This window comes from Tasmannia lanceolata, unplaced genomic scaffold (genome assembly GCF_043159265.1).
Source record: "Tasmannia lanceolata isolate RefF3 unplaced genomic scaffold, GAP_Taslan_0.1 ptg000001l, whole genome shotgun sequence".
Taxonomy (NCBI): Eukaryota; Viridiplantae; Streptophyta; class Magnoliopsida; order Canellales; family Winteraceae; genus Tasmannia; species Tasmannia lanceolata.
Window position 1 is genome coordinate 8,095,999 of NW_027518678.1, and position 72,089 is coordinate 8,168,087.

At 39.6% G+C, this 72,089-nt stretch overlaps 3 protein-coding genes across 6 annotated transcripts; 2 read left to right on the forward strand and 1 right to left on the reverse strand.

Moving 5' to 3' along the window:
- The first annotated feature begins 1,674 nt into the window (after window positions 1-1,674).
- Window positions 1,675-3,174, forward strand: LOC143869979 (protein FRIGIDA-like). The gene is made up of 2 exons (XM_077376527.1): window positions 1,675-1,977; window positions 2,086-3,174. The coding sequence occupies exons 1-2, from the start codon at window positions 1,816-1,818 to the stop codon at window positions 2,410-2,412; spliced, it is 489 nt and encodes a 162-aa protein (XP_077232642.1). The 5' UTR covers window positions 1,675-1,815; the 3' UTR covers window positions 2,413-3,174.
- A 991-nt stretch (window positions 3,175-4,165) lies between these two features.
- On the reverse strand, window positions 4,166-19,801 carry LOC143870052 (C-type lectin receptor-like tyrosine-protein kinase At1g52310). Its single transcript, XM_077376580.1, has 4 exons — window positions 19,435-19,801; window positions 18,126-18,551; window positions 17,392-17,984; window positions 4,166-4,862 (listed from the first exon to the last, which is right to left on the reverse strand). Exons 1-4 carry the CDS (start codon window positions 19,496-19,498, stop codon window positions 4,281-4,283), a joined length of 1,665 nt encoding a protein of 554 aa, XP_077232695.1. The 5' UTR covers window positions 19,499-19,801; the 3' UTR covers window positions 4,166-4,280.
- A 10,784-nt stretch (window positions 19,802-30,585) lies between these two features.
- LOC143870186 (uncharacterized) lies at window positions 30,586-55,429 on the forward strand. 4 transcript variants are annotated; one of them, XM_077376615.1, is made up of 7 exons: window positions 30,586-30,712; window positions 33,078-33,459; window positions 33,636-33,792; window positions 47,510-47,554; window positions 51,853-52,018; window positions 54,329-54,699; window positions 54,870-55,429. In XM_077376615.1, exons 2-7 carry the CDS (start codon window positions 33,168-33,170, stop codon window positions 55,186-55,188), a joined length of 1,350 nt encoding a protein of 449 aa, XP_077232730.1. In that variant the 5' UTR covers window positions 30,586-30,712; window positions 33,078-33,167; the 3' UTR covers window positions 55,189-55,429. The 4 variants fall into 4 exon arrangements, with proteins under 4 accessions (XP_077232730.1, XP_077232704.1, XP_077232712.1 ...); XM_077376589.1 differs by having other exon boundaries at window positions 30,587-30,734; XM_077376597.1 differs by having other exon boundaries at window positions 30,587-30,734; window positions 54,332-54,699.
- Window positions 55,430-72,089: the final 16,660 nt, after the last annotated feature.

Genomic DNA, 72,089 nt, shown 5'->3' on the forward strand with positions numbered 1-72,089 from the left:
TTGGAATGTATGGAATAGATGGAATTTTGAGCATAAAGAGAAGCCAGCCAATCGTGTATTTTTCAAAAAAAAAAAAAGAAAGGGAGAGAAGCCAATCGTACAGATCCTTGGCGCAAACAGAGGAGAAGAGGGTGAGGGTGAGCAGTGTAGGCCCTGTGTGAAGATCGGATGGATGCGGTGGTGCGGCGTCGTTGCCCTGATGTGCAAGACTAAGAGATGAAGATCAATGCTTTGAAAAGAAATGGAGTATGAATACTACTTTTGTGTTTGTGTAGACAAAAGTGTAGTAGAAATGTCTTGTAGAGTGAGTATATTGGATATAGAGCCTTTTTTCTTTTTCTTTTTTATTGGTAGAGCCTTTTTTCTTCTTGTAGAAGATGGGAGAAAAACAAAATGTTGTGAAAAGTGAGCTTTTTTCCCCCTTTTGGAAGATGATGTGAATGTCTTGAGAAAAAAGCATTTTGGTCTTTTTGTAGCGAGGGCAAGCAAGAGAGATGTTGGGGATGGTGCATTAATCAAGGGAAAAGATTCCCTTTGTTTTGATTTCTATAGATTTTTGGAGAGAGAGAGAGAGAGAGAGAGAGAGAGAGAGAGAGAGAGAGCAGATATTTTCTAAAATGAGAGAGAGAGAGAGGATTTACCATTCCAAAACAATAGAAGAAAGAAAGGATTTCTTTTGTTAAATATTTGGTAAATTTGAAATTAAATTATTTCTATATATGAGTATTTTTAAATTTACGTGTTAACGGAAAGATCTGGATGGTAATCTTATTATGGAAGGTTGACTCAGCTAACATCATTTCTTGGTCTAAGAAGTCCTCCCTGAGCTATTGAAGATTAGGGAGGCATCATTGATGAGTTATTTTCAGATATGTAATTTTAATTCCTTTCGTTCCTGTAACAGCGGACGATGGAGTCGGGAAGGAAAAAAAGAAAGCTGGTTAGACTTGGTCCCCTCCTCCTCCTAATACCCAATACCCAAGTTCAACTTCGACGAGGCTTTTATTGGCAACCCCGGTCCACTGAGGCGGGGCTTTTAGGAACCATTTGGTGGGACTATGCTCTCCTTTTCCATGCCAATTGAAAGGATTCCAACGAAGCTGAGGCGAAAGCACTCTTGACTCAGCTAACATCATTTCTTGGTCTAAGAAGTCCTCTCCGACCTATTGAAGATTACCCGGCATCATTGATGGGTGTTTTTTATAAATGGATCATTGATGAGTTATTTTCAGATATGTAATTTTAATTACTTTCGTTCCTTTCATGTTCTTCGTAGTACTAATGTAATACTGGACTTGGACTCTTTCACCCAGGGAGGAGTCGGAGGGCTTCGTTATATGTGGGGCAGTCTCTGCCCCGCCTTCTTTGTAACATTCACTTGGTTTTATGAAGTCGTATTTGCCGTCTAGAAAAAAATAAAGGAATTTTTTAATTTAACTAAATTTTGATACAAAATGTTAGGGTATGTTGGTTTGGTCGCATGTTGGAAAATTTTAAGCAATCATCAATTTTCTCATTATTCTCTAGAAACTTTCGAAACAGATTTGGTCTGTTCAGATCTTACAGTTCTATGATCAAATTCGAGTTTCAGAACATTGGCTTGAGCATCACATTCCAAACAATCATTCTCTTTCTTTAATTGCTTGAGCATCAATGGGGGACAGTGGTCTTTTATTGTTATTGAGCTTCGATAGTGTTCCTTCGTATGCGGTGTCCTCACTAAACGATTATTCTACATGTATATGATCACTGCATAAACATTACGTGAATGCCTATTTATGTTTTCAGGCTTATGTCACAGATATTATTCAGGGGATGGTGAATGATGGGATGCATGTTGCGGCTGTTAGTCTTTCCTGTGCTTTCGAGCTCAAGGCCAAATTCTCTCCTTTGTCTCAGCTGTCATCCTTTATAATAGAAACCAACAGAACTACGAAAAAAATGAGGAGAGAAGGACAGGGTTCGCGTGTGGTATTGGTATGCTCAAGGCCAAGTTCTCTCCTTTGTCTCTTCTGTCATCCAATTTTGTGTATCGGGCTTACCCTTTATTTATGTTGTTTGTTATAATGTGATGTTATGGCACAGAAAGAGTCAAAAGAAAAGCAGCTAGCTGCTTTAAAATCAGTTGTCAGATGCGCGGAGGACCACCAGCTTGATCGTGCAAAGCTGCTTTGTCGTGGACAGCTTTCCAGCTCGAGCTGGGGCTGGAATGTTGATGAGAAAATTGCCATTTTGAAGAAAGATCTTTCAGAGATTCAGAAGGCAGAACCAGCTTCAAAGAGAAAAGCTTCTGATGAAGAAGCTGTGTCATTGAAGAAACTGAAAAGTCTTAAAAAAAAGTCACCTCCGGCCTACCACTGCGACACAAAGGCACTCTCCAATATCTCTGGAAAAGAGCTTGCTGCTGCATGATGGGTTGTCGGATGGCGGCATTCTCAGTGGCATCTCATTGGCAGGAGGACCCATTGCTGAGCCTGAGAGGGGACCGCTGCCTGCTACTAATTTTCTTGGTGCGGCCAGAGCTGCTGGGCCAACATCAGCTGGAAGTGGTGTAGGGGTTGGAAATGGTGGTGTAGGAGGTTCATTTCCTGGAGTGGCCACCAGAGGAGATGGTGTACAAGTGGGGGAGCCATTAACAAACAACAAGGTGGTGGGATCATACAACAGTTGGCATGGGAATGACATCACGGGTGGTGGGCAAAGTTTCCCATCTTCTTCAGCAATGCAAGTAGGCTTCATGTTATCAGAAACACAAGGGGGCACAGGAGGATCCAACCTTTATCAGTTGGCTGACACTGTTGCTCAAAGTGAAGCCCATCATCGCCTACCTTACTAATGAACTATTATGGGTGCTTTAGCTATTTTGGGTGTTTGGTACAGGTAAACAAGTGTTTCTGGCTACCCATAGTGCAAAATATACATGGAATCATTAGCAAAATTATTTGGAACCCCAACGCCTTTCAAAAGGCAGCTGGACTCCAATGTTGGATTACAATCCCCTTCTACTACATGTAATTGGAAATCATGGTAGTCAGACTGTTGACGACTGTGCAGGTCTTTGAAATACTTTTGACAGAGAGATTATTTTACTCAGCCTTTTCTGTATGGGAGAAATGATATCTGCATCCCTTGCTTTTGGTATTGGCAGTGCATAATTAAACATCTGTTTGATTGCCTCCGTCTGCATTTTGAGATTGTAGATGGACATAAAGAATGTGCTTTTGTTGATATTTGAACTATTTAAAGACCTTCCGCTTACATCTATGAATGTTTTCGGTCTTTGTATTTGGCACTTTCGTTGTGATCTAAGCCGTTGAGATGTGGGCCACCCCTGGACTGGTCTAGCATTGCTAGAACCAAACTAATAGAAGATCCTAACCCACAATCCAAAACTGGTTCTTCTTAAGGTTTGATCCTAAACTCATGTCTAAGGCCCTGCTCGTTTTGGGTTTTGAGAATTGATGATTTTGAAGCCAGAACTAACTATTGTACTCAAAATTGTGTTTAATTTTGAGTACAATATTCAGTACTGGAAATTTTCAAAATCCAATATGTGGGCTTTCAAATGGACAGCTATAAAATTCGCCCAACTTGCAGGGCCTTAAAACCGGCGGTCATAAAATAAAAAACCCACTATCTATGTTCAGCAGGAAAACCTTCAGAAGGAAAACCTCCTCAAATTAGAGGCTTAGAACTGTCCGAAATCGTCCATTCATTTCAAGCCTAGCAGATAAAAGGCATGGGTCATCCAACATAGGCCAATTGCACCTCTTCTGCCCACTCGTGATTATCCTTGGACAAAGGAAAAAGATGTGCATTGCATCATATTAAAAACTCCTTGTAATCCAAGAATAAACCGAAAGATTCATTGGGTTGTAACACGATTGGATTTTGGTGCAATTTGTGAGTAAAACTTCAATCTTTCACAGAAATTGCACCAAAAGGCAAGTTAAGGACCAACATTGGAGGCAGAGATTGTCCAATACATCACCTGTTTGCTAGATAACAGTATCATTTACCTCATTGCCTTGATCAATCAAATCAATAATGCCTGCCAACTTCCGGGGAATGACCCAACCAACTCTTCTTGGAAGTCCATATATGTACTTAAATTTGAAGGGAATGCTCTCCAACGGGTAAGAAGAAGCAAGCAGATATGTAGTACTACTGAGTTCTATTTAAGAGCTTAATTAACAATACATAATACAACAATCTAATATATTTTTACCAGCTCTAAGTTGAAAAGGCCTACAATTGGTCATGAGCATTATAAAAAGTTGTTAGAGAATGGATTCTACCTCCAATGGCGACATTCGAGAGGCAGCAGTCGAGCTTGCCCCACTTGTCAGCTGCTGGGAGGCACTTCTCAATCCCAACTGTTGCAGCTGATGGACAACATGTGACATCCTTGGCCGCACGGAAGGAACATGCTGTGTGCAAGAATATACAAGGTCCACCACCTTCTGTATCACAGAATCCTCAGGGATATCAGAGATGATGAGTGGATCCAAAAGTTCAGGGTACCTGTGGGTCTGAACCAAGGGAGTCGCCCACTCAAATATGCTGTGCCAACCCACCGAATCAACTGCCCGTGCGGGCCTACGCCCACTAATAATTTCCAGTAGCAGAACCCCGAAACCGTAAACTTCACTCTTTGTGGTGAGCTCATTTCTATACACAAATTCTGGAGCCAGGTATCCATGATTGCCAGCCATCACCGTCCGTTCATGCATTACTTCCCAAGGAACAAACTTTGAGAGACCCACACCCATTAAGTGTGCTCCGAACTCTTTGTCAAGAAGGATGTTGTTGGCATGGATATTCCGGTGCACCACATGTGGATTCACCTTGTCATGCAGGAACTGATTTGGGAGATGAGGCAGAAATAATAAAACTATGAGATAAAAACGTACTGAGGGAACAAGTAACATACCCATACATTAGTAGACGACTGGGAAATCAGTCAAAGTTTGATTCAGACATTATCTTTATAAAATTGTAGTCTCAACTTGGTACTAGCCTGGCCACTGGCTTCGCTAGTTCCAAGTAGATCGATGAGTTTTTCTTGATGTAGAATTCTCCAGAGTGACCCATCACAAAAGATCAAAGCAGACATTAAAGAACATTTCATGTGATTTAAGATGTATGGAAAATCCAATCATTTTTGCCTCGTACCAGTCCACAATTAAATTGCATGTCAACGTAAGGAGAGGTTCATCAATCATTACCTACAACTTAATGCCAATACTTAACTGTATCAGCAAACAACTCACGTGGTTTAGCATTTTTTGTGTTGACAATGACTGAAAGTAGCTTAAGTAGACCCATCAAACAACAATATATGTATTGTCAGGGAATGATTGACACACTCAGCCTGTCAGCCATGATATATGTTCTTGTTGAAGTAAAATATATCAAACATTGCTTCGAGTTATATTTCATCAATTATAGAGGATGTGAGCAAGTCAGTGAAAGGAGGCATAAGGTCAGACGGGGGTAAGGGACTACTACAGTAAACGTCCGGTAAGTCCTCCGAACTACTACGGTAAACGTCCGGTAAGCCCTCCGGACATATTCTATTTGGGAAGGAATATAGCGAACGGAACTTGCACTTGTGGTTATAGAATAGAAAGTCTCAAAGGTCTATATCAAGACATATGGTGGCTGGCTATACGGTCTTTGAAGCGCTGCAGTGGCTGGAGATCGACAGAGATTGTTGTAGTGGCTGGAGATCGACAGAGATTGTTGTAGTGGCTGGAGATCGACAGAGATTGTTGTAGGAGAAACCTAATTCTCTCGGGCAATGGTCACGGGTCATCATCTCCCCGATCAATGCCGAAAAGCCTGAACATGACTCATTTTCAGGTAGTAGAGGCGAAAGGTCACCAGAACTCCTCCCGAATCGCAGAAGACAAGCAGAAAATAGGAATCCGAATCACTCAGCCAATTGGACTTGCGGATCCTGCGAATATTACAATTTTGGCACGCATAATAGATGCCGAAAGTGCTCAAAATACAGAGATCTCGAGGAGGAGAAGGAAGGAGATAAACCGAGACTGGATAAGAGAGTGTCCTCTGTTCTTTTTGACATGGGAACCCTGGGGAAATATCCAGAATTTGAAGTAGTAGGTAAAGAAGTGGAAGACCGCAAAAAGAAGCTTAAAAAAATGCTTGATTGGGCGTATGAAAACTGGTTCCTGGGACCTTAATGAGATATGGCAGTGGGCTATTAAAGAATGGCATCTTCCACTTCTACCAAAACCACTTGTCATTAATAACCAGGAGGTTCCATTCCGATTTGACTCGGAACAGCAGGCATTGCAGGCTCTACGTAAAGGGCGGGATGCCCTGAGTCTTAATATATCCTCCTTGCTCTCATGGAATCCAACGATACACTCTGGAGCCAACAGTTTGCTTAAGATTTTATGATATCCCTCTTCATGCATGGTCATTATCAACTGTTGAAGCTTTGGGAAAGCTAATTGGACATGTGATCCAAGTTCAACTATCAGGGAATCACAATTATTGTGTGGCTTTTCCCTCAGTGAAAGTATTAACAGAGCACTGAAAATCGATACTACCGTTTATTAAGTTAAAAGTGGATAACAATTTCTTAGTTCAAGTGAAGTGCATGCTAGAGGCAGAAAATGAGGAAGCTTCCTCTCAATCAACTAGCCAACTGGGAAATAATATCACCGGCCTTCTACCACCAGCACCGGAGGAAGGTGAAATTTGGAAGAAAGGAAAACCTGGCAGTTTGAGGCAAGATCCGGAGGGCCAAAAGGAACCGTTGAATTCAAAATTCAAATTTACACCTAATCACTCGGTAGTTGAGACCTCACTAGCTGGATCGCTTAGGCCAAGGGTAGGTTCTACAAAGAGGCAACATTAAATGCCCTATCTTTTGAAGAACCTGGTTAGGAGCACCCAAATCGTGGTGGCCTAAATCGGTGCATGGAAAATCGCCAGCCTTTTAAAAGTGCTGCCCTCAATCATAAGGGTAGTAAGGACCGCAGGCTAGGAATAGCCTCGAAAAATGTGAAGCTAGGGTTCCAAAAGTTCTATCGAAGTCGAGACCCCAGAACTTCTATGAAGAGCCACCTCAGATGGAAAGGTGAAAATGAACGGAAATTGCAAAGTTTCCGTGCAAATAAAGTCTTCCCTTTAAGCCGCCTTGATAAGACCAAAATCCCTTACCCTCAAGACGAAGGTAGGAAATGCATGTACACGTTTCCCAAGAAATGGTGGGAGAGAAGTATTTCAAATAGCAAAGTCCAAAAAAGGAAACATTTTGTTTCAAATATAATACAAATGCTAGACAACTATGAGAAATCAGGGGGCCCAAGACCCTCAGATGAGAAGGAAGAAAGAGGTACGTATAATAAAGGAAGGATGCATCGTATGAGAGGTCGGGGACAAAAACGAAGCTACTATGATGTGTCTCCATCAAAAAGCGAGATTGCAAAGGAGTTCAAGAAGCTCCAACTCTCAAAACTTTCGAAGGATGACGCGGTTTTACCCTTGGAACTGTTGCCTTCTGAAATTGAAGGCAGAACACCTATGCTTGATTAGCATATTTGTAAGGAAAAGAATCAGCAGAAAAGTAAGCAATGGCCGGAGGCTAATAGGACAGAAGAAAGGATAAAGAAGGAGATAACGCCCACAGATGAAGGCTCCAAAATGACAAGAGGCTCAATGGAAGTGGAACTCAGTGGTAAAATCAAAACTTGCATTGAGAGGGGAGAGCAGCTATTAGTAGGAAGGATGGAAACTTCTAATGAAGAAAGGGAGGCGTTGAACCCTGGCGTGGAGACCTCGGAAGAGGAAAGGGAAGCATCGTCAGATGCAGAGGAAAAGGTAACCTCTGAGGAATTTGAAAAGATGACAAAATTGGGAGATCACCTGGGAATAGGATACTGGGAGAATATTGGAGAAACAAAGAAAATGTTCATTGATATAGAAAATAGGGATTTCCGGAAAAAGGAAAACCCCCGGGAAGAGGTAGAAGGGAACTTGATGCTCTCAAAAGTTAGGTATCCTCTTTTCCCCTGGATCATAATTTCAGGTTTTTTAGATCGTCTTGAGCTGTTTTGTTAGGGGTTTGGGGACTCTAATGTTGGAAAATTAGTAAAAGAAATTGACCCTCCTACTCTTTGGCCTTTGGAAGCTTTTAGAAGAAGATAGCATATGCGGAAAGGAATCCCAAGACTACCCTTCAAGAGGGGCATAGCTTCCATGGGGTTTTTTTGGTGCTTGAAAAGTTTTGCTCAGAGTTTTTGGAAAATGTCAAGGAATATGTAAAAATTAGTGTAGCTTCAGAAGGAATGGCTTTTCTTTTGGGCCTAGGAGAATGCTCCTGGGCTTAGGGGAATTCTCCAGTGGGACTACTGGTCCCCATTGTATACTTTGCTGGAATGAATATATTTGTCATTTTTCAAAAAAAAAAAAAGATCAAATAACGCCTTCTCCAACAGCTTAAGCTTTTGAAGTAATTGACATGGTATCAGAGCAAAGGTCTTGAGTTCAAAACTACTTGATATTAAAAATCCACATCTAATGGCCAACCCAAAACAGAACCACATGTGCCACGTGTAGGCCAACCCTAAAAAGGAGGGATCACACGTGAGGGGGAGTGTTAAGAGTATAAAAGATTAAATAACACCTTCTCGAACAGCTTAAGCTTTTGGAGTAATTGGTTGTTTGACAGATCTATAGAACACCAGTTAAACAAAACAAGCTAAAAACCGAACCAAGTAACTTACTCAGTCCCTAGAGTGCAAAATGTTTGTGTTTTAACATAAAGGGGCTATATGTGATCTAAAGAACACCAGTAAAACAAAACAAGAACACAACCGAACTAAGTAGTAACTTTCTCAGTCCCTACTATACAACATGTTTATTTTTACAGAAAGGGGCTATGGCTATGCGAACATAATTTCAGAGTGTATTGATAGAGTGATCTTTGATGATAGGAATGTCCATAATCCATTTTTTTTCAAATTCAAAAAATTTTACCTATGTCTATAAGCCAAAGTTGATTTAAATTTTCAAGGACATAATAGTTAGTTCCTGTCTGGTATATCTGAACACTAGAATCAGCATATGACATGCGTGGTTTAACTTTTTTTGTGTTAACAATAAACCAGAAAGTAGCTCAACCAATGGAAAATATTGTTCCAAGCCTAATATAGAGAAAAGTGGTCCTATTCCTAGTTGTCTCTGAGACTTGACGACATAGCTCAACATCAAACTCAGTGAATAGGGAGGTAAAAAGTCAATAAAAAACTAGTCAAAAGGAGTGAAACAAATTGAGCAGAGGGAATAGAGTCATATAGCGTTTATTAAACAGAATTGGTAGTCACCAAAAACAGCGAAACCATCTTATCAGGAGGAAGTATATGGAAACCTTTCAGATCAAAAGCAGAACGGCAGAAAAAAACATCAATCTTCTTTCCCTTTAAGTATTAATATAGATGAATTTTTTATTAAGTATATATAATAAGCCCAATGTTTTCAGGGGCAGTAACATGAGGCAAGGTGTTCAACTCTCTTGTGCGGCAAGTGATAAGCCTCAATGTGAGGCAACTTTTTGAGTTTCTTACACAAAAATTTAAAGGGATGACTACCAATGGATGAGCATTCGGAAGCTAGCACTGCTAGCAACTCCCTGGGCTCTCTGGAAAGAAAGGAATGCCCGAACCTTCAACAATGTGGCTAAGAGTTCGTCATTTAACTACTAGAGGATGAGCTCCTTTATTATCTCTTGGGCTAGGATCCTTCCTGAATTTAGGTTATATTCAACCTTAGATATCAGACGACATTAAATGTGAGATTTGCTCCTCTAAGGAAAGGTCAAAGGTTATAGCCTCCAAATGGTCCTTCCCGGATCCAGGATGGCTAAGTTAAACTTAGATGGGTCAAGCCTAAATAATTTGGGTCCAACAAGGAATGGAGGGATCCTTAGAGACGAGTCGGGGTCGGTCAGGTGGGCCTTTTCGGGGCCTATTGAATTTAAGGAATCTAATGTGGTGGAAGTGAGGGCCATTTTGCTAGGGTTAAGGATTGTGGACCCAGATATATGGATAATCTTATTTGAGGGAAATTCCTTAATGTCATTAGGTGGATGAACAGGAGCTCCCCTCATCCAATGAGATTTCGAAGTTGATCGACGAGATTCAAGATCATGTGGTAGAATGACAAGTCCATTTCCAACATGTTAGGATATTGACTAGGGTTGATAGGGCATCATCAGAGATTTTTGACTTCTAACCAGCTTGACAGGTTTGCTATTTGGTGTATCTTGATGGGATCATGTATCATAGCTCTGACCACCTCGGTCACGGACTCTTTTAATTTTATTTGAAAAAACATCCATCATTTTCAAAAAAATAAATAAAGAAAAATAGAAAACTTAAGAAAAAACCAAAAATAGCATAATTTATAGAAAAAAAAAAGTGTGCTTCATTTCAAAGCATAAATCATCATTAAACTAAATAAAGTATAACCCACTCTTTCAAGACCTTGTGTCAATTGTTGACTTGCCAAGTCGACTCCCTTTTACCTTGCAAAGTTTTTGTCTGAGCCCGTGTTATACCCTACCAACACCAAGCCAATCAAAATTCCTTTGACTCTCACAATTTATAACTGCAACAACCAAGTACTCAGCCGCGATGCGTAGCGCCACACCGAGTCAACCAGGATTTGCTTTAGACGCATTTTAGTTTGCATCCATGTTTTGAAAACCTGGTATAAACCTCATCTAATAAGATATTACAATCGCATAGAGTCAATTAATGGTTAGTGTTATTGTGGATAAGAGGAAGAAGAAGAAGAGTCAGGAAGAAGATGGAGTCTACTCTAAAGGAGCTCCTATGTAATATGATATATATACAATAATGAGGGTTACATGTAAAAGACCAAAATACCCTCTACACACCCCCTCAAGCTGAAGTGTATATATCATACAACCCCAGCTTATTGCAAACATCTTTCAACTTGGATTTAACCAATGGGGTGAGCACATCGGACAACTGATTTGCAGACTTAGTGAAGATAGTACTAATCTCACCACCTTGAAGCTTCTCATGAATGGAATGACAATCAACATCAATATGCTTCACCCTCTCATGAAACACTGGATTAGAAGCAATACGAATCGTTGCCCTATTGTCAAATGCAAAGGCGCTAGAGATGAAGAACGAATACCAATATATGCCAAAAGAGACCTCAACCGTATCAACTCTCCACATGTGTTAGCCATAGCTCGGTATTCAGCCTCTGCGCTCGATCTAGCCACAATATTATTTCTAACTACGCCAGGAGACAAGATTTCCGTCCACAAACGTATAGTAACCACTGTAGTTGATCTCCTATCTACTAGAGATCCTGCCCAGTTTGCATCTGTGAACCCTTCCCGTCTCATATGATTACTTTTTGAAAAACAAACCTTTCCGAAGAGCACTCTTCAAGTATCTGACTATCTGAAGGGCATCTGGCCAATGTGAAGTACGAGGACAACTCATAAACTGGTTCACTACTCCCACTGTATATGATATGTTGGGTCTAGACACAGTCAAGTACAACAATTTGCCCACCAAACTTCTATACCTAACAGGGTCCTTCAATAACTCTCCCTGATTCGGAAGAAGCTTCACATTAGAATCCATAGGAACCTGAGCTGGCTTTGTTCCTAATGATCCCATCTCCACTAGAATATAAAGAACGTATTTCCTTTGCGGCAAGGAAATATCACCATAGGAGTATGCCACCTCTATACCCAGAAAGTACCGTAGACGTCCCAAGTCTTTAGTACAAAACCCTGTCTGAAGGAACTTCTTGAGTCTCTAAATACCTGACCCATCATCCCCAGTAATCACAAGGTCATCCACATATACAATCAAAAGGATATATGCATCACCAGAGTGAGCACTGAATACTAAGTGATCAACAGCACATTGTCTCAAACCTCCGCTTTACAGCATCGCTGAATCTTCCAAACCTAGCTCGTGGAGATTGCTTTAGCCCATATAACACCTTCCAAAGTGACAAACAGAACCAATCTCCCCCGGAGCAACAAACATCCACAATTAACTATCAAAGAAATGACTACACGAATCGACAATATCTTTGCCACAGGGGAAAAGTTCTTCATATAATCGCCGCCAAGTTCTGAGTATAGCCCTTAGCCATCAAATGGGTTGTCAACCAATCAATAGTACCATAAGACAGTAAACACCCAACCGACAACTAACGGCTTGAGCTGCCCTGTTGTCAAAATGTAAAGGCGCTAGAGATGAAGAACGTATGCCAATCTGTGTCAAAAGAGACCTCAACCATATCAACTCTCCACTTGTGTTAGCCATAGCTTGGTACTCAGCCTCTACACTCGATCTAGCCACAGCATATTATTTCTATCTACGCCAGGAAACAAGATTTCCTCCCACAAACGTATAGTAACCACTGTAGTTGATCTCCTATCTACGGGAGATCCTGCCCAATCTGCATCTGTGAACCTTTCCAGTCTCATATGATTATACTTTTTGAAAAATAAACCTTTCCCAAGAGCACTCTTAAGTATCTGACAATCTGGAGGGAATCTGCCCAATGTGAAGTACGATATGTCGGGTCTAGACATGGTCAAGTACATCAATTTGCCCACGAACCTCCTATACCTACCAAGGTCCTTTAACAACTCCCCCTGATTTGGAACTCGGAAGAAGCTTCACATTAGGATTCATAGGAACCTGAGCTAGCTTTGTTCCTAATGATCCCATCTCCTCTAGAATATCAAGAACGTATTTCCTTTGCGACCAGGAAATACCACCTCAGGAGTATGCCACCTCTATACCAAGAAAGTACCATAGACATCCCAAGTCTTTAGTACAAAACCCTGTCTAAAGGAACTTCTTGAGTCTCTAAATACCTGACTCATCATATCCAGTAATGTAAGCCCAAGGGCACATCCCACTAATGTTTTGATGATCAACAAACCCAAATTGATGGTGGTTAGCTAATGGCTTCTCTAGTGTTGTGATTTAGACATGTTACATTCATATCAACATTTGAAGCTAGAAGATCACGGGCTCGTCTTGGAGAAAGTCAATTCTTGGTGGTCAGCCTTCAACCCGTATTGTCTATCAAAGAATCAAGGGAACCACAAGCGCAAGAGCAAGATAGAAGACTATCTCAAGACAAGGAACGGCTCATGCAAGTGATCAAGAGGATTGAAGCTAGAGAAGACTCAAGGTTCATATGTTTTAGAATGCATTGGAGTCCTCTTGGCATTTAGTGTTTGCATGAATTTATGTTTTCAAATCACTTTGAAAATCACTTTTCATAGTTCATAAAAGGATTTGAAAAACACAAGTCTAAAGCCCAAAGACCATGGCCCAAAGTCCCTTAAACTCAATTTTTAAAATCAAGTTTTTTAAAACAGGGCCGGTCGACTGAGCTATGTCGGGCGACCGCGGGATGATGGCTGGAATTCCAGCATCAACCTAACTAAAGCGGGCCGGTCGATCGCGGATGGGTTTTCTGAAAATCCAGAAACCGTCCAAGAAGGTCTTGGCGGTCGACCGAGGATGCCCCAGTCGACCGCGGAACGTTTTGAGCGAAATTTTTAAATCAAACAAAAAGCCCTTGGCAGGCGACCGCGGATTCCACGGTCGACCGCGCCATGTTTTTGTGCAAAACTATTTAGTTTCAATCATTTGGAGATTTAGTGAGCTTTGAGGGTTGTATTCGCCTTTAAGAGGCTTGAGAGCTTGTATTCTTTTCTTTCTTCCATTCTTGTATTCTTTTCATCCTTCAAGGCAGTGTGCAATGCAGGAGAACGTCCTTAGAGGCGGATTGTACAACAAGGGTTTGTCCCCTTTGTGACGGAGGTGTTGTTTGTAACGCTTAGTGAGGCGGCGTTGTGGAGTCTCACAATAGTGGAGAAAATCCCACGGAAAGACCAAGTACTTGGGTAGTGGAGTAGGTCAAGTTGTGACTGAACCACTATACATCGCGGTATAGTCTCCTCACTCTCTCACTCTTCTCTTGTGGTGTTGTGGTAACCTCTTTCCTTTTACTTGAATATAATTTGAACAAGGGCTAGAACTAATTAGGTTAATTTCACATACTCTTGTGGTTTAAGAAGAAAATTTTAAAACACCAAATTCACCCCCCTCTTGTGTGTTGCCCTTTGGGATTTCAAGTAATCACAATGTCATCCACATATACAATCAAAAGGATATAGCCATCATCAGAGTGAGCACTGAATACGGAGTGATCAACAACACATTATCTCAAACCAATCCGCTTAACAGCATCGCTGAATCTGCCAAACCTAGCTCATGGAGATAGTTGTAGCCCATATAACACCTTCCAAAGTCGACAAACAGAACCAATCTCCTCCCGAGCAACAAACCCAGGAGGTTGTTCCATATACATCTATTCAGAGAGGTTACCGAGTAGGAAGGCATTTTTAACATCCAACTAATACCATCCACGGTTAACTATCAAAGAAATGAATACACGAATCGAAAGTATCTTTGCCACAGAGGAAAATGTCTCCATATAATCGACACCAAAGGTCTGAGTATAGCCCTTAGCCATCAAACGGGCTTTCAACCGATCAACAGTACCATAAGACAAATATTTAACAGTAAACACCCAACGACAACCAACGGCCTGAGCACCCCGAGGCAGAGGAACCAACTCCCATGTATGGTTAGAGGCAAGAGCCTCCATCTTTGCCTCCATAGCAGAGCGCCAACCTAGATGAGATAAGGCCTCTACAAAAGACTTAGGTATAGCGTGAGATGATAATGATGATAGAAAACTCATGTAAGAGGAAGAAACATGATCATATGAAAAGAAATGAGAGATAAGATGAGTAGTAGACCGTGAACGAGGTCGAGAAGCAATAGGGGACTCAGAAGAAGTAGACAGAAGATCAATACTTGGGCGGATCCACTAGACTGAGGAGGTGGATCGGATTGAGGTGACAGAGAGGAAGTGACAGGCGTATCAGTGGACATCAAGTCATCAACTCACGACAGAAGATCAATACCTAGGGTGGATCCACCAGACTGAGGAGGTGGATCGGACTGAGGTGACAGAGAGGAAGGAGCAGCCGTATCAGTGGACACCTACTCGCGCGGATGACGAGTATAAAACTTCACCTGTTTGGATGGGCAGTGATGATAGGGTTAGATAAGGTAGGAGGTAAACCAAACTCAGTGATGACAGGGCTACGTAAGGCAGGTAAGATAGGCAGTGACGACAGGAATATATAAGGGAAGAGGTACCCCATATACAAGAACAAAGCTAGTAGTAGTGGGAAAGAAATAGGAGATATCCTCAGAGAAGGTAACGTCAGCACATACAAAGGTTCATCGAAAGGGTAGGACTATAACACTTGTACCCTTTTTGTTTGCGAGAGTAGCCAAGAAAGACGCACCGCTTAGAACGGAGGTCAAGCTCATCACAACTGATGAACAAAGCACAGACAACCAAAAATACGAGGTGTTAAAGGAAATGGATCACCCGAAGGGTGAGGAATGGAAAAAGGAGAACGATCACCCAACACGGAAGATGGAAGATGGTTCCCAAGGAAGCAGGCTGTAAGAACGGCATCACTCCAATAAGTGTTGGAAACCTTCATCTGAACGAGACTCTTTGTGTGGTTTGAGAAAGTGAGAGACAGGGAGAGAGAGAGAGAGAGTGAAAGAGAAAAGAGAAAAGAGAGAAGAGAGAAAGTGGGAAGGAGAAAGTGGCTTTCCTCTTGGGGTTTCTTCTTGGGCTTTTCTTTTGGGATTTTCTCTTGTGGGTTTCTCTCGAGTTACTCTCTTCTACGGTCTTGGATTGGGAAGCAAGGAAAGGGTTTTCGGTTTTCGGTTTTGGGTTAAATCCATTGTAATCCTTGTATATTGATTTTCTCATAGTGGAAGATCGTGTTTCTCACCCGTGGAGTAGGCTTGGCCAAACCACGTAAACTCTTGGTGTTCATCTTGTGGCTTGCTTGTGTTTCTTTTATTTTTTTATTTTTCAGTTTAATTTGTGCATGATCGGATCGGATTTGGCCTGTGGATTTTCTTAACACAAGGCATATGCAAGAAAGCCAAAAACAGGAAGCAGTACACATTTTTCCACGACCCAAATGAAATCATTAAGGGGATGTTTGATTGCAGAATAGGCGTTCATGGATAAGACCATGTTCTGGGATTCCTTGTATTCAAGAATAGGCTGTTCCAGATAATTTCTATCCCACATGATATCTATCCTTCAAGAACACTAACGTTTCTAAAGACGAGGATAAGCGGAATACCATCTGTTGGCTAGATTACATTTAACTTTTTGAAGATATGGTGCTTTTTTGTGATAAATTATATATTGAATAGCGTTCAACAATCAAACAGCCTCTAGGAGTTGCATGCAATGATGACTAGGATAGCAAAGTGGATGCTTGAGCTATCATTTAACTTTGGATTATGTACAAAGACGAGAGTTCAAAAACTATACAAAATAAGAGAATAGGAATTGCTATACGGAATCAAACAGAAATTGAAGTCTATCTTAGGACAGCAGGCTGCCATGTGCCAAAATAACTGAGAATATCTAATTACATAGTTCTTAGATGTAATTATGAATTATTTCTAAGATAATTATCTTACTTCCTCTTCATTATGAAGTGCTTTTTTGGGATAAATTTTATCATGGATGGCATGTAAGTCAAACGGCCTCTAGGAGTTGTATGCAATGGTAGCTAGGGCCTAATATAGCAAGGTGGACACTTGAATTATCATTCAACATACTTTGGAATTCTGTATAGTGACAAGAAAATTTAAATGAAGATAAAAGAAAAGCAATCGCTATGATGAATCAAAGAGAGGCAATGTCTATCATAGAAGGATATGCTGACACTGCTAAAATAACTGAGAATCATGCATCATCTAGTTTCATAGTTCTAAAACATATTTGAATTATTTCTAAGACAAATCTCTTACTTATGTTTCATTAGTATCTGAGGAAATAGCGAAAGAAGATGTGGGGAAGAAGTTGCATTCAATTGAATTGAGCTATGGTCATCAAACGATATCCATATTACGGCATAAAATAGCAAAAAACAATTATAAATCATAACGAAAGAAAATATTAGAGCGGCTACTTCCGTTATTGACAGTAATTTAGTTTATTTTGACTAGCAAAATTCAATCACACCATCGAAGCATAGGGAACAAAATCTCTAAGCTATAAGCCAGCAATTCAACTTGAAAATTGCACAATCTTTTTCAATCATGCGAAATAAACACACCAAAGTAAAACTAAAACATAAATATAGACCAGAATAAAAATGCAGTCCAGATTCACGGTTCTTTGCATTACAAAAGGATCAAAGATGTACACGTACGCAATTCCTTGTGCAAGAGTCGTAGCAACTCTCATTCTCATCACCCAATCCAAGCTCCTGCCCCCCCCCCCCCCCCCCCCCCCCCTTGGTATGTGGTGTAGCCATCTATCCAGGGGCCCATTAGCAACAAACTCATACACAATATAAAGGTTTCCATGATCGTAGCAACATCCTTTCACAGCAACAAGATTCGGATGATGAAGTCTTACAACTCTTCCAATCTCAGAATAAAATTCTTTTTTCCTCTGAAAACTAGACTGCTTCAATCTCTTGACTGCTACCCTCGAACCATCGGGCAAAAGCCCAGTATATGTGCCCCCTGTCTTGGCATCTCCAATAAGTCGGTTTCCTTCACTAAAATTCTTTGTAATTGACCTGACTTCTTCATTCATGAATACTTTCCATGATGGAGGAACCAAGGCAGCTTCTGATGGATTAGATATTTTCGTCGACCTTCTCCGTCTTTTGCTCCGCCTGTATTCAAGGAGCCAAATTACAACAGCTAGGGTGGTAGCAAGAATCAACCCACTAACAATTGCTAGGATGATAAGATACTCCTTGTGGCATTGCTTGTGGTAACATTTATTTTCTGGTGCAAACAAGAATAGAATATCAAAATAAGTTCATGTTTAATTTAATCTCAACCAGGAAGGTTTGGAAAAGCTCAAGCAAGAAGAGAATATCAAAATAAAAATCAAAGGATGGAATGGTATCAGTTGGTCAGAAATACCTATATAAAGCATGCATATGAACTCATGAGACGTATTGCATCTCTCCCCGACTAGAGAAGCATGACCATTAGTCACCAATGTACATAAATCGAATGGATTAATATTGCAGCATGAAGCATTGGTACAATTGAAGTGAAATGGCGATCCTGGAAACACCGACTCGTTCCAACGTGACATATTGTCAGACCATTTCCAACTAAAACCGACGACAGAATTGTAACCTCGTCCACCAACGCAGCAACCATTGATGGTCTCTGCACATAACTTCTGAGCATAACTTAATTCCTGGACTGACGTCAATGCTGCCAAATGTCTGTGATAATCTTGACAAAATGCCTCTGCCCTATCCCAAGATTGGGAACTTCTCATACATTTAAAGCATTTATCCTTATTTGGACCGACTTCCCAATCAGAAGGGCATAATGCTGCCAAGAGAAAATGTTACATTTTAGCACAATAAACACAACGGGTTTTACCCAAGTTATAAATTAGGACATGTGTCAAGAATCAAATAACAGAAAGCTCAATAAGCTGCCATCAATATTTTTAAAGTTTTACGATTTGCAATTCAAATCATATGATTCCATTATGATCTCAAATGGAAGTGAACCACAATTCAAGTTGAATAACAATTACATTTTACAATTTGATTTTGGCTTGCCATCTCATAATATAAATTCAATTGTTAGAACATTGATCCCACCATTTATTTTATGATAATAGAAAACCCATTTAGGCAAAAAAATAAGTACTGGTGCCACCGAAAAATACACAGGAAGGATGATATTGAGGAGGGTTCCTATCCTGTTTCCCTGGGAATTTGGCTTGATCTAGTTACTAGCATTATTTTCAGGAGTCACTGTGTTGGGAATTTAACCGGGTAGAACTCATCCCTAATAGCTAGCCATTAGAGGGAGGGTGCCCATTCCCTTGTAACCCATCCCCATCTATTTCACTTATCCGATGTGGGACTATTTGCTTCTGCGTGGAACCCCAACACACTGCTGAGAGAAATAATTATTAAACAGCGACGCAAAGAAAAGCTTTTATGATACTAGCTCAAAAAAGTTTTCATGCTTTGGTTAAAGAAAGCATGAAATGTGCAAAAATCTTTGCAACCCAGTTACCGAATCATAAGATAGATTGGGAAGGAAAAATAGAACGGGAGCAGGAATAAGCAGAGACATTTGTAAACCCTCCAAATATAAAAAAAGGGAGGTTGTTTTACAGACATAATAGCCATGAATTGTACAGAAGGAGTTTGGCAAAAGCCAAACCTTTCCTTTAGAAGAGAGAAGAACAACTCACCACTTTGAGCCCTGACGAGACTAGTCAGATAGAAGAGGAGGCTCATATTGGAAATCAAACCCATGTTGTAGAGAGAGAGATAGAGAGAGATCTCAACCGATACCCATCTGCTATTCTGCTGTGATTTTACAAGTTTCAGTTCACAAGTTTACAAGTGATGAAGCTACAATTTGGGAATTGGATTGGGGGCGAGAAGAGGGAATAGTAGGGGTCTCATTTTCTATTTTTCCGACATAAATACTAAATGCGTAGCAGAAGAAGGAAGTAGGCCTGTCACCGGACCCGAAAAGCCCAACGGACCCGACTCAGATCCGATCGCACCACCCAAATTCACATGTGATTGGGACCAAGCCATGACCGTCTCATACTCTCATCCTTCAATCCCCAAAAAAAATGTATATAAAAAAAGAGAAATGCTAGAACTCAGGGGCGTCCTTGCAAAAATAAGATGAAAAGCACCCACATTGGTTGCATGTCATCAAAAAACATTTAATGTTCTTTGACTGTTGCATTTTTAGGTGATAAATGCATGGCAACCGGGTGCCACTGTGGACCCCGATCCCGAGGACGCTGGCAAGGATACGAGATCCCCGTCAATACTCTGAGACCTCCACACGTGAATGAGAGCTCTACCAAGGAACTCTCGAAATGATGCCACTACAGCATGGGTGGCTATATATGAGATACCTCTTGATCCGGAGACCGAAGTCTCGAAACCAAGACGTACCTAAAATATGAAGAGTCGCCATCCAAGGAAGTCGGCCCTGGACACCATGAAATACTCTGTTGTAACAGATAACCAAAGATACAAAAGTCCGTGCCTGATGACGAATGGGGAAGGTGTTAGGCCTCCCCAATTCGCATAAGTGCAAGCACTCGGTCTCTTATGCCATTTTTTATTAACTTCGAAGAATTTTGGGCAAAAATCATGTGAAATGGGAACATGCATCCCAGAGAAAACGTCTACCTAAGTATGCATGACCCAGGGATGGGCAATTAAAACAAACAAGTCATAACTCATCACATATAATCCTAACTCAACACATCTAAGAAAGCAATAAACAACCACATGCATAGCTACAGCTAAGCAGATAATCAAGATAAGATGAATGAATAAATGCTATAGCTAAGCATGTGAATGAACAGATAAGCACAGTAGTAAACAACCAAAGCAGTAGAATAAACACACTAGGATGCGAGCCTATGCAAGAGAAAATGCTAAGAAAATAGTAAACGTTCACATGCTAGAAAAACAAGCAATCTAAAAGTAACACATAAGAAACCAGAGACAAACACACAATGAGTTAAAAGATGCAAGGAAAGAAAGGGATCGGAAAATCAACGGTATATGAGGACCAAAAACGCCAGGGAAAAGAAAAGGGGACACACGATAGGCTCAGGGAGCGATTCTAAAGGAATCAAGCCCAGCGGTCCTAATTCGCTAAAGATCGGACAAGTCTCGCCATCGTCATAACCTATCGTTGGGCTCAGCGAGGACTATCCCTGTCAAGGGGCCACGCTACGTCATCGCCCGTCCCAAAACCTGATAAAACGTCGGAAAACCGATAAAACCGGAAAACCACGATCAAAATCGGAAATGAAATAAAAAGAGGGCTCCGAGTGACCTGGCAATCACCATCCTTGCCGATTTTTTAGCTTTATATATATATATATATATATATATATATATATATATATATATATATATATTTTTGTTGTTTTGAAAGGTTTGAAAATGTTTTATTTAAAAGGTTTGAATGATTTTTGAAAAGATTTAAATATGTTTATTGAAAAGGTTTGACTCGACTTGGAATGACGGTCTCAAGCTGCCTACGTACCCTGTGGAAAGGGATCAAGCCAACGTAGTTCGAAACAGCTTTTCAAAAAATATTTTTAGTATTTTTTTTAAGAGTTTTGTTGTTTTTGTGGTATTTTTATCCCTTTTGATTGAAATGGGGTTTTGGGTCAAGAGGTTGTTGTCCGTCATCGCCAAACCCGACCAAGTTGTGTTCCCAAAATCGATGGGATCCCGAAATGCAGAGCGTACCCCAAGGAATGTGAAGAGAGTAGTCTCGAAAGAAGGCAAGGTAGAACCCCTGAACCTTATAAGAAGTAGTGATCTCGAAGAAAAGGAAACCCCTAAGCCCTGTAAGAAAAGATTACCTCAAAGAAGGAGAAACCCCTAAGCCCATGTAAGAAATGATGAGATAGGAAAAGGGACATTAAGGGCAAAGGGGTGGCTCAAGAAAATTGATATGCATACTATCCCTTTTTTTAGATTCGTACAAACAATGAAATTGGGTAGCACCAATATCAACTAGTAGTGGTTGATACCTGTACTGCAACATTTATTAAAGGCATAACCAACTTTTTACTCAATCTCTATTCCAACTGTAACAACCCGATTTCCGTGACCGGATCGCTACAAGCAAATACCTGTCAAAATACTCATAATTTTTTTTTTTAAAAATCTTATATGAAAATTAAACAACCATCGCTCTTATTCCATTTTCAAAATATTTCCATACAATAACATAAACATTTCAACAATTTATTCAACCAAATAAAGTCCAACTAGGCCATCTAAATTAAAACCGGGACATCGACGAAAAGTATCGTCTTCTCAGCTTATTCGCTCCCACCATCCTATCTTCTAGACATCCTCGTGCGCAAACGCACTCTCGTTAGCGTTCTCTAGTCCTGGGGAGAAAAATAGAGTCAGCAGGATGATAGAAACTAAACCAGTATGAGAGTTCAATTTAAAACAACAGATCAAGATCCATATATAATAAATAAGACAGTTATAATTTTTCAGAATAATGTTTTACAACTGAATAGAAAAATCATTTTAGAGTGAACAATGTACTAATAACTGAAAGAGAAAAATTCAATAACAATAGGAACAATTATAAATCTACAACATTCTTATCATAACAATTTCATTTAAACCCCGGGCACTCCAGCTCCCACTAGCTTGCTGCCCTTGCCGACACGGCCGACTCCGCGTGGACTTATTACGGTAGATCATACCGCCTAGGGACTCTTGGTCTCCGTAGGATTCCGACATCAACTAGGAGTTGTGCTGTTCTCCCAAGTTATATACCTTTAATTACGGGGATAACTCAAGGTTTCCCATCACCCTTTCCCATTTCCTCTTTGGATATTTCTTATATTTCCATACTGCTTCCCAGTTATTCCATGTGATTGACAAATTCAATTAAACTGATAATTCTTTATTAGAAATCAGATTTCATTTCCAACATGTAATATAAGAGACAAAATTTCATTTACCATAGAATAACTTAGAAAACAATAAAAATGAAGATACTTCACCATTCTTGTTGCATGAATTGAAAGTCATACGAGCAAAGTTAGCTATCACCTGCCTTAATCTTACGAACGCAGTAGGATGAGATGGCTCATGTTAGAGAGTAGAGTGCAACGATCCTGAAGTCACATAGTTGAGTGTAGAGAATGGCAGTTTAGACTAGGTTGAAGTTGCTAAAAATTTGTACTCTAATTAATGTTGATCCTGTCCCGTAGTGAGACTCACGCATACTCTTAATTACACCATATTGCTGCCTTGTTCGAGCATACCGTCACACTCAAAAACACTAATAGCTGCCCTGTTTAAGGGCATAAAACTCGTACATAAAAACATCATATTGTTGCCCAGTTTTGGGCGTAAAAACACTCATACTGAGACACTATACTGCTGTCCCGTTTTGGGCATAGAAATACAGTCATGAAAGACTCTATCGCCGCCCTATTTTTGGGCCGGAAAATATACACATCAAATACCTTATTGCTGTCCCGTTTTGGGGTTACAAAGCACACACTACAAATCATTATGTTGTTGTCCTGCTTTGGGACAGACGGAAAACACATACGCAAAAACATTAAGTTGCTGTCCCGTTTTGGGACAGAAAATACATACGCGAAAACATTAAGTTGCTGTCCCGTTTTGGGACTGAAAATACATATGCGAAAACATTAAGTTGCTGTCCTGTTTTGGGACGGAAAACACATACACCAAAACATTAAGTTGCTGTCCCGTTTTGGGACGGAAAATACATACGCGATGTTGAGTAATGTATTAGGTTAGTTTAGACATTACTTGTATTAGTTAGGGGTATTGTAGTCATTGTATGTTGTTGCCCTAGTTTGGGCCTATATATACATCATATTCATGAGGAGCTCCCTAGTGGAGTCTTTCCAACCTTCACTCCTCTTCTTCTTCCTCTCTTCTCTAACCCTAATCTCATTTCTAACATGGTATCAGAGCCAATAGGCTGATCCTTCAAGAAGGAAAGAAGAAGAGTATCTCCCTCCATGCCATCATCCCTTTCTCTCGTATCTCTCGTATCTCATTTTCCTCTCTTTATCTCTCTATAGTTTCTCCCTCAAATCGCAAATCCCTCAAATATCTCTCTCGTAGTGTCTCTCTTTCCTTGTCTTTAAAACCCTTTTTTTTTTTTGAAGAAAATCTCTCTCGTGCTTGTGTCCTTCCCTTCTACTCCTCCTCCCACTGCCCCTCTTCCCTTTCCCCTAACCCCTCCATTCCCTGCTACAATAAACCGCTACAGTAACCCGCTACAATACTCAAATATAAAAAAATAAAAAATAAAACCCATTTCTATACCCTAGAAATCTCACTCTTTCTCTTTCATTTCGTCAAACCCATTTCGTTTTTGACCCATTTTTCCTCTATCGTATATCTCAAAACAAAACAAAAATCATGTTTGTATTACTTGTGTAAACCCATTTTGGGTTCTCCCCCACTCCAAAGCTCTTTTTATTTTCTCTTATCTATAGCTTTTTTGGCCTATGGCCTTTGTCTTTCTCATCTCATCTTCAAGGTGCACCCCAAGTGTTTGATGAAATGTCTCAAAGGGGTTTTGTGTCTTGAAAGTGTTCTTTTTGTTTCATGTTGAAGGCCTTTGGCCTCAACTAGAGGGGGAGTGTTGTCTTGTATTGTTTCTTGTTGTTCTCTTGTGTTTGTCTTGTTGTCGTCTTCTTATCATCTCTTTCTTTCTATTACCTTCTACGTCTTTTATGTAGTTCTTCAAGGCGCGCACCAAGTATTTGATAAAATATCTAAGAGAGGTGTGGTGCCTATTACCTTCTATGTCTTTTATGTAGTTCTTCAAGGCGCGCACCAAGTATTTGATAAAAGATCTAAGAGAGGTGTGGTGCCTTGTTTGTCATCTTTCCTTTTTCTTCTTCTCTATAGCGCACACCAAGTGTTTGATCAAATGTCCGAAAGCAGTGTAGTGCCTTATTTGTCTTTTTTTCATTGCAAGTTGAAGGTATTTGACCTTCAACTTGAGGGGGAGTGTTTTCATGTAGTTCTTTGTGTCTTTTCTTAGGAGTGTTGTCCACTTTGTTGTCTTTGCTTGAGGGGGATTGTTGTTAGTGCTTTCATGTTAGTGTTGTCTTTGTCTTCTTGAGGGAGTGTTGTCTTGTTTTCATGTCTTGTTTTTCATGTCTCTTTGTGTTGTCCGGCTTTATGCCTTATCTTCACCGGGCGACGGTTTCCCCGTCGTTGGTCGGTTATCTTCTTCCCTGTTTTCTTCTTATCTCGAGGAAACTGTTTCTCCGTCGACCTCTCATTAGGCGACGATGTTCATGTCGTCGACCTTCTTTCCAGACAATGGTTTCCCTATCGTTGTTTGGTTCTCTTCTTCATTTTTATCTTGTTATCTTGAGGAGGTGGTTTCCCCGTCGACCTTTCATTAGGCGACGATGTTCATGCCGTCGACCTTCTTTCTAGACGATGGTTTTCCCATCGTTAATTGGTTATCTTCTCCCTCCTTTTCCGGGCGATGGCTTCCATATCCATCGTTGGTCGGCTCTCTTACAAACGACTGTCTTTTCCCGTCGGCCTCTCCTTTCCGGGCGATGGTTTCCCCATCGTTGGTATGCTCTTTTCAGGCGACGATGTTCATGTCGTCGACTTTGTTTTCAGGCGATGATGTCTCCATCGTTGGTTGGTTATCTTCCTCTTCTTATCTCCAGGCGACGATGTTCATGCCGTCGACGTTGTCACCAGACGATGGTTTCCCCATCGCTGGTTGGTTATCCTCTTCATATCTTCTTATCTTTTCAGGTGACGATGTTCATGCCGTCGACCTAGTCTCCAGATGATGGTTTCCCCATCGTTGGTTGGTTATCCTCTTTCTCTCTATCCCTTCCCTCCAGGCAACAGTTTCTCCGTCGACCTTGTCTTCGATGGTTTTCCCATCAGTTGCTATCCTCTTCACTTGGCGTTGTGCTGCTTCGCCAATGTTCGTTGTGCGCACCTTTGGTGTGCCTCTTTTGCTTGCTGAATTGTAGTTGTTCTTGCCATGGTGCCTCCATTGCCCTCGATATGCGGATATGTTCATCGTGCTCTCATTCAGGGAGAGGCCCTATTTGATCGCTCTCGTTGTTGTGCTACTTCAGGGGAGCTACTCTTTTGATGGACATTGATCTTGATGCTGTTCATGGTGGCCTTTATTTTTTTTTTGTTTACGTTTTTCATTATGTATGTACCACACCAGCTTGAGGGTGAGTGTTATACCAAGCTGGATGTGCATGAGCTTCTTGTACTTTTTTTAGTTGTTGACGTAGTTCTTTGTAGCAAGCTGGAGCTTCATAGTATATACACTCCAGCTAGAGGGGGAGTGTTGAATAATGTATTAGGTTAGTTTAGACATTACTTGTATTAGTCAGGGGTATTGTAGTCATTGTATGTTGTTGCCCTAGTTTGGGCCTATATATACATCATATTCATGAGGAGCTCCCTAGTGGAGTCTTTCCAACCTTCACTCCTCTTCTTCTTCCTCTCTTCTCTAACCCTAATCTCATTTCTAACACGCGAAAACATTAAGTTGCTGTCATGTTTTGGGATGGAAAATACATATTCGAAAATATTAAGTTGCTGTCCCATTTTGGGACTGAAAATATATACGCGAAAACATTAAGTTGATGTCCCGTTTTGGGACGGAAAATACATACGCGAAAATATTAAGTTGTTGTCCCGTTTTGGGACCGAGAACAACATACAAAACAACGCTTAATTTGGTCCATTTTGGGACCAAGAATAACACACAAAAGCAGTGTTAAATCTAGTCCGTTTCGGGACCAAGGAAAACTACTCATTACATCGTTAAATCTGGTCCATTTTGGGACCAAGAGAAAACACAATAAGACAAGGAAGGTAATAAGGGTACTTACTTGTTTAGTCACGAAAAGTACAAGGAAGTGAATTCTTCTCTTAAGGATCTACAGGACTTCTCTTTCTTCTCCCTTTTACTTTCTTCTCTTCTTTTCTTCCTACTGTTATTGTGTGCAAGGAGACTAAGGCAAGGAGAAATATAGACAATATATAAAGGAAGAAAAAGTGGGGTGTGGGTTTCTTTTTTTTTTTTTTTTGGCTTGATATTGGGGAATCACCTATATTCCTTCCTTTTTGTTTAGCAATAAAGGTAAGTTGCCAAATCTTATAACTACAAGATCTTTTCCATAAAGTAATTTGATACTAATTAGGGAATTTGAATTTTAAGTAAATCAATCTATCCCACCAAAAGAGTTTAGCAATAAAGGTAAGTTGCCTAATCTTATAACTACAAGATCTTTTCCATAAAGTAATTTGCTACTAATTAGGGGATTTGAATTTTAAGTGAATCAATCTATCCCACCAAAAGAGTTTCGCAATAAAGGTAAGTTGCCAAATCTTATAACTGCAAGATCTTTTCCACAAAGTAATTTGCTATTAATTAGGGAATTTGAATTTTAAGTGAATCAATCTATCCCACCAAAAGAGGTGTGCAAGATCTCCCTCAAAAGTGGAGATCAAATCTCCAACCTATCTTATTTATCTCCTCCTTTCTTTAAATTTTACTGGATTTTCATTTAATGAAGGTAGGTTTCCCCTAATATGACTTACTTTCTTATTTAATGTGTTTCAAATGATTTCTTATTCCGCGGAAAACTTAATCCCCAAGCTACCGAAACAAATATAGAATAAATTAACAAGAGCCATTGATCTCTAGACCGATTGATCTAAGTAGATCAAGGATGAATAAGAGATCCTATTTCGGGATCAAGGGTTGGTCTAAGTGGATCGATGATCTCGATCCTCGATACACGTTCAAAACTTAAGGAATTGAGAGAAGGGTCAAAAAGTGGTCATTACACCAATCCTAATGAACAACATAATTCATATAATGACAAGGAACATGGCAACTGTTGGAGTACAAAACTGGTTGAGTGATTGATTAGACGTGTCCATTTCCTTCATCAAAGAAAGTTAAATGAGAGGACATGCTATTGGACCATTGACAGGGGCTCCTCAACTTGACATTCCAAGATCACGTAGAGAACCACTAAGAAGGTTTACCCAAAGAAAAGAAAAGAGATCAACACATTCACGTCAACATGGTCAGGTTACGTTATCTGCCCCCTCCGGTCTCATACACTTTCTTTTTGACATTTTAAGTAGGTAGAAACTTCCTAGTTGACTCACAGTGAATTTCTTGCTACTGGCATCTTCCGCCAAGTATTTGGCTTCAAGTGCATTCCAGATTTCACTTGCTGATCCCATGCCTTGATATATGTTAAATAGTGTATTTGACATAGCATTTAAGATGTGCCCTTTGCAAATGTAGTCATCCTGTTCCCACTTCATCCTTGCACGAGCCTCCGCCAAAGTTTCATTTTTATTTGCTGCCGGCTTTAGAGTAGTGAGAACCCGGACCACTTTGAGTGATGTCAAAATGAAGTGCAACTTCTTCTGCCAGCGCTTGAAATTTCCTTTGTCAAAACGTTCGAGTTTGACAAAGTCTTGGGTCATTTGACGAACTGAATAAAGTGCCATTGAAACAACAGTAGATAATCTTGTCTTAAGATTGTTGGAAATTTTGAGAGTACTGCTGTTGATAAAAAACAGAAACTTGTTGCTTCAAGGCGTGATATCACTTTCCTTAAGACAAGATTCGCCCCCACTAGTAGTGTGCAAAGGGGATCCGCGAATTGCCTCCAAGATACAATGAAGCCTAGTAGGGAAGCCCTACTAATGTTTGATGACGCGTAGCACTAGCGGAATCAAACCCGAAATGCCCTTCCGAAATTTCAAGCCTTAGAGAAATTTCTAGATAATGTTTCTGCAGAAAAACAGTATCTAGAACAGTAAACAAAAGAAAAACAGTATATAGAAATACTTGGGGATTTTGTAGGAGTGTAGAAGAGAGTGTAAAGTCTGTCAAAATTGCCAATTTGTTTTTCTATTTGAAATGAATGAATTCTGCACATTTTGTAGACCACCTGGTGTCTTTTCAGTGTGAAAAAACACCTCTATAGGGCACCTTTCCAGAATGTTTGAAATCTGACCGTTAGATCGCACCCATTGATATTGAACGGTCCTGATCGATTCTAGAGGTGACTGTTGGTTTGAGTAAAACCTCTCTCCAACCCAGTCATCGTTAGATCAACTATCTATGGTGTGGATCGCACCCCCTTGGCACATGACCGTTGGGGGAAGGGACACAACCCATTTGATCACACTCTTTGACCATTGGAGTCATGTGCCCGTTGGGCCGACCATTAGGTACGTGCGAAGTGCAAAGTGCGCCTAAAAAAGCGTCAATAAAGCGCCACTATGCGCCCTACAGCCCATTGCCCACGCCGCGCGCGCGTGCGCTTGTGCGAACGGTGCGTTGCACCGTCCCGTGGGTCCAACCATGGGTTCAACCCAATGTGCAATCAACAAGTATTAGAAAAGGTAGTGCTTTATAAGTCCTTCTCTTTCCTTTCTCTCATCCGGTACGGGACTATCTTTTCAACTACACTTCTACATCCTTTTGTAAAAGCAAATCTTTCCAAGAAAACATTTTCTTTTTCCCAAACGCTTTTGATAAAATATTTTCCAAAACACTAAAACATGCAAAATACATGATTTTGATAATCCAAAATCACTAACATCCACTTGGTGTAATCTCATTATTCAAGCATAACTAAAATCCTGTCTTCTAACATAAACACACAATTATTTCCAGACACATATGAGATGCTCTGTTTCTAATTGACACTTATATCTATTCGTTGTCTGGATTTTTCATGACTCGTCTGAACTTTCACAACATGTTCATAGTATTGTAATTAAGTTCTCCGAACGCATAGTTACTAACTTACATTGCAGGTTCGTTTTTCTTTATCAAATTTTTATAAGTTTTTATATGGTCATGCAATTCATGAGATGGGAACTTGAGAAATCCAGGTATCAGCCTAGGCCTTGGCTAATACAAGCACAGCATGCATGAAGGAAAAAAAAAAAATAAAAATTCTTCCGTTCCATTATTAAAATTGCGAAAAGGACTAAACATAATAAACCTGGGAGGAAAAAATTTCTTCAGCCAAGAGGTGAGGAACAAGGAGGATGTGATGATTGAGAGAACACAGAGTGATTGCAATAGAAAATAAGTTGAGCCATAATGCCGGGTTGGAGAAGGGCAATAACCGTAGCGTATAATCAAAAGCCTTAACCTAAAGGAAGAAACCCTAGAGAGAGAGAGAGAGAGAGAGAGGAATCTTGTCGATTTCCAATTCGATGCCGTCACGGGCCAAGACGAACATCTCGTTGACGAAAGGAACAGGCATCCCGTTGCCGTTGGTATAGAGTTGAGGATTTAGAGCAGGCACTGCGAAAAGGCAAAATTCGAGAACTAAACCTCAACTTTCTCACAATTTAAAAGAGGAGGATTTTCTAGATTGCTCCCTTCACCGCTTTAAAGTTTAAACCGTATCTCCCAAAATAACCGCCAAAAAGAGAAACACACTTTACCTTTCCTTCGACCAGTGCTAACAATTACAACCCATGAAATGAAATTTGTTATATACGACCCCCTTTTTGCTGTCTTTTCCTGAAAATGATTGCTGTGAGGGGCCCACATTTTGCCTCAAAAGTTGATCCAAACCGATCATTTGTTGGGCCACAACAACGTTAACTCTGAGCCTATATACGTTGTGGACCAACAAATGAAAGGTTTGGATCATCCTTTGAAGTGGGCCCTACAGACTGTAAACTCTGAAAAGATACTGGACTTCACGCGCGCACACACACCATATAAAATCTCCCGCATAAAAATAAAAGTCCCTTCTTTTATTAGGGATTATTGCCCTAGTGAGAGCGATGAACCCGGTGTTGAAGAAGGCCAAGGTGGAAGAGGAATCATCATCGAGGGAAAATGAAGGCTCTCATTGAGCACCGGACTAAAGAAGTCGATCATCTCAACAAGAGGTTAACGTATTATAAATCTCAGGTGCTTTTCCTATTCATTGATGAATGTGCAAATTGCTCTTTTATAATTTCATACTTCCACACCCAAGTCATTACTATCAACAAAAAAGATTGTTAACGATTCCTCCAAACCTGATCCCAAATAAAGCGGTTGATTTGGTGTACAAAATATTCATGGGAAGGTTGTAAGCAATAATTGCATCCTTTACTAGAAGGTCATGCCGAGTATTATCCTCCTCTATTGCAAAGTTATAGAGATAGTCTTTTTAAAGCACTTATCTTCCCAAAATTTAATATTGCCGTCCCCCACCAACCATCTACTATCATCATGCCAAAGTCGGTATATTTTCCATAATCTCTCCATTGTTTACTTTAGAGAAACTATTTATACTTTCCATATCAATAGAGTTCCCGTGCTAGGTGTATATTAAATTAATGAATCTGCTCTAGAGAGAGAGAGGGAGGGGAGGGATGAGAGGCCGAGGCGAGGCGAGGTGACGTGGTCCCTAGGGTCTGAGATCAATAACTGGCTTTATTGATTCAGTGCCCAATATTTTCTTTCAAGCAGTTGCAAACAGTTTTCAAACAAATTCTTTAACAGAAAAGTGTGATTTTAACTTGGGAGCTAGATCTGATGAAACCTGAACTCGTAAATAAAAAATTGGTCTGAGGAATTCTAAACTCGGGCTTTGCCAATCCAAATCATAATATAACTTATAAAGACAGAGTATTAGTTGATTAATTTATATTTTCAGAGTAATTTATTAGTATTAAAATGCTTCTGATGGCTTGTCAAACAAGATAAAACTTCTGAGAAAGAGGACAGTCCCCTCCCCCGCTATGTGTTAAGGCTTACTTGATCTAACTATATTCTTTCGTTATCGGATGTTAGTAGTATATCCGCAACTCCTAAGCAGTTTTATCTCTGTAATCGAGTGCTTCAATGTGACTCCTTACTCCTAAAATGTTTGACCAGGGGTTGACCATGGTGCTACCAAAGTTAGTCATGAACTTCTTATTTCCCTTTTTGAAATCAAATGAGAATCGTTAAAGGGGAAGAAAATGTCACACTAAATACATAAAAATAGCTATCATGTGTTATTCCACAAATGTTCAATGGATACATTGTTGCATTTGTAGTGGGCACACATGGATTTTACTTGTGATCTTTCATGCAATTTAGTTTGTAATGCGTGAAAATTCTTTTGAATTGGAGTGACAAGCAAATAAAATCTTTTGGCAGTCATTTTGAATTCATATGTGATTAAATAATCTAATTTTGAGTCCAATAATTGGTTTTGGACTCACAATCGGTTGTCAAAATCTAAAAGGACAAGGCCTAAAAGTTGCAAAGAGATCCAGATAACTTACTAGAATATTTTATGAGTAGTATAACACCATATGAACCTTGTATTACATCGAAAGAGAGTAAACTATTACAACCCAAAAACAAAGTTCATAAACCTTAACGAATTATGAGTACACACGTATAAATGTATAAATATATTCATTTTTCTTTTGAAATAGTGTATAAATATATTCATATACACACACATCCATACATATATGTATCTATGTATGTATCTGTCTATGTATATGAGCTCAAACTCCAATACTTTATAGTAACATTGTCTTAGGCTCAATTTTAGCCCATAGATCAACCTATCAAATCTTAACTTATGTATTAGATCAACCAAAATAGGTTCGAAAGTGAGTTACATGTTGCTGCTCCAAAACATAACTCATTGGGGTTGAGTCTCTAGCTCAATTGGTTTAGGCGTTGTTCTTCAACCTGAGGTTGGTGGTTCAATCCCATCTTACTCAACTCAACGCAACTCAACTCAACTCAACTAAGCCTTTGTCCCAAACTAGTTGGGGTCGGCAGTTCCTATAATATAAATCTGTCTTAAGTTGCCTAAATGCCTAACACAATCAAAAGACACCTACCATTCAAAAAAAAAAATAAAAAAAAAAAATCAAAATAAACCTATTTCAGATCTTTAAAAAAAAATCTCAATTCGGAAATATTTCCTAGTCATGTACCAAAACACATTTTTCATGTTTTCTTTGGCATGGTTCACCAGAACCACTTTTACTTGATCCAAAAGTTATATTTAAAAATTATTAAAAAATTATATTATCATAATTACCTGGCCTACCATTTTTGTGATTAGTGGGACTTTATTTCCACTCAATTGACTCGTTCAAAAAACTCACTCTGCTCTTTTCATTTTCTCTTCTTGCTTTTCTTCTCTTTTTTCTCTTCATCTTATTCTTCCTTTCAGCTCGATGGATACTCTTGCATTAGTCCAGATACTCATATTTTGAAGTGATTACTGATTGTGTGCTTGGAAAAGATATGCAGCTGCAAGAAGCTGAGAGGAGATTGCGCGATTCGGAATCTCAACTGGCCCGTCTTCGATCGCGACATAATGTAGCGGGATCTTCAAAGACTATGACCAATGGTGTTGGTAATGTTAAAGTGGAACATAAATCAGCTAGCCTTATCCACATTGAAGATAATCCTTCTCAAACGCATACCCAAAGTAGACCTCAACTTCTGATTCCTGCAGTCAACCCCAAAATTGCGCCACCCGTGAAATTGTCAGAGGCTTTTATGAAAACGTCAGTTGCCCCTGCTAGTCAATCTAGCAGTGAAGGAAAGCAGAAAGGAAATGCATCTCGTAGACCCTTTTCTGAGCCTGAAACCATGGAATTGCAAGACAAAGTGACTAAAAGGAAGTTTGGTAATTTTTTTTGCCACTGGATGAGCTAATGCTGCTGTCATTATTCAACTTTCAATGGTTCATTTTTGTTGTGCCTGGTATTATTTTTGTCATGTTTTACTCATATAACATGTTCTTATCAAATGGTAGGCTTTTATAGGATTTAATGCTGTTATAATTGCTTTTGAGAGCTGCAGAACAGAAAGAACATAAGGATTTGATTCCATTGATACGTAAATGTTCATCACCATGCATAATCCGTTTCCATCAGGGTGCCCACATCTCTAGTCAGCACAAGAAGAAGTTGAGAAGTCTCGCCTTAAATCCAATTAATGATCGGCTTTTCGTGACAAGGTAACCTTTTCTGTTGGGGAAATAATGTTTCAGATTTTATTATCAGACTGTTAACTGCCCTAGTTTTAATCATTTTTTGAGAAAACGGATACAAGGATTTGTTACATGCATGAATTGATGTTTCACAATAGCTGCTTTCTAGTCACTGTTATTAGTGGATATTGGAAGGTCAACTTCAGTGCCTCATGACTTGATTAGAGTCCGAAGGCCCACACTTGATGCTGCCTCAAAGGCCCACACGTGGGGTTTGTAAGCTTTATTACCCTAGAAAGTCACACATGTTGAAGAGAAATGTGATTGATTAGTGTTAAATCATTCCAAATTAGGTTAAATCACTATTATATAAAGAACCTACACGAGTTACATCAAATGTTATTTAGTTAGGGGCAAAAGGAGAAAAAGGTACATAACTGATAAATGACTGTTAACCCCTAAAATATCAACCGTGTATAATGATTTCATATCACTTCTGAAGTTGGTGTATAAATGCCAATCGTACCTACTTTCTTGTTATGTTCCAACCTGTATCGGCAAGAGCTTTAGTGAGCAATGCTAGTAGCCAAACGACTTTTAGGCCTCACGAATAGAGTGGTCCAATCTACACAGTTTTTCACAAAACGACATTGAATCTTGATATATTGATCCTCCAATGTAGATTGGTTTGGTGGGGAAATACATTGCTGCCTGATTGATACAAGATGGATCTGTAGGAATGTAATGTTAGATGCCATTATTTGAACTTATTAGTTCTTAAAGGCATTTTTAGTCATTTGACTTCATGTTGCTCATAATGTGTTTAAATAGCTTTTGCTCTATTGGATCAATCAACGAAGTTCGACCATTATTATATCTCCCTATCTTTCTCCACATTTCTTTTATTCTTTTTTTTTTTAGTATAAAAATTTTATCAAAAGGGGAAAGCCCGAGGGATCAAGATGGTCAAAAGACATGCCAAGGCACAAAAAAAAAAAAAAACAACAAAATGCCGGAAAAAATACAGCCTCAAGGGGGAGAAAATAAAAAATCTCCAATTTAATCTTACCAGCTTGATGATTTACTGAACGATTCCCCCAATCCCAAACGTGTTGAAAAGCCATGGAATAATTGTTGATCTAGGCCAAAATATCTTCAATCATATCAACAAATATCTATGGGAAGAGATCCTTGCTATTCATCCATCTAATAACATTGAAATCATTGTTCCACAATCGATTGTTAAGGTCCGTCGAGTCCGAAAAACGAAATTCATTTAAAAGAGCGTGGACTTCAGCCTCATTAGCGCCCTCGCTGATGGGGGAGACAAAGCCCACTTAGTAATCCCATTCTCATCTTCGAAAAGGCCACTCACTCCTGCTGGGCATGGGTTTCCCATACTGAATACGTTAAAATTCTGATTAGGATACCGTTTTTTTTTGGTGTGTGTGTGTGTGTGTGTGGAAGAGTACTGGCTAGATAATCGATCAACAAAACAACTTTATGGCAAATAGCATTCACTCCTTTGAAAATGCCCCCATTTCTTTTTTTTCCCTGATTGCCCAGTTAACGACAAGAAGAGCCAAACTTTAGATAGACCTTTCCAATGTTTTGAAATTCGGAATCGGTAAATTGTAGTGGGGTCATATCGTAAATCGTAAGATTCATTCAGATTTCTTTTGAATGGCAAGATTCATTTTGATTTATATATAGATATTATAAAAAACTAGAGTAAATTGTTAGATCCATTCACACACAAATACACACACGATCGATTAGATAACTTATCTACTTCGTCAGCTTAAAATATACTGGGCCCCCACATAGTTACCGGATTCGCCATCGGCCCTCCGACCCGCGATCCGGGGTCGCACGATCCCAAACGAGGTTTGCTAGCGACCCGGATCACAAAAAATGACGACCCGCGGAGACCCACGGGAGAGAAAGAGAGAGATGCATATAGACTAAGGAGAGAGAGAGAGAGAGAGAGAGAGAGAGAGAGAGAGAGAGAGAGAGAGAGAGAGAGCTACAAATCTTACATATTTTGGGTTAGATTAGAACTAGAGCTTTCTTTTTGAAAAAAAAAAATGTAGGGCATACATGAGGTTTTATTTTATTTATTAAATGGATGTAGTATGGACTATGGAAGGATATTCATATATTCCAATGAGAACTTTCTTTATGAAAAAATATGTATGACATACATGAAGTTTTTATATTTTGTGTATTAAATGTATGTAGTGTATACTATGGAATAATATTCTTGTAAAATATTATGTATATATAATATATATATGAGGAATGCTAAGATCAAACGGGTAACCAGCCGCTTGTAGACACCTGAATGCTCATAGGTCCATGTGTAAAGAAACGTAATCCAAAACAATAAATCAGCTCCCTCTTTTCCGTTCAACGCTCTCAACTCGTCAAAAGATTCCTCTCTCTCTCTCTCTCTCTCTCTCTCTCTCTCTCTCTCTCTCTCCTTACCGATGAGCATTCTTTGTTAACCCTTCTTAACCCAACTTGTGCTTCTCTCTTGTCCTCGTCCCCTCAATCCCCACGCCTGTGAAAAGTCCATAGCCATCATTTCATCTCCTACCTATGTCTCTCTCCACCTTTTCTACTATTCATTTTTTTAGGAACCCCCCCTCTCCCGCTTTAATCAAACAGCAATGCACAGATAGAGATCTTTCTACATAATAGAAAAAGGAAAAAAATAAAATCCCTCTTTCTTCAATCAAGTTCAAACAAAGGTTAACCGAGAAAATCCAATGATCATCTCAGACCTTGTCGTTGTTGAAAATAATAGTAGCTCCAAAACTACTGATGTAGTTGATACCATTTCTAATAATATTTGCAATGGTCCCCAGATGCACCATGAAAACAGCAAACCCAAGAGGCGAAGGAGACAAACCCAAGAGCCTCAAGAATCCATTCCTCCAAGAAGAATATATTGATTGAGTTGAAGAACTTACTTTGATTCTCCATGATTGTTCTTATAAGATCATGAAATGGGGATCTATTGCATACTGTCTAAGAGAAGAAGAAGACCAGAAATTTGGAGAAGAGGAAGGGAGAGAAAGAAGGGTTAAGAAACAACGCTTTTCGGTCAGAGAGAGAGAGAGAGAGAGAGAGAGAGAGAGAGAGAGAGAGTGTGTGTTACCGTTTAACCGGTTGAGAGAGTTCAGCGGGAAAAAAGGGGGCAGATTTATCGTTTCCGATTGCTTTTCCTAATTTAGAGTTACAAGTGGACCTATGAGAGCTCGGCTATATACAAGCAGTTGGTTACCTGCTCGATCTTAGCATTCATATATATATATATACTGTTGGTGAGCTTAAGCGCACCATTTTTTTGGTGCGCTTAAGTTGTTATAACACCTCCCATTGGTGCGCTTAAGCGGGACCTAAACATTTAAACGAATGGGAGGCGCTATAACAACTTAAGCGCACAAAAAAAATGGTGCGATGAGGGTATGCTATGTTGGTTCGCTATTCGGGGTCGCGGGTCAGTTTGGAGTGCTAATTCAAACTCTCACACACTCTCTCTCTCTCTCTCTATATATATATATATATATATATATATATATATAGAGAGAGAGAGAGAGAGAGAGAGTTTGAATTAGCACTCCGAACTGACCCACGACCCCGAATAGCGAACCAACATAGCATACCCTCATCGTACTGCATACCGGGCTACCATCATACCCCGTACCCGTTCCTGTACCACGTACGAACGAACTGCGTTTTGGGCCCACATTATATATATATATATATATATATATATATATATATATATATATATATATATATATATATATATATATGAGGAAAGTGTTTCTAGTCCGGCCGACTAGAGATCATTCTCTAGTCCGCCACCCAAAAACACATGGGTCCCACATATTTGGGTGATGCAAAGCATTCATTTGATGGGGCCTGACATAGAGACGGTGACCACAAGAAATTAGCTTCATAGGATCATCCCAACCCTATGATTTGTGGAGCTTAAAATGGACGGCTATAAACCGCCACAAATTTGTCCATTTTTTAACTCCACAAATCGAAGGGTTAAGAAGATCCTATGAAGTTGAATTTTTGTGGACATCCTATCTATGATGAGGCCTATCAAATGAATGCTTTAGATCACCACCAAATATGTGGGACCCATGTGTTTTTGGGTGGCGGACTAGAGAATGATCTCTAGTCGGCCGACTAGAAACACTTTCCTCTATATATATATATATAGGGCTTAGATCAATCAGATGAATGTTATCTGCTCAGTCCGGCCAGAAACACAGTGGGCCCACATTTTTTGGGTGATCCAGAGCATTCATTTGATTGGGCCTCACGTACATAGGGTGTGCCCCGAAAATCAGTCCCATAGGATCATCCTAACCCTTCGAATTGTGGAGGTAAAAAATGGACATGTTTGTGGAGGTTTATAACCCGTCCATTTTAACCTCTACAAATCGAAGGGTTAGGATGATGCTATGGAGCTTATTTTTCGGGCACACCCTATCAATGTAAGGGCCCATCAAATGTGGTTTGCATCACCCAATTAATGTGGACCCCCATTGTTTTTTGGCCGACTTTTTCTATATATATATATATATATATATATATATATATATATATATATATATATATATGAAGAAAAGGATTGTACGCTTGAGCGTACCAATCTTATATATATAATGAAAAAAACTAGAGCATAATATTATTCGAATCATTCATTTATTTAATACCCTAATACGTTTGGTCTGTAACAAACTTGTCACATATTAATCATTTATTTTTATCATTAGAAAATACTAATAATTTATCTTCCATCCAAACCCATGCACATTCGATAATAATCTTGAAACTAATAAAAGACACATGATCATATCAATTCTCAGAGTCTCAAACAACAAATGAAAAATATCAATTATAAAAAATTGGTAAATCGTTAATGTTGTCCTCATTATACCCCCTTCCCTCCTCGATGTGAGTAATTCCCTCAGGAATATGCATTGTGCTCGACTGGTTCAAACTGGTTCGATTCATTCGAACTCCTCCTATGTCGCCTTCCTTCTCAAGAGAGGGTTTTCGAAGGTTTCTTCTAACGTAGAAGGGAAGAGGGTCTTTTGAAAGAAAGTCCTATTTTCTTTTATATAGAACTTAATTAGGATAAATCGCATGAATTGTATGAATCATACGATTTATGATTGAATTGTAAGACTCCATAAAAAATTGCAAGATTCAATCGTGGGATTCAGATCGAATTCATAGGATTTAATTTGAATCCCATTTTGCCATTCAAAAAAAAAAATCATAAGATTTTCAAAACAATTGCCCTACCTCCCATAGGCCGAGGGGCAAATATCCATTCATCGAAGAGCTTGGATAATTTGTTTGGAAAAACCCAAGCAATACCAAACAAGTTTAGAATGAAGGTAAAGATCTTGCTAGTAACCCTATAATAATGAATGTAAATATGATCATCATTCTCCCCCGCCTGATGGAAAGAGCGCAATGGTCTACTCTAATAATGTTTCGACTGTGCAAGTGATCGACCATCAAAATCTTGTTCAAAAAAGCAGTCCAATCAAAAGCACACTCTTGGTGGGGCAAGAATTCTCTAAATCTTGTAAGCTGACGAGGTAGGTGCTGCCGACACAAGACTGGTAGAAAGAACAGACTGAGAAAATCCCATCTCGGGCCAGTATCCAAATTCTCTTATCCTTGCCATCCCTTCTGATTTATGTCGTTTCCAGTGTCTCCATCAACAACAACACCCTTTCAAGCCCCTCTGTTGAAGAAATTTCTCTAAAAACAATCTTCCAATTCACCCTACCATCTTCAAAGCTGAAGGAATCTTTCACATTGATCTCTTTATTATTCACCACAACATGAAGTTCGGGGAAGAAATCTTTCAATGGCATCTCATTACACTAAGGGGCCATTTGGATACTCGGATTTTAGAAACCAGGTTTTTACTTTGAAAACAGTGTAAAAGAGGGTTAGAAAAGAGGGTTAGAGACAAGAGAAGAAGTGGACCAGCCGTCGTTTTTGACTCATTTTTGACTTCTCTCCCTTCTTTCCATCAGCAAGAGAGTAGAAGATCCTCCCATTTTCCTGGTTTTAGAAATCTCAGGTTGCACGAGAGATTTTTAAAACCTGATTTTCTTGCTTAAAATCCAAGAAATGCTGCCAGGACAGCACACACCAGCCTGCACTGATTTCAAACTAAAAACCTGGTTTCTAAAATCCGCGTATCCAAACAGCCCCTAAGGATCAAGCCAAAACTGAACTTCATCTCCCTTGGACACCCTGTACCGAATTCCTCTTTGTAAAGGAAATTTAGATTTTAGGATACTCTCTAAACTGTGACATCCAAATTTCTGTAATTATCAAATGAATTGCAGCCACCAAAACCTGCTCTATACGTCACTTAAATCATCTAGTCCAAAGATGAGACCTTTCCTCCCCAAACTTCCACAGTACCTTGCCCAAAAGCACTCTGTTCATGACATATAGATATCAGATATCAAGCCTCCACCATTCTTTGGCTGACAAACCTCCTCCCACCTAACAAGTTGAAATCTACTCCTATTGGCTGACAAACCTCCTCCCATCTAACAAGGTTGAGTGCACTTGATGGCCCCAACCAGGCATTTGAAAAGAGACAATCAATCAGGAGGTACCTAAGAGGGATATCTTTCGCTATCTTGGTTCAATCCTACAGAAGGACGGGGAGATTGAAGAAGATGTTAATCACATAATAAGAGCAGGTTGTTGAAGTCGAAGCATGCTTCAAGAGTGATGTGCAACCGTAAAATTCCTACCAAGTTGAAGGGAAAGTTTTATAAGACAGCTGTGAGGCCAGCCATGCTGTACGGCTCAGAATGTTGGGCCACTAAGAAGCAGCATGTGCAGAAGATGGGTGTAGAGGAGATGCGAATGCTTAGATGGGGTGGCACCAAATGAGGAGAAGATGAGAGAGCACCGCTTAAGATGGTTTGGGCATATCCAACGTAGGCCTTTGGATGCTGCAGTGAGAAGAAGTGACTCGTGCCAAGTTGATGGAGTAAAAAGAGGTAGGGGCAGACCGAAACAACTTGCGTAGAAACAGTGTGGAAAGACTTGATGGCTAGGAACATAACAGAGAACATGACCTTGGATAGGAGAGAATGGAAGAAAATGATCAATGTAGACGAACCCAACTAGTGTTAGGATTAGACTTAGTCAATTTGAGCCGGGTAGATTCTTTCACCTTCTTCATGAAAATTTTCTGAAGGATTCATTAGCGGACTCCAACTAGTTTGGGACAAGGGCAGACCGAAACAACTTGCGTAGAAACAGTGTGGAAAGACTTGATGGCTAGGAACATAACAGAGAACATGACCTTGGATAGGAGAGAATGGAAGAAAATGATCAATGTAGACGAACCCAACTAGTGTTAGGATTAGACTTAGTCAATTTGAGCCGGGTAGATTCTTTCACCTTCTTCATGAAAATTTTCTGAAGGATTCATTAGCGGACTCCAACTAGTTTGGGACAAGGCTTAGTTGAATTGAGTTGAGTATTCTTTCTCTTCAACTCAACTCAACTCAACTCAACTAAGCCTTTGTCCCAAACTAGTTGGGGTCGGCTTGAGTATTCGTTTTCCTAAGGACAACAAATTTCTCTTCCAGGATGAAATCTACTCTTCCATTCTGTCAATGGCAGGATCCCAAAGCCGTTTCTTGGGTCTCCCACCACATAATGGAAGGCTCGTACCACTTTAAAACCAAGAGCAAAAACATTTCTTTCCTTGTCCTCTTCACTAACTCATCAAAATTGCTTTACCGAAGTTAAGATATCAAGACTAAAAGAGCCATTTTGAGTTGGTTTGAGGCTATTTCAGGGCTGAAGATCAACATTTTGAAAAGCTCTCTTATAGGCGTCAATGTTGACAATTCAATATCTTCTTTTATAAGCGGTACCCTTGGATGTAGGATTGATACTCTTGTGATCACTTGCCTTGGTCTTCTTTTGGCCATCTCCCCTTCTTTGTCTATGGTCTGTGGTAGTGGATACTGGATAGAGTGGAAAGAAAACTTGTCTCATGGAATAGAAATTACTTGTCTCATGCAGAAACATAGAGTAGACAAATGTTTTTTGGCAATTTCGAAGAGTAGTGATTTCTGAAATGATTGGGCGGCGTGGCTCTGATTCTTCTCGGTTGTTCGTTATAACCACCTTTCGTTCGTGGGTAATCTATCCACAGATGAAAGGGAATCCTCAAGGTCTAGGCCTATTAGGTAAGGGTCTGGGTCTAGGACAAGAAGTTCATGGAAGCGGAGATTACTAAGCATACCGCACCAATAATGCTGTTCTGGTTGGTAGTTGCCCCTTCAATATAATGAATAGTGGTCCAAATCTATCGGGAGGTGGGCGAAGATCCCATGCCATCCCTTGATGAATAGCCAGCCGAACCCGAGTACTAGGGTTTATTCGTAGGGGTGCAACTCAGGCGGGCTCAACCCGAACCCGGCGGGTCAACCCGGAAAAAACTCGGGTTGGGTTGAGTTCAAGTCAGGTTCAGGTTCGGGTTCGGGTTGGGTTTTCTCAACCCGAGTTGAGTTCGGGTTGGGTTTGGGTTGAGGGCTTGGGCAACCCGACCCGAGTTCAACCTGAAATTTTTTATAATTTTTTTAGTTTTTAAGGTTAAAATCTCGGGTTGGGTCGGGTTGAACTCAGGTTGGGTCGGGTTCGGGTTGGCAAAAAGGGTTGCTCAGGTCGGGTTGGAACTCGGGTCGGGTCGGGTCGGGTTCGGGTTGAGTAAATGGTTGCTCGGGTCGGCCTCAACCCGAACCCGACCCACCCGAGTTGCACCCCTATTTATTCGGTTGTATCGAATATAAGAGATAGAAATAGCCTTTATTGCGCAAGCTTCTAATCATTCCATTAATAGTGGGCGCCTTTCTTTTCCCCTTCTATTTGGCCCTTCCTTATTCCTGGGGTTAGGTGGGGCGCTGGTATTAGTGATCTCGAGTCGCTTCTAGTTGCAAGCTTCTAATAATTTATGTTTCCCTTCTCTTCAAGGTTGCTAGTTTCGGGTATTAATATTTCTAATGCCTTAGGTATCTAAGCCTGACTTCTCCCCTTGATTCTTGAGATTAGCATCTAAGCTTTTGATTTCATTTCATTTCCAGTTCCCTGTTGATCGAGAGGCAGAGTGAGTTCTAGGGTCACCATATGGAGCTTGAAGGCTTCACCACTTATGCTCGACATTAGGAGAGAGTTGGGGCTTCGCTCTTTAGCCTTGGCTAGTTCAACCTACTACCTTTCCTTAGTAGTCTCCACAACGGACGTTCATAACCAACATCTCACTTTCTTCGACTAAGTTCTTCCATAACCTTAGCTCGACTGAAAGGGGAGACCTTTACCAGCAGAAGAGTCTTTAGCTCAACTGAAAGGGGAGACCTTTACCAGCGGAAGAGTCTTTAGCTCGACTGAAAGGAGAGGGTCTTTAGACACAATAGTCGTCGTGGTGATAGACACTCGACTGAAAGCAGAGTAAGGTATATGAGTCAGAGGAATGAAGTTTTCTTTGCTTGTTGAGACGGCGCTTGAATTGGAATTCGTACCTTGGCAATCGGAGATAAACTATTTATATACCCATGGTTTTAAATTTCGGCCGAAATGTATCGGTTTCGGTCAAGTCCGACACCGAAAGTACATGGATTCGAAATATTACATTGTGTCGGCCGAAATTTCGTTGAATCCAGTAATTTCAACCGAAATGTAAATTTGGAGTACTGAAATGCAGCCACAAAAGTCAACAAAATTAAAAAAATAGGTTGTTTTTCGTCAGAGATCTCTGCCCAAAGCCATTTGATATATAAAATAAGGAAAAAATGATTTACATCATTCAATGCATGCCACAAAAGTCAAACAAAATTAACAAAAATAGGCTGCTTTTCGCCAGAGATCTCTGCCCAAAGCAATTTGATATTTAAAATAATGAAAAAAATGATTTACACCATTTAATGCAAGCCACAAAAATCAAAAAAATCAAATACACAGCTTGTGTTTCGTCAGAATCTCTCTGCCCAAAGCCATGTGACATTGATCTGATTATATCTTAACTATAATGATTGTATCCACCCTGTTTTAACTGGGATAGCCCCTCTACTGTAAAAGAGTGGTCATATATACACAAAAAAGGGCTGTCCCAAGTTAAAAAAAGGGGCGTACATATCTCTTAAAAAATCACCAAATTTATTACTGTAACTGGGACAACCCCCTTGTTTACTTGGGGCAGCCCACTCCAATGAATATTTATTACTTTTGTTTAATACTAGAGGGGCTGTCCCGAGTAAATAAATGGGGATGGAAAATGATAACACCACAACCATATGCCCCCTTTTTTACTTGGAACAGTCCCCTCCAGTGTATTTATTGCTATTGTTTAAAACTAGAAGGGGCTGTCCCAAGTAAAAAAAGCGGATGGGAAATGATAACACCACAACCATATGTCCCTTTTTTACTTGGGACAGCCCCCCAAGTGTATTTATTACTATTGTTTAAAACTAGAGGGGGTTGTCCCAAATAAAAAAGGGGATGGGAAGTGATATTACCACAACCACTGCAAGTGTTTTATCCATTCAACCGTTAATACATGGTTGTGCTGATATGATTTCACTAAATGAAAAAACAAAAATTACCATTAAGGGTTATACCTGCGCTTGTTTTTCAATTGGGACAGCCCCCATTAGTGTATTAATGACATCTCCTACACTATAAGGGGCGGTCCAAGTAGAAAATAGGGGACTGTTTTTTAAGACATGAGCTCATCTCACAAGATGTTCACATTCTTAAACAATTATGGATGACTCTCTTGCTTATGTGATGGTTTCTAAGTGTATATTTATGCTTGTTTGAGCATTGCCTGAAGTTTCATTTTAAAATTCCATCATTTGGATATGTTTCCATGCATTTCCATGATTTTACATGATTTCCACCGAAACCGAAATATTTCCATTTCCTTGAGGTCCGAAACCGAAACCGAAATTTAAAACCTTGTATATACCTTAGTATTGACTATTGATAGAAGTTTTATGTGACAGATAAGTCGACGTTCAGTTAAGTTAAGTGAAGTCGCCCCTATTCATTTCTTTCTTATTCAAATGACTTGAACCAAGGAGGAAGGACTCGGGGAGACTTTTCTCCCAGCAAGTGAACGTCACTTTCTGATTTATTTTAGGGAATGTACCGTGTAAACGGAGAGAGCGAAGCGCCCTAGCAGGTGAACTATCAATAGCGATTGAAGCTCCTTATGCCTGGTTCCGCTCAACTCTCCCTTCAGAGCTACCCTTGCCTGAAAGCGGAAGAGGTAGGTTACTAACCAACTGGAGAAAGTAGTTGGTCAGGTGATGTTTGATAGTCAAATGTCCCCTTGGATTGCCTAAAACTTACCCAAAGGTAAAGGTTTGATAGTGTGGCAATCGATCACTTCGATTGTGGAGAATTTCCTTGAAGGAGTTATACTTTCCATCTATGATTTGGCCGACACTTTGGATTTATTATTGACACATGTGTCCAGACGTGTCGACACTCCTTTAGACACTTTTAAATGTACTGCAAAAAGTGTTAGTAACTTTATATGTATATACACGTGTATGAGTGTGCACTATTTCTAGATTTTTAAGGGTTTCCATATCAGATACCTCGTATCCATGTTGAAACTCGGCACACGAATTCGTAGCCACAAATCATGATTGTATGTACTTTCTATTTTAGCTGTGTCTCCGTTTCTAAATTTTGGGAGTTTGCCGTGTCCTCTGTGTCGGCATGCGACACTCGCGTCCGTGTCCACAAATCATAGCTTTCCATTGATAAAGGTACTACTATTAACCTCTAGGAAGATAGATGGCCGAATAGCGAGCCCTCATGTGACAAATACTCTTCTATTGAATCTTCAAGAACATATTTTGCAAAGTGTTTGATATGATAAAGTGCGTTAACAAGGTCGAGTGGAATTGAAACTTTTACCGATTCTTCAGAGATCAGGTTGAGCAGCTCTTTCTTGAGATTATTTCTAGAATGGACCAACCCTCTGATTTGGCTTTTGTGTCTTCTTCTACGGGTTTCACCCCTCAGTCTTCTTCTTTCTTCCACAGATTTGCCTCTCCTACTCTTCAAGAAGCAGCCCAAGAATCCGTTGTCTTCCCGACTTGTTTCGTTGCAGTCTCCGCGAGAACTTCTGTCATGGAGAAATTGAGATCCTGCAGGATGTAGGAGGATCTTTCTGAATAATTTTTTTGAATGGTAGAACCTTTATGAATATTCTGGAGTTTTTTCAAGGTCCCCTTAGTAGCCATGCCGAAATCCTAGTTCCCGAAACCTTAGGTCGAATAGTTGAATGCTCGTAGTCGCGGCGAGCGGCCCTATCCCGCTGCCGTTCTCTCTGGTTCTTCCACACCTCCTGCTGGTGCTCAAGGAAGAAGAAGGGCTAAAGGGTTTCTGCCATGGAAGGAACTTATCCCTTTCTTCTTCGGTTGGAACTTGCCCCTTTCTTCTCCGACAGAGACTATCCTCCATGGTTGCAGCCAAGAAGAAGAGTCGGTTTCTTTTTTTCCATGATCAAGTAAACACAATCTTTTTTCTGTTCTTTTTTATTTCTTTCCCCCTTCTTTTCTTTTTTGCCACATCATTTCTTTCCTTTTCTTTTCCGACCACCAATGGCAACTGAACAGACCTATCACGACTCCTATTCTTTCCACTTTCCTCATCCAAGGTCCTCTTCTCTAAACTTTATCCAAATAAATAAACAAACAAATGTTGGATCTAGGAGTCTAATGATGATTTCTCGACTAGGCCTTTCTATAAATATCTGAACTCAAAATACATTGCTCATCATCCTAGAAGAATGGCTTGGAAAGATGTGATACCCTTACAAAATAAATAACAACAGGGCAGCCTCTTCCCCCTTTGTAATCTTTTCTTTTCTTCATTGGCAGTCGTCCTTACAAAATAAAAAATAGAAAGAAGAGAATGTGCCATCACTATGAAGTGTAAAACTTGCACGTGCCAGTTTTAAGAATTTTGAAATTAAAAACCTGCTCCTGTCATTTTTTTTTTTGAATGGTAAAATATCATTGATAAAAAGAAGGGATTGTACAAACCGGACCAAGGAAGTCAGGGAAAAGAGATGGAAGAAAGAAAAAAGGAAAACGGTGAAACTATCAAGGAGGGAGATAATCAAACAGGGCAACTCCTTCCCTAGCCAGTCTTTCCGCCTCAACATTAGTGGACCTCTTCACATGCTGAAAAGAAATCTCCAACCTAACAATGTGGTCTCTAATCTCATCCATCCAACAAGCAAATCTCGAAGGATACGTCTTTTTACCCTTTAACCAGCCAATGACATTGGGCGAGTCACCCTCCAATATAACCTTAGAAGAGATATGTTGTCACATTCTTAAGAGAGTGAAAGGGAATCTTTTGCACTAAATATACACCATGAAGATGGGAACTGGTGGTAGACACTTAAAATGCTATGTTGGTGTAGAAGACACTTAAAATACAATCTTGATGTATCTTTAAGTTCCTTTTACATGATTGTCTTTATCAACAATATAAATATGATCGTGCATGGGGGTAAGAAATGTGACTTTAGATTTTGATTCGTGCTTTTTCTCTAAGACTCTGTAGATATGTATGCTTTTTGTGAATGACTTTGTCTTGCATGTCATTAATTATAGCCTTTTTTTTGCAGTGCATTGGATGGTGTCGTGAACTTATGGCAATTACAGGGCAAAGGGTGTGTTGCTTAACCCTTCCACTAAATTTCTAAACTATACTGTTTTTAAATCTACTAAGCACCACAACTAACTTAGCCTTTTTGTAGCGAGACTGTCTTTCTTTTTTTTTTTCTTTTTGAGAAGAAATTAAGTAGTAAGAGTGTAAATAGGTAATAGTGCATTATCTACAAAATACTAGAACTTATTCTTTTTAAGCAAAATTCAGGAAACAATTGAGGTGCTAACCACTTTGTAGACTGTCAATATGATTGGAATATCAAGTGAATGATTGCAAGTATTTGCGAACATGTCAAGCATAATTATCTACAATTGGGGCTCTTATAATTAATTCCCCATTAATTTACAATCTCTTATATCTTATTGCTTAGATCATGTACCAACATTGTTTCTATGCTGATAATTTATAGTCTCATTTCTAATGCTTAATGTAATAATCTAGTGATATAAGATGTAAGAGTAGCTTCTTAAGAAATGTTGTTCAAAGTACATACAAGGGAATGCTAATGTTATTCAAAGTACGTACTATATCTAAGTACATACTGTATGTAAGTACATATGAAGTGTAGTGGAATTCATCGTGGTGGTCGTTGCAGCCATGGATTTTGGTGTGATAGTAGCAGCAACAGTAATGGCAGATGCAGGCAGCCAAATAAGAGGTTGTTGGGTTTCTTTCTTGCCACACAGATAGGTACAAAACCTGGTGCATCAGAAATGTGGGTAGGGCAAGGATAAAGAGCTGGACAAAAGTGCCACATGGTTAGGGGTAGAGGGGCGGAAGGACCACTTATTTGGCAATTAATACTCTCTAATACCTTGTATAAAATGAGTGAGTTGAGCAGGGCTCGTTCCAGAATGAATTTGTTCACACACTTCTCGTTCTTTCTCTTTCAGAGTGGGCAAAATGGCATTTTCAAGTTTTGTATCACTGCATGTTTGTTGTCTTATCCGTGACGGTGTCGGTGACTGTTTTGCTATTCAATAACACCTTGGGATTAGGTTGTTTTCTCCATTCAACGATCTTGGTTATTAATTGTTGTAAGCTATGATCCGCGGACACGGATTTCACATGTCGATTGTTGACACAGATACCTCCTACGGGGAAACTGCTAAAAATCTAGAAACGGGGTCACACCCGGAGACGTACTTATAAAATTACTAATTTGCAATAAGATAATTGTGGTTTTCGTTTAGTTCTCTTCAGTCTCCAATATGCAATGAAAAAGAGAGACCAATAGATTACCATGGATATGATATTGGGGCTTTTATGTTTTGCAAGGGAGGTGAAAAAGGGTGGGGGGTAACAACAAATATTAGTTAAAGAAGGGTTAATATCAAAATTAGAGTTAACATATTTCTAATTTAGAAATCCAAACACACTAAATTGGACCCATAAAAGACATACTATAAAACTTCTTTTCTCCCTTAGGAGTCAGCAATCTTGGTTAGTATCTGTTTTAATGGTTTTGTTTTTTTGATAATTCTAGTAGCTAACCACATTTATTTTTAAAATCTTAACTTTGAAAAACGGAACTTTATCTCTACAAGACAATTACAATAAATTTAAGGGCATTTTCCCTACTCTAAACGTCCACTCATAAACCCGTTGCTAGTGTTATCATTACAGGATGATGTCATCATATGAAGGCCTATTTCCAGGCCTTTCTCCTTTTATTTTGTCTATCCATTCTAAGGGAGATAGGAATGGGTGTTTTGAGGCTTCTCTCTCTCTCTCTCTGAATTGCATCAGCTTGGCATTTGGGCATACCTAAAATCATGTCAAATTCACTTGTGATTGATTTCTGGGAGTCAATTCATCATGTGCTCTAAGGTAGAAGTTGTAGTTGTGTCCTATGTCACAAATATCTCCGATATTTTTAAAATATAGCGTTTTTATCGTGAGATTTTGATAAACCGACAAAATCCCGAATTAATCCTGAGATTTTAAAAATATAGCGATATTTTCGTTTTCATCATAAAATATCCCGATAATATCCCGATATTTTTACGATAATTTTATTTTATATTTTTTATTAAATTTAATATTTTTATATATTTTTAAATAATTTTATTTTTACCGTTTATTTCCCGATATAAACCCGAAAAATAATAACAATTAATATATCCTGAGATTTTCCCTTGTCGAGAAATTCCCGATAACAACATTTGTGATATAGGTTGTGTCATTGCTAATGCCCATTTCACACAATAGATGAAGCCTACATATGTATATGTATGTGTGTGGGTGGGTGGGGGGGTATATGTATATTTGTGGTGGATCTAGTTCTGATCTTGTCAGAATAATTTTTTGAACTTCTGGAACTTCATTGAGATTATTGTTGACTTTTGAATTCTGACTTCTTCATTCATACACTTTCTCTTACCTGGGGATGAGTTGGGGCCTTGTTTATGTTTATAGCATCCTGATAATATCATTTTCTATGAGTTTTGTTGAATTCTTGTTGCATTTTTGCACGAGGCATAGTGTTTCTGATGTTCATGACGTATGGAAATTAATTGAATTTTCTTGCCTTGGTTTTGTGGAATGGTACAATTTACTCTTGGCACTATCTGATGGCTATTCACTTCTACTACAACCTTGCCATAGCACCTTCATTTATCTGAAATCTTCTTCTTGTAATCTCTGGTTTGGAAAGTTTAAGCACGATACGTTTCATTTATACCTTCTCAATCTCTAACTAATGCCCATTTATTTTAACTTGTAGGAAGGAATTCCATGCACCCATTCTTCACTAGGGTCAATCAGGGCCAGCTCGGCCCGGTCCGGCCCAATCAGGGCTAGGCTGAGCCTTGCAGGGTGGGCATTGGGTTGAGGTTTCTTAGGCCTTGACTCAGGGTCAGGGCGGGCCAGGGCTAGATAATGGGATCTAGGGTTTTTGAAAAGCCCAGCCCAACCCGACCCTGTTGCAGTCCTACTTCATCTTTAACATATTTCTCCTAGAGGAGAAAGATCTTCTCCTTTTAGGGAGTCTCTGGGAAGAGATCCTAAATGAACCTTTAGAGAGTTTCTGGAAAGAGATTCTAAAGGGATTTTCTTTCGTCTTCCTTTTGGGGAACCTTCATCTCTATCATCTCTCTCTTGGAAGAGAAATGTCTTCTCCCTTTAGGGAGTCTCTGAGAAGAGATCCTAAAGGAACATTTAGAAAGGTCTTTGGATGAGATTCTAAAGGGATTTTCTTCATCCTTCTCATGAAAGAGAAATGTCTTCTTCTCCGGAGAAAATTTGCAAAAAGAAAGAAAGAAGAAAACAGTTAAGTCAGTAATCCTTCTTACCTTTCTTTCTTCTCTTTCTTCTTTTTCTTCTTTCGCGTAGCTCTTTCTCTCATAAAAAAGATCCGATCATTTTCTAAACGATCTTACCTCTATTTATAGAACTCTCTTGAAGTAGTTGGCAACTGCCACCTCACTCCTTCACGATCTCCACTTCCCCTTTTGTGGGGAGTTACACAACTTTCTCTTTTTTTGAAAAGTGGATGACTCACTTCTTCCTTCGCGAGAGTTATTTGTTCCCTAAAATTTAGGGATTTCTTTTCCTTTAGTCGTGGCTCCTTTTTTTTGTTTTCTTTTTTATTAAAGTGCTTTAAATAGCTTACATTGAAAGCTCGGATCTATTTTTTTCTTATGAAAATGTAGTTATAGGAGCACGTTATTTGGACCTGTGACCTTTCTGTCATGGTGGGTTTCCTATATCCATACATTCTGTGGCTGTGTAGCAGTTAAAATTTTTTGATTAAACAAAATAGTGACATAAATAACAAAAAGGGCATATATTAAGTGTATTCCACACATTGGATATAATGATATATCATCCTAAGAATCACAAAATGTGGAACGGTTGAGACATGCCTCACATTGGATATATATCATCCTAATAATCACAAAATGTGGAACTGTTGAGACATGAGAACAACTTATAGTCGAACTCCCTATATAAATTTATATTTGCAGAGAAGTATAATGTGAAAATAGTGTCTTACAACACTTCGTCTTTTAGTTTAATTAAAATACTAGAAAACCAGGATCCTTGGATCTGTTTCAAAACGTACTTCTGTGAAGCAAGTGGCAATGCAGTAGATAATGGATCCTAGAGGACGTGTATTGGATTATCTTCTTAATGCAGTCATGTGAGGTGGTGTATTTAATGCCGATTGTTTATTCCCTCTACCAGAAGAAAACAAATCTTTGTTTTAATTCTCTGATGCTATTTCAAATTTGATAATTCCCTCGTAAATATTATGTTCTCAATGTAAGGTGTCATTAATATTTTCTGATATTGCAGATCTAGTGCCTCATTACTTAGTACCGCAGATTGTGTCTCTCCAAAGCAGAGGAGATGGCCTGAGGATGTGACCTGGCATCCACAAGGAGATAGTCTTTTTTCTGTGTATACTGCTGATGGTGGTGATTCCCAGATCTCAATCCTAAATCTCAATTCATCACAGCAAGTAAGAAGGCTTATTTATTTTCTCGGGTTATTCACTAGATTATGCATGTCACTATAAACTATGGATCAAAGTCTATGAATTAGTAGGTGTAGTGGTTTTGAGCAAAATTGGTATGGATCAGTATTTAACAATTGTTATCGGTTGACATGGTTAGGATTTTGACTTAGAATTCGCTCTAGGTCTGTTTCGATGCACAAAAAACTGGGAAAACTAGGAAAGTAGAGTGAAAAAAAATCATTATTCCCCTGAAAAGCAGTTGATGATGGGTTTGGAAAATTGTTTTTCGATAATCGTAATGTTTCTTGTCGACGCCTTGTCGGCTGACATGAAATCCAATTTCACCCCGTTTATTTTTCTCCTAATTTGAGAGGAAAAGGAGGAAACTCTCTCTCTCTCTCACTGTGATGATCCTCTTCTTCCACCTCTGAAAATGACAGATTTTGTATCATCAAAACAGCACATCGACTATCCTCTTCTTCCACCTCGAAGATTGCCATGGCACTGAAAACCTTCGGAGCTGGTTTGTGCAATTTCGTCTCCTCAAAACAACACCTTGACAATCCGCCAATGAGTGCCCAGAAAATCCGGAAAATCAAGAGATTTCAGGACATTTCAAGACTGCAAATGGGGAGTGTGTTCAATTTTGAGAAGACATGATGGTTAGGTCATTCATCCCCTTGCTATAATATCCCATGCTCCATAGGATAGCTTGTGTAAAGGATAGTTGGGTGGTTGATTGCTATTAGAGAAGGTCAGGTAGGGTCGTTTGGATTTGGGTGTGTTGTTGTAAACTTGAGGAGCAGATGGAGTCCTTCATTTGACTTCTTTTGCTGCTTCTCTAGGGGCCCTTGGCCATCCATTTGGTGGTGTCCATGGTGTGGCTTTTGTGTCTACCCCCCAACCCCTAAAAGCACAAACACACACACACACACACACACACACACACACAAAACCACCCACAAACGTTCATGGTCTTTGATGGACAATGGTGCCAAGGGGATGTGAAAATTGAACGAGTCTTCCTGTGGGAGGGAAAGGAACTTGGGGAAAAAAAAGCACCTTGTGAAATGGGAAAATTGTGTGCCAATCTGAAGCGGGGGGGGCGCGCTTTGAAATCAAAATGTCTTAGAAATAAAGCTTTGCTTGGAAAATAGTTATTGAATAATGTGATGCAACTCGTTTGATTATGTTTTACCTTTGTTGGAGCAACTAGTAACTAGGCTTTATTTCTATTTTTAGTTCCATTTTAGTAGGGTACATTTCTATATTTATACTAGATGTGGGGGCTGTCCACATTATCCAACCCACCCAAGATACAAGAAACTTGTCAAATTCCACTTCCAAATGTATTCAGAAACTATGACAAAAATATAAGCACTTTAGGATAAATTGGAAGAACCAGTCAAGTAGTCCAAAATTAACAAGCACTAGAAATTCAACTAATAAGAGATAACTTTATGAACTCTGAAGATAGCTGCATTTGGGTTAGAATCCACTGAAATTTCCTTCGGAGAATGAGGCTCACTTGTAAAGAGGCTCGAATACCAAATGACATATGCATGAAACCAGAAATTCGAAGGGAGAGCTATGAATGTTGTAAATGGTTCCATCTAGCTCCAAGTGTTGACTTTCCAAGGATAGACTGGTGTTGCCGTGTTGGTAAAGTTCCAAAGAAAAATCACGGTTGAGGCATGTCTCTTTCACTTATAAGCTTGGAAATATTTGCCTCCTAAATAGGTGATGGTATTCATAAAACATCCAGATAAGCACTTATTTATATGATGAAATATCACTTTCAGCCCTCTTCCATATGACTTTAGTCAAACATCATCATGCACAAACTAATGCATTTTTTTAATACAAATCAGTGCAATGCAAACATTGACAGATGCCATTTGAGCTTCAGCAAACCAATGCAATGGCATAGGCCTCATTGTTGTCTTGCAAGTTACAACTCTGGCAGATGATATTTGAGAAGTTTATGCCTCGTGTCTCCTTATTTTGTAGAAGCCTGGCCTTTTCGTGCATGTTTGAATTGGATAGCATGTTTTGAGTGTAGACATATTTTCTCAATGTGTACTGCTTTTTTACGGGACCCATAAGATTGTTTCTCCACCTCTTTAATCTGTGCATCTAATTGCTGCATCTTGAATGCCATTAGTCATTTGAATTTGCCATAAAATCATGATTCTATATGGGCTTTATGCACACACAAACATACTCTTCCACTCTAGTTTATTGTCTTCTATATGGAAAAGTGATATTGACTTGTATGCAACATTAAAGTTGATTCTAAGATGATTGTGTTAGCAGAACAGAGTTACTTTCTTGGAAGGAAAATCTCATCTCAAGGGTATTATAAACAGTATAATTTTCATGCCCTGGGCGGATCAATGTTTTGCAACTGGTGGGAGCGACCATGCTGTGGTACTTTGGAATGAGAACGATGGTGAAAACTTATGGAAACCAAAGCCGTTGCACAGAAACTTGCATTCTTCAGCCGTTATGGGGGTTGCTGGTATGCAGCAAAAGCATATGATAATATCCGCTGGTGCAGATAAAAGAATTATTGGATTTGATTTACAAGCTGGAAGAGCAGATTACAAACACCAAATTGAAAGCAAATGCATGAGCGTTCTGCCTAATCCATCTGGCTTCAACCTTTTCATGGTGCAAACAGGGTGAGCAGGCCTATATAACCTTTGTTCTCATGTTATTTTGTCAATCATATCCTATCCTTGCACATTGTTTTGTCCTGAAGCCCAAGCCTAAATACACTGTTCAGTTACCTAAATACAATTTTCAGCCAAGGTTCCTTGAGCTTTTGCTGACCAAGGTTTTCCATTTTCAGCACTCCTGAGAAGCAACTCCGGCTGTTCGATATCAGGCTAAGGCAAACGGAGATTCATGCATTTGGTTGGAAGCAAGAAGCGAGCGAATCACAATCGGCTCTGATAAATCAGGCATGGTCTCCTGATGGTTTGTACATCACATCAGGCTCAGCAGATCCCATGATCCACATATTTGATATTAGGTATAACTGCAGCAGACCCTCTCAATCGGTGAAAGCTCACCAGAAACGAGTCTTCAAAGCATTATGGCATCACACCCTCCCACTTCTCATCTCCATATCTTCTGACATACACATTGGATTACATAATATTGCTTGAAATTTCTGTCTTTTTCATATCCATGCCATGGATTCCACTTTTTGTTTATGGGAGGAGGAAAACAATCTCACCCAACTAAGCAGTGGGTTCACCAAGGAGTTATAAAGTGAAGGACATATATCACCGAACTGTTGCATATGTTACTATTTCTCTTCGTTTGGAGAAGTGGAAATTTTCGAGGTAACAGAAAAGAAAGTGCAAGAAAACAAAAGAAATCCACCAACATATATGGGGCAAACAATGTTTTAGGTCATGTTCGACAGCAATAAAAGTTTCTCCCATAGAAAAATAGTTTACTAAGTGGTAAAAAGGGCACGGATGGCGGGAGAGGGAGAGAATTGAGAGGGCATCACCTAAGAAGTGTTCCTCCAAAGATCATATTCATAATGGTAATAGTCTAAAGCTCATCACAATGCGTCATATTCTATTCTGTAGAATTGTCTTGTGAGCCGGTGATCTAATTGAAATGGGTGGTTTAGCTGTGGACGATGCAGTAAGGATGAAGATATAACATTCACATTCACATGCCCTTGTCGAAGGTGCCCCCTAATGCTTTTACTTTTGATTAGGTTTAGGAAACAACCAAACTTTCACAAATCCACATGCTAGGCCGGGACCCAAAAATCCCACACGAAGCAACCCTAACCCTTCAATTTAATTGTACGATCAAAAATAAAAACTCCAATTGTCTAAATTGGAATTTTTTTTTTTACAGATCAGAGGTTTTCTTTAGAAGAGATGAGAAAAAAAAATAGAGAATATAGAAACCCAATGCTGGAGCTACTGCCACCAACAGTACACTCTCAAGATGTTTAGGGTTTAGGATTTAGGGATTAGGGATTAGGGTTTAGGATTTTGGGATTTGGGATTTGGGGTTTTGGGTTTTGGGGGTTTTTGGTTGGGGTTTTGGGATTTTGAGGTTTCGTGGTTTTGGGGCTTTTGGGGTTTGGGTTTGGGTTTTGGGTTTTGGGGTTTGGGGTTTAGGGTTAGAGGGATAGGGGGTTAGGGTTTAGGGTTTGGGGTTTGGGGTTTGGGGTTTAGGGTTTAGGGTTTCGGGTTTAGGGTTTCGGGGTTAGGGTTTATGGTTGCGGGTTTCGGGTTTAGGGGTAGGGTTTAGGGGTTAGGGTTTCAGGGTTAGGGGTTTCGGGTTTCGGGTTTCAGGTTTTGGGGTTTAGGGTTTAGGGTTTCGGGGTTCGGCGTTCGGGTTTAGGGTTTAAGGGTTTCGGGATTAGGGTTTAGGGGTTTAGTGTTTAATGTTTAGGGTTTAGGGTTTGGGGTTTAGGGTTTGGGGTTCAGGGTTTCGGGTTTTCGGTTTAGGGTTTAGGTGTTTGGGGTTTCGGATTTCGGGTTTCGGGTTTCAGGTTTTGGGGTTTAGGGTTTAGGGGTTCGGCGTTCGGGTTTAGGGTTTAAGGGTTTCGGGATTAGGGTTTAGGGGTTTAGTGTTTAATGTTTAGGGTTTAGTGTTTGGGGTTTAGGGTTTGGGGTTCAGGGTTTCGGGTTTTCGGTTTAGGGTTTAGGTGTTTGGGGTTTCGGGTTTAGGGGTTAAGGTTTAGGTTTTGGGGTTTAGGGTTAGGGTTTAGGTTTTGGGGTTTAGGGTTTCGGGGTTAGGGGTTAGGGGTTAGGGTTTTAGGTTTCGAGTTTAGGGTTAGGGGTTAGGGGTTAGGGTTTAGGGTTTCAGATTAGGGTTTAGGGGTGTGGGTTTCGGGGTTAGGGTTTAGGGGTTTAGGGTTTCGGGGTTAGGGGTTAGGGTTTCAGGTTAGGGTTTAGGGGTGTGGGTTTAAGGGTTAGGGTTTGGGGATAGGGTTTAGGGTTTAGGGTTTAGGGTTTCGGGGTTCGGGTTTAGTGTTTAGAGTTTTAGATTTCGGGTTTAGGGTTTCGAGATTCGGGATTCGAGTTTTGGGTTTAGAGGTTAGGGTTTAGGGATTTAGGGTTAGGGTTTAGGGTTTAGGGTGTTAGGGATAGGGGTTTAGGGTGTAGGGTTTAGGGCTTAGGGCTTAGGATTTAGGGTTTAGGGTTTTAGGGTTTAGGATTTAGGGTTTAGGGGTTAGGGTTTGGGGTTTAGGGTTTAGGGTTTGGGATTTGGGGTTTGGGGTTGGGATTTCATGGTTCAGGGTCCATCGCTTGAAGTAGAGACGGTCAAATCGATTCAATTTCTCGAACTCAACGGTAGGAAGCTTCACACCGCTTGTTGCCATTGGGATTGAAGAAGATTTACTGTCTTAAAAGCTGATGGAAGTATAGATAAATATAAGGCCAGATTAGTAGCCAAAGGTTTCAAACAAAAGCAAGGAATTGAATACTTCGAAACATTTTCTCCTGTAACAAAATTAAAGGGCAAGGCGCACCACTTAAGGTACTGTCTTTAAGACAGTAGATTCCTCCACAATAGGATGATATCCAAAAGCAATTGCAGGTGCTCTAGGAATCTCTACCCCTAAGATACAATGCCCGACACTCGCTTGAAAATTAACTGTTGCAGTCCGTTGATTAACAATAAATCAATCGCCCAAAAATAACAAGAAACAACAAATAATATTGGTAAGGGTTAAGTCAACAAGAGCAGTTAATGGGAGATAATAGGAGAGAGGGCACTATTTCAAAGTGAGTGTACTGTTGGAAAGAACACTCCCTTTTGTAAAGTGTTTTTTCTCTTTTTCTCATACTAGTGTTCTGTTTTGTTTTTCACTCTATTTATAGAGTTATAGATTTCTCCCAACATCTTCTTTTTTCTCAAAGGGATGTGTCTTTTAAGACACAAATTCCCCCCTTTTTCTCCACCAATGGATGCATCTTTTAAGACACAAATTTCCCCCTTTCTCTCCATCAATGGATGTCTTTTAAGACACATCTCTCTCTCCTCTTATTTCATCCAATAGGAGAGATTCTCTCTCCTAATCACCACTAACTAACCCATTTGAATTCAATGGGTGTCTCTTACGTATGTTTCTATTCCTTTCAAATTTTGAAATTGAAAGGTTGGTTAGCGGTAGTTATAATGTAAACTTTGGGAACATCAATCTCAACCATTGGATTAGATTTATCACCAACGGTTGTGATCATCCCATAGAGGAGATTAATTGCACAAAAAAGGTAATGCTCTTGAGACTTGAACCCCATGACCTTTAATATAGAAAATCAAGTACTCGCCACTATACCGAAATGCCTTTTGTGAAAAATTATGCACTATTAATAAATTTAAGTAGATTTCTTTTGAAAATACCTCAACAATCCCCCACCATTTTCAAAAATTTTGAAAGTATAATAACTTTAAAATAGAGTAAGAACATAGAAGTGTAATGTTTACCATTGGCTGAACGAATCTTGAACCTATGGCTGAACATAGTTCACTACATCTAGTCGATTAAGAGGATAAAACCTTGATCTTTGTAGATCTACTATATTCACACTGCACTTGGGCTATTGATTCTTTTAAGGCCGCGCTTTATTGGTCTGCGCTTATCCTAGTTTTAGTGAGAGCTTTAGAGTTATACTGGATTAACCCATAGGAAGCAACCCTGATTTCCACACTCACAAGGGTGAATTCATCAAGAGTGCCTTCACTCACTCCAACTATACATGTAGTCTATGAATTCATAAAGAATAAAGTTCAACATAACTTTTGCGAAAGTTTAAAGTGCATTTGACCAACTAGAAATGGGATTTTATTTATAAGAATATGCACTTGAAGTGTTGTCTCTCACAACATTTCTATTACGGATGATTTATTGGCTAAATTTCCTTTGAACTCTAACTTGAAATTTCAAGAAGAGTAGGCTTACAACCAATATCATCTCACCTCATCAGTAGTAATCCCATATCTCTCGAGGTCCTAAAAATTCTCTCTCTAGATAGAGGTTTAGTAAGAGGGTCTGCTAGCATTTGATCACTTGGAATATATTCCAACAACACTTTTCCCTTCTTAACTAATTTTCTTATATGATGATACTTTAATCCAATATGTTTTGCATTACCTGTAAACCTTTTATTGGTTACAGTTTGTGTTGCTGCCTTATTATCACAATACAATGTGATAGGCTGTATTGGTTTGTCTACAAAAGGAATGTGTCTTAGAATTCTTCTCAACCATAATGCTTCTCTACCAGCCAGAGACATAGAAATGTAATCTGCTTCCATGGTTGATAAGGCTGTACAAGTTTGTTTCCTTGACATCCAAGACACAACACGTCCTCCAAATGTAAACAAACACCCACTTGTAGATACTGAATTTACCTTTTTGTTTGCCCAGTCTGCATCACTATAACATTCTAACACAGAAGATATACCAGTATAATGCAATCCATAATCTATAGTACCTTTTAAATATCGTAGTACTCTATATGCTTCTCTCCAATGTTCACTACTAGGACATTTATTAAATCTACTTAATTTACTTACAACATAAGGATTGTCAGACCTAGTACAATTCATCGCAAACATTAAACTACCAATCAAACTAATATATCTTTTTTGTGCGATTGGTTTATTTTCATTTTTCATTAATTTATTATGTGGATCTAAAGGTGTATTACTAGGTGTGCACTCAAAGCAATTGAACTTCTTTAATATTTTCTCAATATAATGTGATTGACTAAGGAAAATCTTTCCTTCTTGTCTAATTATTTTTACACTTAAGATTACATCCACATGACCCATATCTTTTATTTTAAAAGCTTGAGATAGAAAGGCTTTAGTTTCATTTATATATTTAATATTTGATGAAAAGATAAGTAGATCATAAACATAAACAGTAACAACAACACTTGATTCACCAGATCCTTTACAAAACACACAATTATCTACTTTGTTACTCTTGAAACCAAATTTCTTTATTTCCCGTTTAAACTTCTTATACTTTTGTCTAGGTGCTTGCTTAAGATCATATAATGATTTATTAAGTTTACAAACTTTATTTTCATATCCTTGTTCAATATAACCTTGAGGTTGATCAATATAAATTTCTTCTTCTAATTCACCATATAGAAATGCGATATTCACATCCATTTGGTGAACTTCTAAATCCTAGATAGAAGCTATATTGCAAACACTAATCTAATGGAAGTTAATTTTGTCACAGGAGAAGAAGTTTCAAAGTAATCAATTCCTTTCTTTTGTTTGAAACCTTTGGCTACTAATCTGGCCTTATATTTATCTATACTTCCATTAGCTTTTAATTTCTTCTTTAACACCCATTTACAACCTAAAGTTTGTGTATTAGGTGGGAGGTCTGTTAAAGTCCAAGTATTATAATCTTTTATAGACTTAATTTCATCATACATAGCTTTCTTCCACAATTTAACATCAGGTAAAGTCATAGCCTCATTATAATCTTTGGGTTCTTCTACATTAAAAGTGAATATCCCGGGTCCTAGATTTTTCTCAATTTTTCGTCTTTTACCTCTTCCAAATTCAGAGTTGGTATCATCTATTTGATTTTGAATTATCGGTAATTCTCTTTCAGGTTGACTTTCAGACTCAATCTCTTGTGTTTGTTCAAATTCAGAAAGAGTCTCTAACTCTTGAGTATTTTTAGAGTTTTTCAGTTCTATTCTCAAGTCATTTTCAAATTCTAGATCATTAGCATTTTTTATTGTCAACTGTTCAAAGAATTCTGCAGCAGCGGTTTCTATAATAGTATTTGTTTTCAAATTTAGGAATCTACAAGCTTTAGAGTTTTGAGCATATCCTAAAAATAATGATTTTATACCCTTTGGGCCAGACTTAAGTCTTTTCTGAAATGGATCTAAAGCATATGCAATACATTCCCATACTCTAAAGTAATTTATATTTGGTTTTCGATTTTTCCATAGTTCATATGGAGTTTTATTTTGTTCTTTATGTAAAATTCTATTACATATATGATTTGCAGTTAATAGTGGTTCTCCCCAAAAACTAGATGGTAAATTAGCACTAATTAACATAGCACTTACCATTTCCATTAGTGTTCTATTTTTACGTTCCGCTACTCCATTTTGTTGTGGGGTTTTAGGAGCTGTTGTTTGATGAATAATTCCATGAGTTTCATAAAATTCTTTAAACTCATTGGATAAGTATTCTCCTCCTCTATTGCAACAGCCGGCCTACGAAATGCCTTCTGCAATGCTCCCTAGCAAATCCCAAATTGCATGAGAGAACAGCCGCCTATGAATTAAATGAATATGAAAAAAAACTGAGCCCATGTGGCTGCTCTCTTATGCAACAACCCGTTGTGACCTTGTGCGATGGTCCCTAGCAAATCCCTTTTAATGTTTATAACAATTTCTAATGGCTATTGATATTGGCACTACCATATTTTGATAATTGCACTAACGCACCTTGTATTTTCTTTTAATGTTTATACCCTTTGACAGCCATTTAAATACTAACAGATAGGGATTTGCTAGGCAATCTTGTGGAAAGTCATTTCGCGGCTGGCTTTTGAATGTGAGAACAGCTACACAGGTTGACTTTTTGGCAAATTTTGTCTTATTCATTTAATTCATCAGTGGCTGTTCTCATATGCAAAGGCCAGCTGCGAAATGGCTTCCCACGAAATTGCTTAGCAAATCCCAAAAATATAGGGCGAGTTAGTGGAATTATGAAAACATGGAATTATTAAAATCTTAAAAAACCATGTTTTTGTCTCATACGGACGACCCTAAAAAACGGACGTCCGCGGAGTGTCCTGTTTTACCAAGAAGATTTTAAAAAAAATTCCAGCGAGGATCGCGGAGGACTGCAATTTTCTGACGTCCTCGGAAATTCCGGCCGTCCGTCAACGTCAGACGGACGACCCTAAACAACGGACGTCCGCGGAGTGTCCTTTTTTACCCAAGAGGATTTTAAAAAAAATTCCAGTAGGAGTCGCGGACGACCGCAATATTCGGCCGTCCTTTATTGCGGACGTCCGAAAACATTCCGGCCGTCCGTTATTTCGAACTCTTTGGTTTCCTGGCACGTCCCCAACACATGCGTTTATAATATGGCAGGCAATCCAAAAGAAGCCCAGCACCGTTGATCGCCTATCCTCTTAAGGAGCCAAACGCAACCCCATCTGCACCTATACCAAGCAGATGGGGAAAACATTGACCACTTATTCTTCAAGTGCTCTTATTCATCTTAGATTTAGAGATCCAGGCTTTGGCGACTCAGCTACAGACGAAAGCCTTGCAATCGGCTCCAAGATGTAGAAAAATGGATGAGAAATACCTTGAAGGGGAAAGGCCAAGCCACCACCGCAGCCAAGTTAGCCTTCGGAGCATCATCTACCATATTTGGATTGAATGAAACAAAGAATCCACAAGCAGCTAGAGAGGCACAAGAGACAGGCAGTGCAAGACATCATAGAGAACGTGAGGGACAGGCTTAGTTACCTTAGGCTTGATGATGATGACAAGGATAGGAATTGGTAGATTGCTGCGAACTTTGGATGCTACATACACCGTAAACAAAGCAGCCCAAAAACTTGCTCTTGGATCAGAACGGGGACGGAACTTGCAAGCTCAACACAGACGCCTCATTGGAAGGGAATAGAATAGTGATATGTGGCCTCTTGAGAAATGAAGAAGGCCAAGTCGAGGGCATGTTCTCAATCAACATTGAACTGGAAGAGATCCACGAATTAGAGATTAATGCCATTCACCAAGGGATCTTACTCGCCATTGAAAACAAAGTCAAGGTGGAGTTGGATTCTCTAAGGGGCCGTTTGGATACGCGGATTTTAGAATCCGGTAGTTCTTCAAAATTGTAGATGAGAGACAAGAGAAGAAGCGGACCAGTCATCGTTTTGTGATTTCTCACCCTTCTTTCCATTAGCAAGAGCGTAGCTGTAGACACCCCATTTTGACCGAACCCTTTCATGTTTTGTTTTAAACAATTGTCCTAATAAACCAGTGTTCTAAGGTCCCAAATTGTGCCCTAGGTTAGCTTAGGGTCCCACCAAGGTCCCTGTAAAATTTCGTCGCGATCCGAGCCCGTTTGCCTAGCGAGCGAGCCAAGACGATGTTGTGGTACAAGTTCAGAAGGGTGGCAATTTAGCCAGAAAAGGGGTTGTGCTGAAATCCGAAAAAACCAGTTCAAATTAGCCATTGTGGGCTGTCCAGGAGGATATGTGGGTGCGCAGATTAGTGTACAGCTTAATTGAGGGGTGCATTATCCGGAAGCTGGGTATTTCTGTAAATAAAAAAGATTCCTTTCTTCTCTTGCAAGTAATCATTAGACCCTAATCTAGCTTAAGGGAGGTTAATGGTTATGATTAGTTGGGAGAGCATCTTAGGAAGCTTCCTTGGAAGCTTCCTAGTTGGTTATGCCTCCTTTGATCCCAACCCTTGAACAAAAAGCCAATTTGGAGGGTTGGGATCAAAAGAGAGAAGATATTTTGCAAAAATTCCCCTCCCCTGTTTCCTACCTGGACCACTAACCCTATATAGAAAAATACCAAAATATATGGATGGGGGCTGCCCATGGAACAGCAGGGCTTTGAAAAATATCATTTCTATTTTCTCACCCTGGCCACCCCCCTTGCTGTGTGAAAAAAGGGGTCATTGAATGCATTAGAGGGGTGTCCATGAAGGAGGGGGGGGGGTATAATTTTTGATGGTCTTATAAGAGACCATCGAATTAGGGCAAAAGGAGGATTTTCTTTTTCTGGTTTTTCTTTCTCTCGTTCAAAGCCGAGAAGAGAGAAAGAGAAAGTGAGAGAGGAAGAGAAAGTGAGAGAGGAAGAAGAAGGAGAGGGAGGAATCCGGCCACCCTTGCCGGAATCCCACCACCTCAATCCCCTTTTTCCCCTAATATCCAAACCCATTTCAACCCTCCCTATTCCAGCCATCTCCTCCGATCTCTCTGGCCGGAATCCGGCAAGACACCGACCCCATCACCTCCACCTCTGTCCCACCACCGGCGAACCCCATCTCCCCCAGCCGAGCAGCACCACCCTTTTTGTTTCTTCTTCTTCTTCTTCTTCTTCTTCTATTTTTACCACCAAACCCCTTTTAACCCAAAACCCAAATCCGATCTTCTTCCCCTAAACCCATCTCCATCTCTACCATATTCACTACCATTTCAGCCTAATCCCACCATTATTTGCAGCCACCTCCATTGATTCCGGCGAGAATCTCACCGGAATCCGACCGTGCTTACCCCATCAAAACCCATATCTGCAGACCCTCTTCTCCATCTCTTGGTTCAAGCCCATTTTCCTCATTCTCCATTGAAACCCTAACATAGAGAGCGAGAAACAGAGAGGGGATTTTCGTAGAAAATTACAGAGAAGCAGAGAGAGAAGAGAGGAGTTTCAACTTCCTTCTCCGCCATCACTACCGGAGCTCGGGTCTCGGATTTTCCTCTCCGGCCATTTTCTCCAGACCCTAAACCCATCTTCCTCCCTTGCAGCCACCACCGTTCCACATCCATCCCCATTGATTCCGGCAAGATTGCCGGAATCCGACCAAACCCCGATTGCCAGAATCCGATCCATCCCAATCTCCCAAACCCATCTTCATTTTTTTTTTTTTACAACCCCACGTTTCTTCCCAAACCCACCATTTTCACCCCCTTTTCCATTTATTTCAGCCATTATTACCTCCAAAACCTCTTTTACCCCATCCCTGAAACCTTAATTTCCATTTCCACCTCCATCTTCTACACCCAAACTCCGGCAAGCTTGCCGCCGTTGCATGCGGTCATTTTTTTTTATTCTATCAATAACTTTAAAAGGGGAAGAACATTGAATAATTTTGGCTATCAAAATCAGAAGTTAACCTTTCATTGGCAAGGTATGATTCCCCTCCTTTTCTTTTCTTCTTTAATTATTCTTTGTTACAGTGTGGGATTTTATTTATTTGATGTTTTCCTTTAGCTTCATTTAATCTCCGCATTTAATATTTTTATCTTTAATTCGATTGATTTCAATTTTTTCTTGTACTGTTTCATTTTTTTTTTGTTTTGTTTCTGAAATACGATAGTGGGAAGAAGAAAATTTCAATTCCGCTGAGCTTTTTTAGTGCAACGGAGGTTTCTTGTGATTATATAGAAAATATAAACAGAGTCCTCTAACTGAAGGAGATTGGATATGACGATTTCATTACTTGTTGTCGATTTCAAAGTAGCTTGTCTGAATTGATGTTCTCGGTTGAGCGAATAGCTATAAGGTTTTAAGGCATTTGGAATATATCTTCTGTGTTCATAATCTGTCCACATTTGTATGCATATACCTTAAAATCTTGTTGAATGTGAGAAGTCCATCTCTGAATCTTTCTTTTATCACAGTCATGCATTCACATTTTTTTTTTTACCTACACTCGCACTATGTTAGACTGTTCTTTCTTTCTTCACTTGGCTAATGAGCATTAGAGATAAGAAAATTCACCTCATGTGTGGGGGTAAGGTGATGATAATTTCGTTCTATTGAAGCAGTCATAGGCACCCTTTTTTTCCCTTTTGTTTTGTTGATTGTACCAAGAAATGCATATGTCAGTTCCTTAAATATATGTATTTCGTTATCATTTTGAGGGTCATTTGGGAAAAGGTGTAGATATTGCCGTTCTTGATGAGTGTTGTCATTAAAAGTGGAGCAATGCTCATATCAATCTGTTAGGATAATGATATCAACTTAACCTTTCCCATTGTAATCACTTTGGCCTACATCATCCTAGCTTGTTTCTGCTTTAAAGCTAGTTAGAAAATCATTCTTTTCATGTGACATCTGTTGGTAACTAACCGGATGTTTGATTGAGTTTTCTAAAGTGCTTAAGGGAATTCCATAGTTCATGAGTAATGAAGGGATGATTGAGTAATAGTTCGATAGAATATGCCTGAGAAGTGATTGGAAAAGCAACATTAGGAAAGTGACATGTTCATTCCCTGGTTTTGCTTGGGTCAATTCTTACATAACAAATGTATAGTCTTTTCCTTACATTACCAGTGGATGACCAAGTAACACAAAAAAAAAAAAGGGGTTCGAGTGATTACATTGGGTTGGTTGTCCTTCTTTATTTTAAGTTAGTTTCCCTCTATAGTTGGAATTTGTAATGGCTTTTAATATTTCCCTTGTTCAGTTGAAATATTTGTGTTACCTGGTTGTGATTAAAATTTCAAATCAATTGGCTTACTTCATTTTGTTACTCACAGCCCCCTCCTCTCTTGTTCATGGCAACTACCACACATTTTACACTATTGGTTGCACAGTTCAGCCCCTGTTTTCAAGCACATTCCACCTCTTGTTTTTAAGCACAGTGCAGACCCTGTTTTTAGCACAGATTTCACCCACAAATCTGTCCCAGTTTTATCTTGAATCTGTCCCATAATCGGCCCCTGTTTTTAGCACAGATTTCACCCACAAGTCTGTCCCAGTTTTATCTTGAACCTGTCCCATAATTAGCCCCTGTTTTTAGCGCAGATTTAACCCATATTTCAGCCCAGTTATATTTTGTGTGTGTTTATGCGAAGATATTTATGTATATGTGTGATTAATTATGTGTGTGTGAATGGGTATCTATACGTGAATGCGTGAGTGGATTGGTATATTATGTATAGATATGTGTGCGAGAATGGGTGCGTTTCGAGTAAGCGAATGCGCTGCCCTGCAATGTGTAGCTGTTGTCCTTCATGTTGTATGCTTTGTAGTTTTGATCATTGGCTGAGTTAAAGCATATTTGACTGCTGTCCTGCAGTGTGTCTACTGTCCCAGTAGGTTATACGCTCCTTGATTTGTGATTTTGGGTTGGGATAAGAGCGTATAATTGTTGCCTTCCATTGCATAGCCGCCGCCCAACAAGGGAGTACATCTAGCAGTTGAAACTTGATTTGTACATAGCTGCTGTCCAACAGATTTTGGTACTCTACAACTATGATTTTGGCAAGCTTAGGCACCCTGGAGTCATAAAATAAATTTGCTTAGAACTGTATAGCTGTTGCCCTGTAGTGTGAATCTAACATCTTGCAGGTTATGCCTTTCACATTTGTGATTTTGGTTGAGGTAAAAAGTTCAATATAGTGAATGAGGCCCTGATTAGCACAATACAGTTCATGTTTATGCTTTTTATTTGGGTACAATATGGCTTATGTTTCACCTTTGTTTTGTTACAGCTTAGATTAATGATTCAACTCTGTCTCGCATAATTTAGTCTAATTGAACTTTTCATGTGAATCTGGATCAGAGTATTTGCTTTGGATTCTTTTCATGCTTGGCCAAATTGATTTTCTTATATAGATTCACATGATGATAGTTGATCTGATATTTCAATCCAATTAACCTTTAGATAAGGATACAGTTTATAATACTTGTTTTAAATTTTATTGCTTCGGCTCAATCAGCTCCCTGATATGGATCCGAACCATTATAAGGTTTCAAGTCAGGATGATTGACCGGACTTCTAGTTCAATTAGCAGGATTGATTTTAGATTCTTTTATTCTTAGTTTTTGTAAAGATTTGGATCAAAGTCAATGGTTAAAATTCTGTATCAACATGTTAAATTTTGATCATTATTTTTAGCATAGTTTATAATTTCAAGCTCCTTACATTGGTAATTTTATATATTTTGCCGAGTTTCCGTTGTTGGTCCTGTAAGGAAATGTCTCTCCCTCTCTCCCTGTTTTCCTCCGAAAGTAGTGTTAGCCCAAGCCCATCCTTAGGGGACTTGCTCAGTCCAAGTAGCATACCCCTCCTTTGTATATAGGAGACTTGTCCAGTCTCATTCTCTTGCTTAACCTCCTCTTTGTGTGTCGTTTGGTTTTGGGAGAACACCCTACTCGGCTTGGCAGCATACCCCTACCCTTATGGGTATTGGGTTGCACATTTGTTGCACCCTGCGGCTAGGTAGCTGTCCGGCCCGGCTGGGTGTTTCACCTTTGCCAAATATGCACAAGGTCTCTTATCCCTTTTAGACCCGCCCGGTCTCATTCTCTTGCTAAACCTCCTCTTTGTGCGCCGTTTGGTTTTTGGAGAACATCCTACTCGGCTTGGCTTCATACCCCTACCCCTATGGGTATTGGGTCGCACATTTGTTGCACCCTAGGGCTAGGTAGCTGTCCGGCCCGGCTGGGTGTTTTACCTTTGCCAAATATGCGCAGGGTCTCTTATTCCTTTTTACATCATTTGTGTCTCGGAGACAAGCCTTGTCTCATGTAGAGAGTTTCCCCTTTAGGAGGCTTACCTAGCCTCATGTTAGAGCGGCCTCCTCTTTTAGAGTGAGTCTTTGACTCGGTAGTGTTATTGGAGAGTCTCTGACTCATTTGTTCCCCCTCCCTAGTGTTATTAGTTAGGAGTTTTTCCATTAGAGACTAACTCAGTCATATAGAGCCTTCCTTGCTTAGGATCTTAGATTGTTTTCTCTGTTCTTGGGGCACTATCTTTCTTGTTGCGGTTTGTCTCTTTGAGACGCCAGTTTCTTGTTGTGGATCGTCTCTTTGAGGCGTTAGTTGCTTATTCGGGGTTTCCCCTTTGGATTTAGGGCTTTGCCCTAGTTTATGGTGTTACTTGCGTGTTCCCTTTAAGATTGAAAGCGTTTTAAGGTTTAGAGCATTGGAAAAGCTTTAAAATCCAAAAACATTAGAAATTTAAAACTCAAAAACATTCGAAAACTTTTAAAAATATCAAAAATATTTGAAAACATAAAAAACCTTAAAAAAAATCTGAAATGTTAGTGTTTCTTTTAAAAGCGTAGTTTGAGAGTTCGTTTCGAACTACGTTGGCTTGATCCTCTTCCACGAGGTACGTAGTGCAGCTTGGGATTCTTATCCCAGGTCCAGCCAAACTTTGTAAATAAATGCTTTAACCCTTTTTCTTCAAAACCTTGTTTTCAGCAAGATCTTCCTCTAGAGTTAGGAGTCTATCCTAGATAGAGAGTTTTAGAGTTAGGGTTTTTGTCTTTGATATGTTGTGTGCTTGTTTGTGTTGTTTTAGAGTTAGGAGTTGTCTTTTGTTATGTGCTTATTTGTGTTTGTTTTAGAGTTAGGGGTTTGTCCTAGCTAGGAGTGCCTCCGCCCGGTTAGTTGGCGATTCACATCGCCGACTGATGACTAGGTCTTGGATACGTTAGCAATCCTATTGTTTTCCTTAGGGCATGCAGCCTAGTTACACGTAGGTTATAGGATTCACCTGCATTAGCTTAAGGTTAACTTGCATTTAGTTAGGGCATATAGGGTGTCCTAAAATCTACAATTCACTGGAATTTAAATAATCGTTCAAGAAGCTTTAATAACTAGTCCGGTCTTTTAGATCGAGTCTAAGATAGAGGTCTAGGTGTCTTAGGCATCCTAGCTTAGAATAGACGCGAAGAACTACGTTGCCTTGATTCTCGTGGAGGCGGGGATACGTAGGCTTCTTTGGATGAACATCAGACCATCCGAGGACTCGGGCTAAATCGTTTTAGAGTCTTAGGATTTTTGTGGTGTTGTTATATTGTATATTTTGTTGTGTTTTCTTACTTTCTTGTGCAAACCTTATACCTGTAGCTGTAGCATGCATGTGTTTGTCCACCAGAACTTAGACACCAGTTAGGTATGTCACTCACAACCTAGCAATATTTAGGTGGCACCTCTTTCATTTATTTTTTATGTGTTTATTATTTCTATTCTCAGGAAATGCATGTTTAGATAGACGACTCCTGAGGATTGTTCCCATTTCACATGATTTTTTGCCCAAAACTCTTCGAGGTTAATAATAAATGGCATAAGAGACCAAGTGTTCGCACTCGGGCGAATTGGGGGCGCTCTTCGGACCTTCTCCATTCGTCATCAGGCACGGACCTTCTGTATCTCTGGTTATCCATTGCAAACAGAGCATTTGTTTTGGTTCCATGGCGTGTCCATGGATGGCGACTCTGAGTTATATTTTCAGATATATCTTGGTTTCGAGCTCTGGCTCCGGATCAGGATGTATCTTTCTTTTTATGTCGCCACTCATGCTATGCTGTGAGGGTGGCACATATTTCGAGAGTTCCCTGGTAGAGCTCTCCTTCACTTTGTGGAGATCTAGAGGATTGCAGGAGGGATCTCGCGTCCCTCGGCGCCGTCCTCGGATCGGGGTCCACAGTAGCAGGTCATCCCATGTTTCCAGGTTTTAGAAATCCCAGGATGCGGGAGAGATTTCTAAAAGCTGGTTTTCTTACTTAAAAAAATTCAAGAAACACTGTCATGACAGCACACAACAGCTTGATCATGAACCCTGTTTTACACTGTTTTCAAACTAAAACCTGGATTCTAAAATCCACGTATCCAAACGCTAACTGTTGTTAATGTTCTCAACGGCACCACTAACTGCTCATGGACGAAGAGACCCATGCTGTCAAAAAACAAGAAAAGCCTCTCTTACTTCAAAAGTTGGCGAATAATCTATATATGGAGGGAAGCCAATGCAGTTGCTGACTTTCTCTGAAAATTTGATTGCCTGTGCGAGGGGAAAGTACACCCCAACCCACGACGCTAGATCATTCCCCCAAACCTAACATCGTAATGGAAGATAGATGGGATGCAAATATACGAGATTGTATCTCCTATTCTTTTCAATTAATTAACTACTCCCAGATTGCTTACCAACAAAAACAAAGATCAAGGTTTGTAGATCTGAACAGCCCTCCCCCCCCACCAGGGGTGTAAATGGATATTCGAAAATTCGATTACCGTCCGCATCCGAATCCGTTTAAAGCAAATATTATCCGAATCCGCTTCAAGCGGATATTATCCGAATCCGTTTAGGAGATATCCGGTTCTTAACGATCCGAATCTGATAAATGGCATTCGAATCCAACTACTACATCCGTTTATTCTGAATATCCGCATCTGTATCCGTATATCCGAATTCGCATTCAAACTCGGATATCCGGATTCGCATTCGAATTCATATATCCGGATTCATTTTATTATTTTTAAAATAATTTTTAAAGGGTATTTTATTTCCCAAAATACTCTCAAAAACTGAGTGAAGAAGAAAATGTTGACAAGACCTTAACCCTAACCCAAACGGACATTCGAAAATTTTGGGAAATTCGAAATATTATTTCCCAAAATACCTGACTCGAACCCGATCTCGCTTTAAACTCAAATTTTGAGAGTATTTTGGGAAATAAAATACCCTTCCAAGATTGGGAAATTCTGAAAAACTAATTTTTGGGAAATTCGAAAAAACACAAGGAAAAAAGCATAATCCTAGAAAACATGACAAAACTAGAGGACACAGATCGGGTTCAGGTCTGGCCGCCAAGACCTCAACCCTAACCCAACCCGAAATTAAATCGGGTTGGCTTTTCCCAACCCAACCTGAGAAAATGCCAACCCAACCCGAGCCAAAATCGGGTTGAACCCATTGGGTTCGGGTTGAGCCCGACCCAAGTTGCACCCCTATGTACAACAATCCAAACAGGGAGTTAACTTAAGATAGAATATGGTTACTTGAGCCTTAGAGGGTTTAATTATTTCTATCTAAAGTTGACTAGCTTGGCCTTGTTTGGATTGTTGTAATTTTGTGGAAAAGTGTGTTAAGGAAACATATTTGTAAAATGAGATTTTATATGGTGTAAGCCCATATAAGCTCGAATTTTTTCAAAAAGTACAATATGGACCACATCATAGGATGATCCAAACCGTCCATGTGATGGAACACAACATAAATAGGTATTTCCCCAAAAATCATTTCCAAGGGATGATCTTAGCCCTCCGATCTATGGAGATTTCCACAATATGCATTCCTGTGGAGATCAGAGGGTTGGCATCATCCTGTAGAAATGAATTTTTGGGCACAAGCACAACCTATTTACTTTGTGGCCCATCACATGCACGGTTTGGATCATCCTGATTTTTTTGGGCACAACCTATATTCTTTGTAGCCTATCACATTGACGGATCATCCTATAGTGTGTCCGTACAGTACTTTTTAAGAAACAAGGGACTAAGGGCTTACACCATCGAATTTCTCAAAAGCTTGTTG

Coding starts and splice junctions, on each gene's coding strand:
- LOC143869979 (XM_077376527.1), top strand. CDS start 1,816: ATGGTGAATGATGGGATGCATGTTGCGGCTGTTAGTCTTTCCTGTGCT. Junction 1,978..2,085: donor AGGGTTCGCGTGTGGTATTG/GTATGCTCAAGG, acceptor GTTATGGCACAG/AAAGAGTCAAAAGAAAAGCA.
- LOC143870052 (XM_077376580.1), bottom strand. CDS start 19,498: ATGGGTTTGATTTCCAATATGAGCCTCCTCTTCTATCTGACTAGTCTC. Junction 18,552..19,434: donor TCTCGTCAGGGCTCAAAGTG/GTGAGTTGTTCT, acceptor TTCTCTTGGCAG/CATTATGCCCTTCTGATTGG. Junction 4,863..17,391: donor TTGCACAAGGAATTGCGTAC/GTGTACATCTTT, acceptor CTCCCAAATCAG/TTCCTGCATGACAAGGTGAA.
- LOC143870186 (XM_077376589.1), top strand. CDS start 30,660: ATGAAGGCTCTCATTGAGCACCGGACTAAAGAAGTCGATCATCTCAAC. Junction 33,793..47,509: donor GATCGGCTTTTCGTGACAAG/GTAACCTTTTCT, acceptor TTTTTTTTGCAG/TGCATTGGATGGTGTCGTGA. Junction 54,700..54,869: donor CTTTTCATGGTGCAAACAGG/GTGAGCAGGCCT, acceptor TTCCATTTTCAG/CACTCCTGAGAAGCAACTCC.